Here is a 72,089-nt window from a genome sequence, read left to right as displayed (position 1 = left end):
CAAACTTCATTCAAGTAGCTAATGTTCTGTATAGAAAAATAAAAACAAAACAAGAAGAATTTCATTCACAAATGCGGTAGCAACTTTTCGCCTTCCCCATTCCTCTAGTTCTTCTTTTTACGTTTTCATGCCCAAATATACGCAGTAAATTTTAATGAGCTCTACGAGAAAAATTACAATTTATATATCTATTCATAATTTAAAGAAGCTGTGCCTATTTTCCGTCTTTTAAAGGAACAAATTATAATTAAGTCAAAATCAAGTCACGAGAAAATAATATTTACAAGAAATAATTATAACCTAATCTTATTATCGATGTCCAATACGTACAAAAAAAAGTTTTACAGGAAATTGAAAGAAATTATTAAGCCATAAATAAGCAGTATTGATTTTTTCATCTAAGAAAGTTATTTTATCCCCTATATTAATGCATATTAATCGATGCTTGAAAAATTATAAGAATGAGTGACTTTAGGGGAATTGGCGGAATTACAATTGGAGCAAAAACGAAAATTGTCTCGTTAAGTAAGGAAGAAGAAATCATTTTGGCATCAACTTTTTTTTAGCTCAATCAAATACGATTTTTGTTCATTTTTAGATGCTCCCTCATGCGAGAAACTGCTCCATTTGGAAGTTATACTGAATTTAGAATTAACAGCTATTCCACATGGATTTCAAGACTGCCTCTTTGCATACTTTGTGTTGCTGGATTCTGGATATTATTCATTCTTGATTGATGGATAATTGCTTGTCATCTGGAAAGCTGTTGATTCTCTAGATAATTATTGACGGGATGGTAAGGTTGTCGATTATTTATGGATTTGTTATATTTTAAGGATTATTGGCATTTAATTTATGTCCGGCTAATTATAGAATCTTTAAATATTCTTGTAGGTCATTGAAGTATCACTTTAAGCTTTTAAGGTCGAAGGTTGGCATTTAAGATAAACTCAAGCCTGTGACTTTTGTGCTATTTGCGTCGGTCATCACGGACCGTGTTTCGAATAATCTTAAGCTATTGTTTCTTTCACCTATTGATGTAACGTTCTGACTCATTCCTGCTTCCACCGTTGCCTAGAGCTCTAATTTGATCTTGATCTCGTACATTAAGCAGTTGAAGTTTTTAAACTTCTGAAAACTACATTAAGAACTGGTGCCTTGATAGCTCACTTAGCAAGGTGCAGGTCACGAAAGTTGGTGTGGAATTTGAACTCCAGGGTTCGAATCTCACTATCAGCCTAGTGATTTTTCGGAAGTTTAGATACTTCGGCTTCTTAGGTGTAGCAGTTTAATGATGAAAACCAAGAATTAGGCAATGTGAGATGTAAGAACGGGTCATAAATGATGTAGTTAGACATAGGAAGATACGAGAGCTGTAAAATTCACCGCTGAGGGTTTTTACTGGAACGGACCTGAATATATTGTAACCTACTGATTAACTGGAACGAGAGCTTGCATTAATACTGAACCTGAGACCCAAAGTTTGCAATTGGCTGCTGCACATCAATTACAGAAAACAGATTATGAGGTGTATACTTGAGCTTATATATGCATAATGTAGATTTAAGATTTATTGTTAAGGATAAAATCGTAGTGCTTTAACGTTCTTTAAAGAACATTGTAACTCGATTTAAGAGAGGAAAGATGAATAAAAATAAAAAAATAAGATTCCGGGTCACCCACCCGACACAATTCCGCCCAATTATGTGTGTCACATTCGCCCAATTGGGCCCACTTGGGTGCAACATACCCAATTTTGCCCAATTAGACTAAATTTCACCCAATTTCACCCAATTTCACCCAATTTCACCCAATTTCACCCAATTTTGCCCAATTGGACTAAATTTCATCCAATTTCGCGCAATTGTGCAATTAAAAATATTGGTAATTAGTGTGCAACACAAATGGGCCCGATTTTATCCAGTTTCACCCAATTTTGCCCAATTGGGTGAAATTTCTACCAATTATGCCCAATTTTATCAAATTTCAACTAATTTCATCCAATTGAATCAAATTGATAAAATTCAAGATCTAAGATGATATATCTATAAAGATATATGATGTATAATAATTAAAAGAAAAAGGTTTGCACTGTCTGTGCTTCACTCTAAAGTTTAAGGAATCAATGTAGTAGTTGCCTAATACTGAAATATGGATGTTGAAATAAAATAAGGTGTTGTAGTTTTGAGTAAAAGTTAGAAGTAAGCTTGTGGAAAAAGTCTTAACATGATGCCAATTTAGCTAAATCGGGGATATTATTGACAGTTCTGAGGATTTTGCTATGAAACAGTTAAACGAATTAGAACTGTTTTAACTTTTACTTGAGTAATCTGATTAAATGAAGATTTTTTTTATAACAACAGGAATATAGAATTAATAACTATTGATTAAACTTAGATGATGATGATAGAACTAACTTTTTTGATAGTTAACGATACTTAAAGGTGTTTTATGACATTTCAATTTTTTTTTAATTTTTATATTCACACCGTTTTCACGTGTGAATGTAATGAATTTGTTCAGATTGAAAAATCAGTTTTTTGGATTTTTCAGCAAAACTAAGCACAATTGCAAGTTTTGTTATATCGCAAAAAGTTTGTGCCTGGAATTCCTCACCATAATCAAAAAACAGATTTGAAATTGGTTGAGGCATTGCTGAGAAAATCGAAAAATTCGCTTTCTGTAAGCAAGCAAGCAAGCAAGTTAATGTACACGATAACTCAAAAACGAGACATCGTAGAGACTTCTAATTTTTTGCAATCGATCGATGCCATTCCAAGGAAGAACTGATTAGATTTTGGGCATGGCAGGAACAGCCGTTTCTTCTAAAAAAGCAAAAAACTTTCGGTTTCATACAAAATTTCAAAATCAATGTTTATTACGATTTTTTGAAACATTTAACATTGTATGAAAATCATCAATCTTGGCCACTCAAACATTCGCCAAGCGAAGCTTGGCCTACCCGCTGGAGCCTGATTCCTCAAACATTCGCCAAGCGAAGCTTGGCCTACCCGCTGGAGCCTGATTCCTCAAACATTAGCCAAGCGAAGCTTGGCCTACTCGCTGGAGCCTGATCCCTCAAACATTTGCCAAGCGAAGCTTGGCCTACCCGCGAGACTTTTTATGGACGGTGTGAATATATCCGCATTGGGTTTCTACCCGATACACTAGTTAAGTCATAAAGCTACTAAAAAAGTTGCTTTGTTGTGTTTTATTAATATGTAATTGAATATTTTTATGATTTTGAACCTTTTTAATAAATTTATGATGCTTAATAATATTTTACACAATTGCGAGAAATTGGGTGAAATTTAGTGAGCTTAGTCGTTCGAAAAATCAGTATCAGAAATGTGATGTAATTGGTTATTTTCTCTTTTCCTGGATATTTAGGGTAATATTTAAATATACTTTCTTGTAAAGTTCTAAAAAACGGACATTTTGATGTTTAATATAGTAAATAAAACACTATAATTAAGCCGAAATTTGAAAAACAAACTTGATTTCTGACACTGAAAATTTGTTATTTGTTAAAGTGAGTTACCAACCGATTAGCAATTTTTTTATTTCCCAAATATTTCCATGAAGAACCATCAAATCTATCAAGTGTTATACATTTTTGAATAGGTAATTTAGTTTCCTATACTTTGTCAGGAAATTTTTTGGAAAATTTTCAAGTAAAATAGTCATTTTGGGTATAAAACGCATTTGATTTATGTGAAGTTTCAATATTTTTGTGATTTCTCAACAATGGAATTATGAGAAGCCTTCTAACTTTGCAAATATATTGTTTATACAAATGTCAATAATCTGTAAAACTTTCAGAATTTTCCAATGAGCTTTTCACGACTTTTCCTAACCTGAAATTTTCACTATATAAGTTCAATTATTTTGATAATCAGGAATTATAAATTATAACTGTTTGTGCAGTTTGATTTCATTTTTAATAAGCTTTCCATTGATATATAACAATCAAGGATAAAGCATAGGAATAAAGAGAAATCAATGAAAAGGTTCAAAAATCTATGAAATTTTTGCAACTTTTTCGCCATCTTGAAATTTTTAATGCCTTTTCTGGTTAAACTAATTAACTTTTTTGTAATATTCATACGTTTTTAGAATTGTATTTATTAGTACTATAAACTACTGGAAACCGCATGGTCCTGAAATGAGCACAACTAAAACTAGAAGAGCTTAAAGTTGAGGTCAAATGAAATTTTCATATGGAAAAAACTAAAAGTTAGATTTTTGGAGTTTTAATGAAGAATATTATGTGTTTTTGATTGAAATTGTAATAATATTGCATAATTCATCATTTCATTACATTAAAACATAAATAGAAGTCGAATTAAGAGTTTTTGAAAAATTTGATTTAGAAAATTTGGAATATTTCATATGACTACAACTTTGAGCATTTGTAGTTTTAGTTGTGCTCATTTCAGGACCATGCGGTTTCCAGTAGTTTATAGTACTAATAAATACAATTCTAAAAACGTATGAATATTACAAAAAAGTTAATTAGTTTAACCAGAAAAGGCATTAAAAATTTCAAGATGGCGAAAAAGTTGCAAAAATTTCATAGATTTTTGAACCTTTTCATTGATTTCTCTTTATTCCTATGCTTTATCCTTGATTGTTATATATCAATGGAAAGCTTATTAAAAATGAAATCAAACTGCACAAACAGTTATAATTTATAATTCCTGATTATCAAAATAATTGAACTTATATAGTGAAAATTTCAGGTTAGGAAAAGTCGTGAAAAGCTCATTGGAAAATTCTGAAAGTTTTACAGATTATTGACATTTGTATAAACAATATATTTGCAAAGTTAGAAGGCTTCTCATAATTCCATTGTTGAGAAATCACAAAAATATTGAAACTTCACATAAATCAAATGCGTTTTATACCCAAAATGACTATTTTACTTGAAAATTTTCCAAAAATTTCTGACAAAGTATAGGAAACTAAATTACCTATTCAAAAATGTATAACACTTGATAGATTTGATGGTTCTTCATGGAAATATTTTGGAAATAAAAAAATTGCTAATCGGTTGGTAACTCACTTTACTTAATCTGAATTTTTCGACAAAAATGCTTGTAATTTTATGAATAATGATTTCTAAGGTACAAAAATTAGTCGTACTGGTTCATTTTTCAATGCTCTACGTTGTGAAGTATCAAAAGTTAGCCTAAAACCTGTTTAAAGTAGTTAAATTAATGATTTTTTGTAAAAACGTTAAGAAATATTCGAATTTTCCATACAAATTTTTCTGCGTTTACAACAACAAAAATAATCACAAAAATTCGAAAAAAATTAAAATTAATAGCTTAATTTGTTAATTAATGAACTGGAATAGAACTATTTATGTTGTCTTTTTGTGTTTTGGTACTCAGATTATTCAAAAGAAGTGGTTTTTTAAAGTTTTGAGTGATTTTAGTAAATGGAACTTTTTTTTCGTCTAATCACTAGTGCAATTGGGCAAAATTGAGAGAAATCACACAATTGGGAGAAATTACATAATTGGGTGAAATTTAGTGCAATTGGGCAAAATTGGGAGAAATCCCACAATTGGGAGAAATTGGGTGAAATTTAGTGCAATTTTGCAAAATTGGGAGAAATTACACAATTGGGAGAAATTACACAATTGGGTGAAATTTAGTGCAATTGGGCAAAATTGGGAGAAATTACACAAATGGGAGAAATTGGGTGAAATTTAGTACAATTGGGCAAAATTGGGAGAAATTACACAAATGGGAGAAATCTCACAATTGGGCAAAATTGGGTGAAATTTAGTGCAATTGGGCAAAATTGGGAGAAATCCCACAATTGGGAGAACTTGGGTGAAATTTAGTGCAATTTTGCAAAATTGGGAGAAATTACACAATTGGGAGAAATTACACAATTGGGTGAAATTTAGTGCAATTGGGCAAAATTGGGAGAAATTACACAAATGGAAGAAATCTCACAATTGGGCAAAATTGGGTGAAATTAAGTGCAATTGGGAAAAATTGGGATAAATCCCACAATTGGGAGAAATTGGGTGAAATTTAGTGCAATTGGGCAAAATTGGGAGAAATCTCACAATTGGGAGAAATTATACAATTGGGCAAAATTGGGTGAAATTAAGTGCAATTGGGAAAAATTGGGATAAATCTCACAATTGGGTGAAATTTAGTGCAATTGGGCAAAATTGGGAGAAATCTCACAATTGGGAGAAATTGGGTGAAATTAAGTGCAATTGGGCAAAATTGGGAGAAATCTCACAATTGGGAGAAATTACACAATTGGGTGAAATTTAGTGCAATTGGGCAAAATTGGGAGAAATCCCACAATTAGGAGAAATTGGGTGAAATTTAGTGCAATTGGGCAAAATTAGAAGAAATCCCACAATTGGGAGAAATTACACAATTGGGTGAAATTACACATTTTTTTAATGCATTTATATGCAATGAATGGTATGCACTTAACGACTTTTGCCAAAGTGCAGTAGTTGGTTACTATGTGACTTGCTAAAATGTTTTAAGGGCAGTTACGAATAAATATGCTTGTTCCAAAATAAATAAATTAACAAATGTCTTCACACCCACTCATAAAATTATTAAGCAAGTTTTGATTTTTTCATGTACGTTAAATGGTTATGGTTAACTAGACATTAACTAGGCATAAGTACTGTACACATGTCTAGTCAAATGGAACGTTCCAAAAATGTCATTGGTCTAAGATACGGATAGTTACATAGGCTAGTTTATTGGAAAGTAACTAGCCATTGATGGGCAAGTAAATGGCAAGTCTTTAACTAGATGTATGTCCACTCAAGCATTAATATTAATGCTAATCATATCAAGACATTACAAAATTTTATACATTAAAATAAGTAAATCTCCAGAGTTATTTGAATTAAAGCCGTGAACAGGCTGGTGTCAAAATAATATTTATTGAATTGTAAAACAAACTACTTTTGACTTAGAATATGGGTATTAGATAGGGGAAGGTCCTGCTTAAGTTTCAGATCGATCGGTTACTTCCTGTACTGGAACTGACCAAATAACTAACTTCTTGAGTGCAACTTTTTGCAGGAAGATACACGTAAAGTACGAAATATTCCTCTCAAGGTGAGAGTTCAAATCCTTCCAATGACAACTTAATATTAAACTATTTGAACTGAGTTTAATATACTCAATTGACCAAGTTTGAACTAGTTTATATATATACGAGTGGACACGTAACTAGTTAAATACTTGACATTTACTAGCCTTTGAATTACCAGTTACTTACCAATGAACTAGCCTTTGGAACTTGACATAGGGATGACTAATGACATATTTGAAACGTTCCATTTAACTAGACATATGTACAGTACTTATGTCTAGTTAATGTCTAGTCAACCATAACCGTTTAACGTACACGGAATTTGACAAAAAAATTTTATGTGTGGATATGAATTTATTTTGTTAATTTAATTATTTTGGAAAAAGCAGAATTACACGTTGGTAGCTGTCATAAAAACATTTTAGCAAGTCACATAGTAACTAACTAATGCACTTTGGCAAAAGTCGTTAAATGCACACCATTCATTGCATATAAATATATTAAAAAAATGTACACAAAAAAAATTGCACTTATAAAAGTGATTTCTGATTGCACTTGTGAAGTATATGGCTTCATACAAATTTCTTTCTGTGATTTCTGCTTGCACTTGTGAAGTATACGGTTTCATAAAAATTTCTTTACAAATCAACTTTCCATAACTAGACTAGTCTAGTTAATGTCTTGTTACATTGTCAAGACATTTTTGGCAAGATAAATGGCAAGTCGAATCATGTCTAATACTAGATATTGACTAGCTGTGTCCACTCGGGATATATCTTTATAGATATATCATCTTAGATCTTGAATTTTTTCAATTTGATTCAATTGGATGAAATTAGTTGAAATTTGATAAAATTGGGCATAATTGGTAGAAATTTCACCCAATATTGCAAAATTGGGTGAAACTGGATAAAATCGGGCCCATTTGTGTTGCACACTAATTACCAATATTTTTAATTGCACAATTGCGCGAAATTGGATGAAATTTAGTCCAATTGGGCAAAATTGGGTGAAATTGGGTGAAATTTAGTCCAATTGGGCAAAATTGGGTGAATTTTAATCCAATTGGGCAAAATTAGGTGAAATTTAGTCCAATTGGGCACAATTGGGTATGTTGCACCCAAGTGGGCCAAATTGGGCGAATGTGACACACATAATCGGGCCCACTTGGGCGGAATTGTGTCGGGTGGGTGACCCGCACCCGAGCTAAACGTCTTCCCGTTCCAGGGGAGCACTTTACTGCCATGGTACACTATTTTGCTGTGTATGCTTCAAATAAGATATGTTGTATTTTGTTTTAGTTTCCATGTCTTGATTCATATGAAGTAACTTTTGAAAATAATAAACGGAGCACCCCGGAAATTACATAAGATCCAAAATGATCAGATCTATAAATATTTATCTAACAATACAAAGGATTTTTATATCCATGAACAAATTTTACAAGATATATAAGGTCAAGTTTCAGTCTCAAAATGTTTTCACATTCTTCTTATTCTTCACGTCATTCATGACTATTTGGGGAGCTATTTAGAAAAATGCGTCCAATACACCCTTATCATATCAAATGCCTTCATAATGCCTATCATACTTATGCTCAGGAACCATCAAAAAATATTAAAAATAAAAATATATAAAACGGAAATCAGCACAAAGAAGTCACTGAAAATGACCTGGGTAACATTTGTCATAAATTGAAGTCACGTCTGATACAACTGTCATCCTCTATGTATCTTGTATCTTCGAAGAATTGTCCTTAAATACCCACTCAATTGGAACGAAATTGATAAGATTATTAAATTTATTGAGGACAATATTTAAGGAAATACCTAATCGATATAGATTTAAATGGAATTTGAGATATTCATAACAGTTCTTCAAGCTATAAAAATCTTCAAATAAATTGTTATAAATTTCCATAAAGACATAACAAAGAGAAAAGTGGGTCTCAGCCTTAAGGATTTCTGGTTCCTCGTGACAACAACAAACGTTTAAGTACGAGGACAAAACATCATAGAAAACTGAAAGGACATTGATTGACATTGGATATTTTGGATGTTCTGAATTTAAGGATGATCCTTAACATTTCTTTTGTTGTTTCTTTTAATGGTGTTTATTGTCTGTCGGGTTGACATTGCGTGGCATAATTTCGACAATATTTTGTTATTAAAAGAAATGTGTACAGATTCATCCGAAAATTTATGAATGACTGCCTTAGATGTTTTAATGAATGTGTAATGAGGCTTTTGTTTTCATTGCTTTTGCGTTGCTTAGTTGTGATCAGAGATGGAAGTCGACTTGATTTTAAAATGGAATCGAGTCGACTTTTGCCATCATTTTCATGCAAAATTTGAGTTCCCGAGCGTTACGAATGAAGAAGGCTTTGCCACCAAACTTCTAAGATTCCGTCAAACCTCTTTTATTAACACCAAATGGATGCCATTGCTCTTGGATGACCAAAGAACGGAAGGAAGCCGACGATAGAGATATTGCGTTTTGTGTTGGATATTGGCAAGATCCAGCGATAAAATTAGCTTCAGGCGGCTCCTGTGGGAGGTCATGAATCACAATTGATCTGTCCGATCAGCGAAATAACTAAGTAAGTAAATGGAAGTCGGTAACACGTGGATGACAGGCAGCGCCACATCTTTATGACATCCAAATGCATGATCCTGATCCTGTAATATGGGATCAACGTGGAGATTTCCATTTGGTGTTAGTGAATGGAGCCTTATAAGCTCAGCGATGAAGCCTTCTTCTTTTATATCGCTTGCGGTTGATTTCGATCGAGATTGCATTGCCTTCCGACTTATGAATGTATGTAAACACCTCAAAAAGCCTGTTACCTTATCACATCATTATTATTATTACTCTTCTTGCACTTTCTATTTTCTCAGAAAAGCTTTTGGGACTTTAAGTCTCAATTCACATTAAATTAGAACTTTTATTAAATAAACATCCTAATTGAATAAAATACAGACCTAAAGAAAACAAGTAATGAATAATTTCCTCATATGTGGGACAAAAAGTTCAAAAGTTTTGTTCATCCTAAAACGATTAAGATCTATGTAGGTAGCTGGTCTAAACACAAAAAACAAATCTCGACAATGAATGAAGCAGAAGAAAATATCATTTTACTTAAACGCCTACAAGACATAACCCATAAACATCGTATTGTCGATATTTCGTCTCAAATCTTACTTCATTAAAATAACATCAAACTCATCCTAATCAAGATTCATGAAAAAAGAAGCAAAATAATTTGATAAAAGTCTCTCTTCCGTACATGAAAATTTTTAAGTCTATATTATTGTGAATGAAGTAGAACGCCTTCATAAATTAAGTGGATAACTTTATGATTCGATTTGTATAATTCCGTTAGAAGCTGGGTTCAGCTTCTCGTCTTTGTCAAAAGTCTTCTTTTATGTCTCAAAGATAAAAGTTCTTTTACGTTTGTAAGAAATAAGCTTTTTGGATATTAGCTTTGTTCATTGAAAAATAAAAGTTAGTAAAAATCTTCTTGATTATTTCTTCATTGTTGTCTGAACTTTTTTGTGCAACGGCTTACTTTGATGGTGATTCTAGACCGAAATTGCATACGACATATGGTTCATAGTTGTTTCGAAAAAATTTCGATACTAATGTGCTGCGGCTTACAGTTTGGGCAACACTGGAATATGGGATCAATCGTAAATGACGTTCCTTATACAGTTTAGTGATTAAAAATATTTAAGCTTCCACTTTAAATCTTCAGTATCAACTAATTACTTTCGCCTGAAAAGGCTCTATCGCTGGCTTCCAATTGTCAATATCCAATACCAAGCGCAACACCATCTCTTTCAATTAATCGTTCGTAAATGATATTCAATTCGCTAAGGATGTCTGGAGTTACGTGAAACAGCATAATGTAAATCATTCCAATTTAATTTTAAAACTGAAGTGTCATTTGTGTTGACAAAGAAGTCGTCGACTTACTATCCGAGCTTGAAGTTGACTCCAATTAGGTTTAAAAAAGTCCACTCGATTCTATGTAAAATTTTAATCGACATCGAGCTATGCTTATTATGTAACGTGAAAATTGATTCAAATTGATTTTTGAAACACTTCCTCTCTTGAGAGTGTTACTTAATAGGTGAAAGACCCAAAAGGAAATTTCATTGATTCAAAATAGATTTGTGTATAAAGCCGCATGAAGTAACGAAAATAATTTTTGAGAATTTCGACAAATTCATTAGAGCATCATAACAAATGGGTGGAATGTTAAACAAGAGAATGTCTGACGAAAAATCATTAGATATCAATTAAGTATGAAAGTTTATTCCTGGAAATCCTTGACGAAAACAAACTTGAAATAAAATTTTGAGTAAATTTTTAGCATATTTTCTTAAAAGGAAACGACGCTTTTGATGCTTTGTCCAATTTGCTGCTCAATATGTGTACTTCAGCACTGATAGGCGACGGGTCATCATTCATTCTTCTTTAAACGTTTCTGTCAAAGGATGTTAAGGATTCTTTTTAAAAGACAGTTTTATAGCGACAAGGCAAATTCAAGGAACTACAATTTACTTTCCCATGACATTTATGAAAATATTCAGTATGCGGAAAATACGTCTTCGTTTGTTATGAGCGACTAAGTACATACAGTTTAGAAATGTAGCCAATTTTGTGGAATTTTTTGATTTATCCACTGAAGACCTTAGTAATTTGAATTTCTTCTTGCCAAAAAGCAGGTATAGTTTGACATCCCACTAGGAGATATATCCCTGAATACGCCACTGATACAGTCAAAGTTTTAATTTGATGTAAAATATGTTACATATTTATTTTATTTTCTTTGGAAACTATAAGTTCATAAATATCTTTTAAATGTTCAATAGACCTTGAAGAAGTAATTTTTGGAAAATTCTTTAGTTTAACTCATTCATCATAAATTGTGGGTTTGTGAAGCTTCTTTTTTTTTTGGTCAATTAAGTTTTGTCTTGAAATTTGTTTAATTTTAATATAATTTAATTAACTAGAATTCCAAATGTTCATAGACATTTCAAAATTCATTTTCTTTTTGGATATTTATAGCATTGGCTTTACACAATTTTACATATTTCTGCAGGTGATATAATAATAATTCTACAATCTTTAATGCATGAAATATCTTATATGTTCAATTGCAGATGAGGTTCAGACCAATTTAGATATTTAGGTAATTGAGGAGGTTGAAAATGTTCATTCAAGCATGAATATTGAGTGGGATTTATTCACTTGATCAAGTATCAACTAGTGAAAAATGTAAGAAAATTTGTGGTTTTGAGTGGAATAAAAAGAGATCCAGTAAGATCCAGGACACTTTCAGACCCACAAAACAAGTTCTTTTGAGATCCAGGTCACTTCCAGGCGTAAAAAACAAGATCCAGCAAGATCTAGATCACTTTTGGAATCAAATCTGGTTGAACAAAAAAACCGGTATTAATTCAACGAATCACATCGACCTGATTAGGCATTCTTTGCATTGTACATGACTTACCGATGCCCTAGCAAACACATTGTGCTGTTCGGGTTAATTTAAAGTTTTAAAGCATCTAATTTTTGTTACTGCCAGTATATTTTCAAAATAAAATTCTTTAGGGTATGTTAAAGATATAAAGTAAAAATTTCGTCCTTGATGAATAAAGGACTAATTACATTTCTTATGAATACTCTTTGATATAAAAGCAATGTATATAATTACTGCTAAGAAGACCTTTCGTGGTTAATTACCGAGATTCATCCTAAACTTTGAAGCAATTTATTTATCACATTTAATTACATCCTCATTAAAATCAATACAGTAAATACCCAGTACATTGACGTCATGCTTCTAGTAATAATTTCAAGATTCTATGCTGTTACTTTTGTTTATGAACTAGAAAAAAAATGATGTAAAGTACAAACAAGAAGTTATTGTAAAACTTTTAGATTTATTTTCTTAAAACTCACAAGAAAGTTGTTCCATATTCATTTGGTCTACGTGCTTCCATGAGATTCTTTTCTTTCTTCCACAAAAGTATATCATTTTTAATTTTAGAATCTAATTTTTTTACAGGTACCCAAACAGAAAAATAAAATATTTTTCTACAAAATTAATTTCTAATTTAAAAACTTCATGGCAGCAATGAATCATACACCAACGTTCTTATTTGTTTAATGAAGTTTTATATGTCTTTTATAAATATAAATTATATCTATTCATCTGTAAACATGTGTGATGTAAAAATAGCAACATGAAACCTTGGAAATCATTTTCAATTTTTTTCGATTTAAATAATAAAGGCATTTTTGGATCCAGAATTTTAGAGACCTTTAAAAGAATAACATATGTTTGTAACCAAGATCAAATTTGATTTGCTGGATTATAGTTTGAGTAGTTTATATTCCCGGAAAGCACATGATTTAAAAATTATTTAAATCCGGCCCAAGCCAACTTGACTATGGATCCAGACCAGCTGCTATGATAAGGAAAAAAAATTTGGATCCCAAAATTTTGGAACCGAAAAAATAAATTTGAATTCCAAAATTTTCGAGCTCAAAAAAAAATCCGGAACCAAAATTTGGAACTGGAAAAAAAATTGGATCCAAAAATTTTTAATCTCAAAAAAAATCTTGAACCAAAATTTGGAACAAAAAAAAATCTGGATCCAAAAATTTTCGAGCTCAAAAAACATCCGGAACCAAAATTTGGAACCAAAAAAAAAAAATTTGGATCCCAAAATTTTAGAACCGAAAAAATAAATTTGAATCCCAAAATTTTCGAGCTCAGAAAAAATCCGGAACCAAAATTTGGAACCGAAAAAAAATTTGAAAATTTTCGTGGGTGTTCTGGCCTGTGGGTGATTTAAAGTTTCATTTGCTCTGGTTCCAACGAGCTTTCTGTGCTACGACTCCTTATAAAATACAGATCGATTTTAAACACTGCATACAACTGACTACCTTTTCATCACTGGTCGTACATATCAATTGTGATTCAAGGCCTTCCTCAGATGGTGCCTAAAATTGGATCTATATTTGGCTTACGTCTGCCAATTTTCAATAATAAGTCCTTTACCACCTACAAAATCTTATTTAATGAAGCTTTTTCAGGTCTTCTAATAACGTGTACAGCCATTAAAGCCCGATTACTTTGAATCGTATTATGATATCAGCCTCTCTTTAAAGTTGACACATTATTGTTTTGTGCCTACACTTATATTGAACCTTTCTTCTCACTATTCTCAAAACATCAACGTCTTAACCGTTACATAAAATTTCATTGATATCCTCTTTCAAAACCAGACATCTAAACTTGAAAACATTCATGAATTAAAAATCATTCAGCACAAAAAGTACAACAAGAAGAATAATAAGCAGGTTTACGTATCATGTAAATGACAAGCATGAACGTGTCGCCATATAATAAGCGTGCTTGACTGTTACTCAATATTTCCTTCATGATGACATTACAAAAGGATCATTTTTCTTGCTGACTCCCTTGAACATCTATCTCATGACAAAAACATTAATGAAAAATAAATTATAATCGAGGAAGGAAAAACTTAATTTTAGTTTACATAAAAGCTTTGCTGTAAATTTACTGAGTTTAATTACTTATGCATCACAAGTCTCTATTGTAATCCAACTATCTACTTAATGTTGCACATTTTGCAATTAGAAGGATGATATAAAAGTCATATTTTATTATTATGTTTAGCTGTGCTTTGCTTATTTACAGTAAAATATGTTTATGCAACTTTGTGCTTTTTTAAAAGTTTATAATGTTTCTGTACATATTTAATGATTTTTTTCATCTGAAGTGAATGGCAATGGATGTGAGGAACAAATTTGAAAGTCAATTTCTTGTTTTATGTAATATTTAATGATATCGATCAATTACATTGGTTCCTAATGTAGGCATGAGGTAGGTAAAGGAAACCATCATGGAGGAGTTGGGGCTGACCGATCTATACTGTGACACTGTAATCAAACGACATGTTTAATAGATGACCATGTCATGCTTTGATGTGAATAGAATGTCATAAACAGAATAGTCAACCTACTTACTGAAATATTCCTGGAATTATAGAAAATAATCTATTGTAGAAGAATGTATAAAGAATGTTCGGAAATTACGTTGAGGGCCCTTAGAGGGCTCGCCACCGGTGTACTTAGTGGTAACAGAGAATACCACAAGAAGTGTACAAGTGTACATCGCCTTGGAATTTGGTCAGCTTCGGAGTTAGACATAGGACTCCCCAATTTCCCCGTGAGTTAAAAGTGATGGGCAACCTTTTATCTTCCGTAGCACAACTTGTTGGTAAGTCTCGATCGAAATCATACACATCATGCAGTTCATGGCATTTTCAAAAGTTTTTGGCGACACACAAGTTGTACATCATTGCTTTAAACCTACAATTTATAGTCGGATCCGAATCACTCTAGGGAAATGAAGAAATAGCTCCAAAAAAAAGATATGACCGGATATTCAACCCATGACCTTTGGGACATAAAAGCAACGCTCTATCATTCAGGCTACTGATGTCATTTCACCGCTCATAATGCTTTCTTACTATCATAAAAGTAAATACAAGCTTAAATGTGATTTAAAATTAAATTCTGTTGTCCTTTAAACTTATTTCGTACAACATACCGACTGCGACATTCCTTCTTTGTTTATTTAAAGTTTATTTGAAACAATTTTTTCAACATGGCACGAGATACTCTCTAAAGCACAAGAGAACTGAGATAGAAAGAAATACACAAGATTTAATGAAAATAAAGAAGAAAAAGTTCCACTTTGTTGTTCTTTTCTTTCAAGTTTCTATTAGAAATTCATTCGAGTATAGTATAATAGTGTCTTTATAAATTAAGATAGCAGTATCAAATAAATTGAACAACAACAAATTAAACCCCTCTCGAAACCATAACATAATCAACTTATTACTTATTATGATTAACCATTATAATTAAATGTAAAGTTCACAGCATTAAGTAAATTATGATAGAATTAAGATAATTTGTTATCTCAATATGTACTGTTGCAGAATGAGTTTCGTGCTGTACCTATTTGTTTGGTGGTTCATTAGTGCTTGATAAAAGCGATTCCAAATTATGAATAACCGCACGTTTTTGGTCACGATGGTAGACTTAGATTGCAATATTGTAAAATAAGCTTACCTATTCAAGATCATTGAGATATAGAGCTGAGATAGGGCGATTCGCGACTAATGATTGTTTATCGAGTGAGGGTGTACCAGATCTCTGCACTAAATAGATTTTAAGTTTACTGTGGCATTATATGCACTCGATTACTGACCTACCTGTCTATAGCTATGGTGGGCAACTTGTATGACGCCAAAACTATATACGCAAAGTGCGTTTTGGTCGAGGCTTACCACCAATGAGTGCCGCGTACAACAAAAGGTTGCCCACCACTGGCTTATATCCTACAAATTAAGACTTTAAATGGTGTTTTCTCTACATATGCTTCCAAAAAGAACCTATGATCGAAGGTTCGGTAAAGCTTGTTGGTATGTCCCGAAGCTAAATAATTCCAATGTCAAGTTAGCACCGAGCCATTCCACTCACTACAATTCTCTATAAGAGGTTAAATAAACTTCAAAGAAATATTTCTTGTGCATGACAAAAGCATACAAATTAAGTGCTAAACTGTATTTTCATTCAACTTCTCAACTTACTTTTAAAACACGTTTTTTTCACCTTATTAACTTTACCGTCCTAGGAAAATTGAAATCCATTTTTACTCGAGTTACAAGCAATTTTCTTCCTGCAAGTCATCTTAATTAAACTAAAGATTTTTTTTCTTTGGCATGCACGTGTTCACTTACTTTTATTCATTTTCAATTTTCTGGAACTATCAAGGAATTATGCAGAACACAGAAGTGTATGAACAAACTTTTGGATATGTACAATCAAAATTAAAACGGAATTGGCTAGTTCCTCGGTTAGTTCATAAATATTTATAAGTTGGTTTGTAAAAATACAAGAAAATTGCCGGAGTAAGTATGAATAATGGATTAGCTTATTATGGGGAGATTACAAATTTGGTCACTGTGTCGTGAAAATTCATTTATCTGGTTTATGTATATTAATGTTGCAAGTCTAATACATGAATTAACTTAAATTAGATTTTTGGCTGTGAAATTTGAAAGTTATTTGGATGTTTAGGAACTTTCGGGCATTACGTAATGCTTAATATGGTGTTTTAGACCCCCACCGTAACGCTTTGTAACATACTCCATAATTAAATTGTCGAAACGGCACAACGTGGTAATTCGGCTACTTCGTATTGCCCTTGCGAACATGTTATGTTGTCCGGGTTGTAAATTCCCAAGCATATGAGGAAGGCTCTACGGAGCTTTTAAGGCTTCGAGATCTAGCCGCTTATTTTTGTCAGCCATATGATATTGATATAAGAGTTCAAACTGAAATTTAAAAACTCCGTATCGGAACTTTCTTCATTTGTGTAGCTCAAGTCGTTTTAAACTTGAACTGTTTGCCTTCACCTTATTATGCCTTTATTCTCATAATCTCAACAAGCAAAGGATTTGACGTACAATTTCCAACTTCAAAGAAAATTCTTTACAACTTTCAAAAGTTTTGCAGGCAAATGCCAACTTTTTTGTAAGCAGAATTCAACAGTTTGAAATAACATTGTTTTACAAAATTAAAAGTTAAAGCCTTGACCGTGAAAAAATCTTAAAAATGCTCATTTAATAACAATTGTTTCTGTAGAATTTAATTTATTAAATAACAACTGAAATTTTCATTAGCTCGATGAGTTCTCTGAAAATTAAATCAGACAGAATTACCATAAAGTAAATTTACTCAGGAATATTAGAGATGAGAAGCTAATGAACCGCAAAATAATAGGAAGCAATTTCTCTGGAAATTAATGAATTATGATGAAAATTTTAAGTGTAATTAGCTTTAATGCTGCTTTAAAATGTACATTAGTAATCTTCATACTCAGAAGTTTAGATTAGCTTCGAGGAAATACAGAAGTCTTAGTACTTTTGAACACGCAATTTAATTGATTGCCTTAGTGATTCTCAATCTTCTCAGAACCTCCAATTTCACGGATCCAATACAAAATTTGTAAATTTTTTGTTAGCAATTCCGATGCGATTTTCTTTCTTTTTGGTCTGATTGAAAAGATGGCAATCGATTTGACATCGGTAATAGGCTAGCGGTTGCCAGAGATAGATGCAAACTAAGGTAGGTCTTGGATCAAAATTGATCTATACAGCTAGCAAAGTAAGTAAGTAAGTCAGTACTTCGAGCTCGAAGACGACCCAGTTTTTGAATGGAAAATTTGACTCAAGTCGATATAAAATTTAGAATCGACTTCTTGTTCTGCTTTGAGATTATTAAGGTTTAAAAGCCAACTCGAACAGTTAAAGAGCAAGTTCTTGACAGCTTGTTCACCTGAAAAATGCTAGATGAACGTACTCGTGAGCTATGTTCTAGGCTTACTCTGCCCTTGAGATCACGCTTTTTGCCTGCTAAGGTAGACCATATAAGATGCTCAAAACTGCAAACTTCACTCTCAGCCACCATTTGTACATCACTGATTTACCTCCAAAATTCTAGATTGATGATAATGTTTTGAATTTCTCAATAATTTCAATAATTAATTAACAAAATTTCCATCATACAGGATTAATTTGTTCTAAAACTTTTTATTTAAAAACAACATTGAAAGCAGCTCGTGTAGATGAAATCCAATTAGTAACACATCATTGCAATATTTTGAGAATTGCTTCCGTTAGTTTGATTTTATAATCCTTTAGCTAAAACTTTTCAAAAACTTGCAGAAGATGTCTTGTTATCGAGACAGCCTGTTGCTCTATATAATCTGCCTACTATCTAAAATAAGTTGTTTACCTATATCAACTAAGGAGCACTGAAAAATTTATCCTTGTCAAAACAAAGAAGAAGAACTTTTCTTATATTTTCTGTCAATCTGAGTTCATACAGCAATAACAAAACATTAAGCGACATATATATATAATGACTGAAGGGCCCAGCCTTATGAGCTGGAGGCACTGCGATTTTAAATCTGTTGTACCACACCCTTTAGACCTACAGTTTATAGTGGGATCCGAACCACTTGCAAGCTCTGCACATTGCAAAGACACGAGTACGTCATAAGACCTGATGTACCCTGCAATGTACCTAGTTACAATTCGTGTGCGCAAGATTTCGTAATGAAAGTCATCCAAATACTAGTATATCCTTGTATACCTAGCAGTGGAGACACTTTGTGTGCCAAAGACCTCCCCCCAAATGAGATAAAGCAATATGAACTGATTTTCTCGGAATTTTTTCCTGCGTACTCACATGATTTGACGTAGAAATGCCAAAAATTTAATTCTGGAATGAGATTACAAGGGTTTAATGGGAAAATACGTAAAACTGAATATGAGCATTATATCCAAGGATCAGACACTCTTTGAACAGTCGCACAGCTTCACAGAAATTCACATTTATTTTCTGACAAGTGTTTAAGTCACACCAGGTGTGGCACACCTTCACCCTTTACCTTAATAAAATTTGAATCTTAAACATATTCAACCTCACTTGTCTCCCCTCACAGCATGACGAAACAGCCAAACAAATCCACATGTTCTATATGCGATGTTCGATAAAACGCTGATTGAATTCACTCATTCGTAAGATTTATAAAAAAAAAAAATCGATTCCGTTTCTTCCTTAAAGACATTTTCACAGACATTTTCTTCTAGAATTTAAAGCGAACTGTTGCTGAGCTATGTGATGTGAACGTATATGAGGAATTCGCTCATTTAAATGATAATTGAATTCAAATTATTCTAACGTTGAGCAATCTGAAGTAATGGGGCAAGTTGCCAAAGATGATGTGATAAGACTTTTGAGCGCGATGTGATTTATTTTCTCATTATCACATAAATATGCTCTGTTGTTGTGCTTTTGACATCTTGATTTAAAAAGTTTTGTATTTTTAGAAATAAGGTTTCCGTAATTTTGTGAAATATAGCTTTAGATAAGAGAAGCTAATTACGAGTATAGCATGAAACCCTGTGAAATAATTGGTATATTTGGTACCAGGAATGAGGAGGAAATTTTCAAGAATTTTCTTTTACGAATTCTCTAGAATCTGAATTTGGCTGAATGTCGTTGACTACAACAGCATCTGATATGAAGTCTTTAATTGATTGAAGCATTTAATTGGCAAAAATTAAATTATTCAGAATTAACGTACATTTTTAATTTGAATTCGCCCTCAAATCAATTACTTTAATTCGCTAGGCTTACAAAAAAGATGAATTTTGAGACGTCGGTGAAGAAAGACCTGGAACAAATTTATATTTCCTTATTTCGTTGTATAAATCAATTGTGATTCATAACCTCTTATAAATGACACAAATTCGCTTCTGATTTATTTCCAAATTGTTCCTCACCTGATGTAAGCATTTTTATGTTAACTGCTAACAATTATCGGCAACCAAACATTCACTGAAGTCTGCAAGAATGTTTTTTTTTTAGATTTTCAAGTCTTACCTTGTAGTCACGTTTCTGCAAGAAAAAATAGCCAACAAACCGCGAACAACGGACAAAAATTGAGATTGTATGACTTAAATGTTGCCATGTAGATTTTGTTGCATAATGAGTAAACGACCCTTAAGCCAAAATCCTACGTCAGAATGTCTGAAAAGTCATCTGGCATGAAATGAAAAAAAATTCCTGACGAGATCAAATTGTTCGTTCCAATAATCATTAAAATAGCTTTATTATTCACATTACTCTCATTTCGCTACATTAATAATGATAGAAAAATTTTTTTGTGCTTAATAAACTTGATGAATAAGTGACAAGCTCATTCATTCTCTTTATTTTATAAATCTTATTCATATTTAATGTACCTAAATTAAAAATTAACAATTTGATGAGAACTCTTATGGTGTTAAATGTTAAACAATTGTCTTGTTTAGTACAATTGTATCCAAGAATGTTCGTATAGTCTCATACCCGAAAAGCACATTTTGTAGACAGGATCGAAAATCTGGACCCAGGTCGACTTGACTTTAGCCTCAATTCGGATTTCATCGATTCAAGCATGAGGATAGAATCAAGCTGATCTATGGCTGTATTTTTGCCGTATACGCCATGTGCCTTCCCGGATAGCATGAATGCTGCATATGTCTTTAATTAGAAACAAAGTCTCGAAAATAAATTGATTTTGAATTTCATTAAATCCTTGATAATCAGAATAATACGCAGCAAGACCTTCATGTATTACACGCTCGAGACTATGCAAATTTCCTGGATACATGTACTAAATAAAATCAATATTCTGTGCAGATTACATGATAAATAATCTTTAATTACTTGATCATCAATTACAATTTATTATATCTCTACTTTAATCTGTCTAAATGAATACTAATTTTTATTTTTAATTCCCTTACGTGATCTATTAATAAAAATGAAAGAATTTCTAATTAAAAAGTGTTCTACTGATTCATGAAATTAATTATTAATCTACAAGTATATGAATCTTCGATCTACATTATTAGAGAAAGCTTCATGACATTTTATGTTTGTTTTCTTATTAATATCTTGTTGGATCTTGTTAAATAAGAATTGAGATTTCTTTAATTTATGACGCTTTTTTTCCTCATGGGTATAATACTGAATGCTGCTTGATTTACCTAATTTAAGTTGATTTTTGAGATTTGCTTTAAAAAAGTAGTGGAGGTTTAGCTCTAGTGGCATTCTTAGTATTTAAAGCTTGGATTAATCAAAAATTTGGTCACCTCTAGCCCAACCGGAACATATTGATGTTTGATTTGAGCTTTGGTCCTGTAGTGTAATGAGCAAAGGATAAAGAAATAAAGTTTAGTTGTGGTTTGTGCCACATTCAATTACAATCCCCGATTGCTCCCCGACCACTAGGTGATAAGGTCATGTGACCGGGAATTATAGGATTTGGGTTCGAGTCCTTCTTTTAGGCTATGTTGTGGGAAAGTGTACTTTTCTCTAGAACCTTAGAAATAGCAAGATTCCGAACAATTGAAATATTGACATCTGGCTGTGGTATACTTGGAACCAAGTAGAAGCCACTTGGCAAAAACATCGGTTTTTGGTATACTTAAAACAAGATTTTAAACCTAATACAAGATTTTGAATCGATCAATCGACTTGTGCTATTCACGGATCGGAATCCTATAAATACCTAACTTATAAGAAATTCTACAGGTAGCATCAATAAAAATTTAAATTTCAATATTCAACGTAATTTACCGATGAGAAAAAAAAAGCAACGATAAAATTTCTCTGTATTTACAGAGATTATTTCCACGAAGGACTGAGAGAATTAAAAATTAATTAATGCTAAATGGAATTTTTTAGCTTCATTTTCTCTTAATAAAAAAAATTTCCTTTAATATCAAAGCATTTAAGCTATCTTTATTAGAATGGAATTTGTCATTTTCATCATATAATTTTCTCAAAATAAATTAAATTATGCATACGCTTTTTAAACTTAATTAATGGGCACCTAAGGTTATTCTCTCTGTTTGTGTATGCTTTGCTTTAACAAGGTAAAATGTGATGTGTAAGTTACATAACAATTAAGAATAGAATGTTAAGACCGATTGTTGATTGCCACGCACGAATAAAAATGGTGGTAGATCCTTACTGAGCGCCTCAAGCCAAGCCATATAATGTGCAGCTTTTATAATATTCTTCCTTGGCATTGGTAGGGTCATCACGACCTACAAAATTAAATTAATGATCAAAATAAAAATTAATGACTATCGATTACCCAAAAATAGAACTGCAATGCAAATTTTGATCTTACCAAATCTGATTTTACTGAATGCTCGAGAAGATATTCGCGCAGCCTCAAGTGTCGATTAGTTTTATCTTGTACGGCAATCAATTCTGACTCTGTTATCATGTCTGAAACGATATTAATAAACGATTAAGGAAAATACTTAAAAAGAAGGGATGTATAAGAAGATTTGAGTTATTTTATGTTCGCAGCCGTTCGCAATTTAAGTTTCTGCACTGATTTGGAGTCAAGTTTGGGTTTTGGGTAATTTTTATGAAGGATGGTATCATATTCATCCGCTTTCGTCTGGCACATACAAATAAGATGAAATCATCGGTATGAAACATAAGTCAACGTTTTGGTTGACTGAATCATGCTAGATCAGGAGCCGATTTCTCCGGTGGAACGGTGCAATGATACTGCATTGATGTACCACTAGAATTGCATAATCGTACACCTTGTATGGCAAAGTGATATATTTGTGTTACTATACCTGGTGTACCAGAATGCAATATCGGTGGTGCACCAATACCGTATCGAATCTTACCATATCACCATCGAAGAAATCAGCTCAAGCATCATCACCGTCTTGCATAAAACAAGTAATTAAATAAGCACGATTTCTTAGAAATAATGGAAAATACTCAATTGTATCCTTAGATAAAGATTCCAATTAAGTTCCAAATTATACACCTAAATATACGTATATAGTATCAGACACCAAGCCATACCATCAATTATCAAGTTCTTTGACACAAAAACTGTGCACAAAACAGACATTATTATATTGTCAATTGAGAAAGTTGAGAGGAAATTAAGTTTGAGATGGATGAAGGAAAGGAAAAGGAGAAAAAGATCAAGGCTATATAAGGAATGAGGAAACGATACTTACAATCATCGCTAATGTCGTTTGATGAAACAAAGTTTTTAATTAAATCGTCGAAAAATGCCACAGTTGATTCCTCAGGCTTCTTGATAATATCAGGCAATAAAATAAGATCTGAATAATCGATACGGAATTTCGATAGTAAACTAGCCATTGACCTTTGCTCGAACTCAAGTTCAGAGTTTCTGTTTGCCAATGCAAACACACGTAGGCGGCATGTGTTCCAATTTCGTCTTGTGCTGATTATGTATGGAAGAAGTAATGTTAAACCACCATCATCATAAAGCCACCAGACATCTATAACAGCATCCTTTCGTTGCTTCTTTGTAAATCTTGTTAGCTCGTCTATGATTTCCTTGGGTAATTCTGTACCACCTGGTCCACGGTACAATAATGATGGATCATTATCAATTTTCTTCGTTGTAGATTTGCTTGGTGTTGACTAATTTTTCATACAATGAAAGACACAAAACACAACAAATTGATGTAATTAGTTTTGAGGAGAGGAAGCTTCTTATTCATCTTATTCTTACGTAAGGAAATACGAAGAAGGTAATTGAATTTATATAAAGAGAAAATATGACTTACATTTAAGAGTTTTCGTTTAATATCGACCGGATCTGGGGCATCAGAAACGTTATTATGAGTGAGATCACTGGTGCTGCTTGCTACCATAAAAAATATTATGAAACTTCAATTAGATATGATATCGTTACACGCTATTTTTGGATGTTACAATATATAATATTGTAGCAATTCTATTCTTTTTTAGTGCTTCTTACTTTTTAATATATATATATATATATATATATATATATATATATTTTGCTTTTTTAATTTTTAACAAGCATACTCAACATGCTATGTGCTCTCATTTTTTTTACGGTATATATTGCAAATGTTATTATATGCTTTGAAGATGAATACGGCTCAAGAAGAATATTAATGATATAATTTACTTCTTTTTCGTTCTATCACTCTATTCATTTTCAGCTCATATACATTTGGGTGCAGGGGAGTTATCTAAATAATAAATAACAGGAGGTTTTGCAGGAGGAACCGAATATTGCTTCTTTATGAATAATTTGGATTTGGTTGAATCTACTCTAATCTTTAAATTTTGATTGCTGAATTTGATATGACTTGAATAAGTAAAGTCAATGACGTAGCTTTTCCGCTCTTAGATTCAATTCTTTATTTTGATAGTGCTTTTATAGATGAATCCAACACAAGAGATTTGAAGGTACCGCTAATTCTCTTTAATTAATACTAAATGGAAGCAACCACCGTTTAGTGTCTATATGGTTGCCATTTGGTGTAAATGAATTAGGTTTAGTATTAGGTCCGTGACAAAGCCTTCTTCATCTGTGTTGCAAAATATCTCTAAAACCCAAAATTATGAGTTTTCCTTCAAATGTCTACACCTCTCAAAAAATTCTGGCTATGGCTTTGAGGAGATTACATGGATTTTTGAATCCTATCCTACAGTAAGGGCTTATTCAGGGAATGGAAGGGATGGTTGGGAGCAATCCCCCTTTTTTGGACAAATCTCCTTCAATATTCTAGGGTTTACAAGGAAAAATCTAAAACCTCAAAATTTTTGGGTTTCATACCCACATGCCTTACCCTCCTCTAAAAATATTTTGCCTACAATCCTGTTTTACACTTCTTAAGACTATTTTAAGTAGTACATAGTCATAAGAATTTGAAAATTCTTTTAAAATTCAAACAAATTCAATGGACAAGTGTCGTTGACCACCGTTACATCTACACAATTATCTAGTACAAAGTTCAAGCATCATGCATGTTCTGACAAAAGACATGTTGGAAGCAATATACTTTAAACATACAACAATTCATGAAAGTCATGTAACAAAGAGCAATAATAACATTTGTGTCTATTAAGAAATCAGAACCTTAAACAAAGACTCTTCATACACATAATTTTATTAACTTTAGCAGCAACTCTGCATCTCAAAAGTTATGTATATGAGAATAGAAAAAAAGGAGACACAATAAAACGTGTGAAATGATAGAGAAAATAAAGTGAGTTATTGTACTTACCCTTGCATTTCATTTCAGGCTTCTTATGTACATTATTCTTCTCATCTGAATATGCAAATTGACATTACATTGTGTGTGTGCAAATACATATAAAAAGGATATAAATTGTGAAATAAAGTAACTTTCATAGATTTAAATTCATTCCTGTTATGTGCGAAGGAGAAGATTAAGGAAAATTGAAACACAGCCAAAACCAGAGCTCGAAGTCGATATGGTTGAAGTCGACTTGAGTCGACTCGACTCGACTCAAAAACACTAAACTTCAAGTCGACTCAAGTCGAGTTAATTTTTTTTAATCGACTTCGAGTCGACTCGAGTCGAATTTTTTTTCAAGTCGACTCGAAGTCGACTCCGAGTCGACTTCAAGTCTCCAAGAAAAATAATTTTTCTTAACGAAACTCATTTCTTTTTGCGCTTGTGAAGTATATATTTACATGCAAAAAAATTACCAAATCAAATTTTTCTGAGTTCATTTATTCTTTTTTGATTTTTTTCATGCAAAAAACTTTCAAAAAATAAATAACTAATAGTCATTAATTGATTATCTTGTTTAACTTTAAAACATTATAATAAAAATAACAAATAAAAAATAAATTAAGAGATTTATAAACTTTTTCTAAATTTCTTTCTGTAAAAAGCTGGAGAAATTCTTATTTCATTAATTGTTTGAAAGTATCTTGCATAAAGAATCAGAAAAGAATTAAAAATTTGAAAAAAAGTAGATTTTGCAATCTTTTTATATGTAAATATATACTTCACAAGCGCAAACAGAAATGAGTTTGATTAAGAAAAAATTATTTTTCTTTGAGAATTGAAGTCGACTCGGAGTCGACTTCGAGTCGACTTGAAAAAAAAAACACTCGACTCGAGTCGACTCGAAGTCGTCTAAAAAAAATGAACTCGACTTGAGTCGACTCGAAGTCGAGTTCGTTTTTTCTTGTCGACTCGAGTCGACTCGACTCGACTTCGAGCTCTGGCCCAAAACAAACTGTTGACTTTTGAGCATTTCATTCAAGCAAGTTTATCCTAACTGTTGATATATGTAGCTTAAATGTAAATTGAGAATTTAAGTTATGTGCCTTTAATTCTTTAAAGATTTGATTCCTTTAATTTACACATTTATTACAAAAGAATTCATGAACAAAGCAAGCAGAAAGGAAACATGAAAAAGGCACAAAAATTGTTTTCTTTCTTTCTTTATGCCTTTTATTCTTTCTCAACTTTTAGGTATACATATTATTAATGTAAACCGATTAAACCTTAAGTCAGGTTAAAGAGCTTTTTATGATACGATATTAAAGGATATGGAAGTATGTTGAAATTTGATTGATATTAATTATGTAACAGTTATGCTTTTGGGTGATTTTTAAAGTATTCTTAAATTTTCACCGCTTTTCAATTGGCACTTCCGGTTCAAGTATGCTTTTACTCTTTTTGATTGGGTTGTTCATATTTGATGTATATCTAGCATATGGAGTTTAACCAGGATGATAAAGATTTCTATTCAATTTTCAAAGAATTGTAGCTTAACCGAGGGTCATTTAAAAATTATGCCTATAGACTGAGCTATACCCCGAGTGACACAAATGGCATCAAGTGCAAGCCATGTTACATGGTAATATTTGGCAACATAAGATTAGCGGAGCTTTCAAAGCTCTGTGACTGAGCTGTTAAATAACTGTGACCGAGCTGTTAAAAATCTGTGGTTGAATCATATAAAACTCAAGAGAACGTTATAACTAATTACAGTCTAGTTAATGCCCAGTTAATGACAAGTTCTGACATAATTTTGACCATTCAAGAAAGGTTTGGAATTGTTTAAAATAGTCGAAAATAATCAAAATTGTTGAAAATGTGATTGAACAGTTCCGCACCCTTCTTTACTACACACTTAACATAACACATGAACGACCCCCAAGCATACTTTTAATTACTTTTCAATTTCAAAAAATTTCTATCTCCATCTAAAACTAAATCAAACTAATAAATATCAACATGATTAAATCGATAAAGCACAGCTTGAAACCCATAAAGTTAATAATTTTTTACACAATCTATAATATCAAAATCCCATAGTCCACGTGCGATATCCAATCTATCCTTTTGACTCTTATCAGATTAAACTTTAATACAGAATAGTAAGAGAGAATTCAATTATTAAATTTATGAAACTCGCACGTGCCACCGCAACGGAAAATGGAAATTTTCAAGTGTTCGTGAATCGGAAGCTTATGGTAGACACTTTGAAATAATTAGTTAGCGCTGTAGGAAGTTCATAATGACAAAAAAACAAATGGGATGAAAAGCTTTTTTGTAGGATATTATTACATCATTGCTATTGTTTATGGCCTGCATGTATCCACCCACATCTGATTAAAAATATTCAGCATTATTTACATTATGTCTATTACTTCTATAAATGTGGCATAAAAGTTCTTGTTATTAAAAGGAGAAAAAGAACAAAGGCTAACAATAGACTGGCGCAGAGGACATAGTTCAGGGTTGAGGAATTGGAGGATAATGCTCTGTTGATGCTGAACAGTTCCAGATTTAGGAACTAATCAGATTTACTGACAAATGATTCCGATTCCATCAATTTAGTCAATTTTTTGTACATCTTCATGATCTGTACATGAATTTTCATTCTTAACATCTGTTCTGTCTGAACTTTTATTGTTCAATCCCGACAGCTGTTCAGGAAGTCAGAACCAAAATAAATCTCATAAACATATCACTTCAAACGTTCCCCAAACTCGCGTAAGCTCCAAAAACAAGCTTCATTGACAATCCCTGAGGAGATGTAAGTAAAAAAGTCAAAACGTGTAGGACGAACTTGCTCGTAAATGTCTTTTACAGTTTGTGTATGTGAAATGAATTTAATATATATTTCAGCATAACGTACATCATTCTTCATCATTCATTTATGCAGCAGTTATTTCTTGTTTTCATTTCATTTCTTATTATTTGTGCTTCTTTAGCTTATCGTGGATGTAGGAAAGAATTTAAAGGAAATTATTTTCATCATGCTTAACATTCTCAACATCCATTTTTAGTGTAGAAAAGCGTATCTTACCTTGTGATATGTTTCGACTCAACGAATCGCAACTGCCGTGGATTGAATTATTTTTCTCTCGTACTGCGGTGGTAAGGTCAGCGGAGCTATCATTTGATATTAATGTTTTCGGCGCTTCCATAATATGACGGGGTGCTTCATCGCCAAGAATATTTGAGACATCAAGTCCATTGGGAACTCTCAAAATTGCTACAGCTAGATACATATCAAATGCCTTATGTACAACATTAAAATAACGTTCCAATTCGGCACTGTCACATGTCTGCCAATCATGCTTATATCCCATAAGTAGAATATTTGGCTTAAGCTTTCCAATGCCTGATGCTTGCATTAATGCACGACTGCCCATTTCAAAATCATTATCATCGACGATGGAATAGAAACCTTTCACTTTATGACGCTTGAAGAAATCATTGGATTTTTTCAGTAAATAGTTTCGATACTTTTGTGAGATTTGCGTTTTCATGATATGTCCAAGTACGAGAAGTGACAACTTTTTCGTAAGCAAATATCCGAATGTGACAAGTTGTGGACGGGTATTGGGTGCACCTGACAGTACTAATATTTGAGGACGATAATTTTTGACATGCTCCTCAACATAATTCAATTGTTGTACACTCATCAGAGCATTCTTGTATGTTTGTGCTTGTGTTGAACTTCCCCAATTTACATCTGGTTTACGATATGCGACAATGAGATAAAGTGTCAGAACCACAGCAAACGTAAGAAGAGCTGTTATCCATGAAATTAAAAACATTACAGCAACGCATAGTATGGCACCGACAAGACTCAACCACATATTGTAATATTTGAATTTAGGTCTCCATCCTATTGGCTTTGCTCTAAAGTAAACATGAGGGAAAATAATATATGGCATTAGATTATTGTTCTTATTTGTACTGTATATAAAGTTTGTTGAACTTTTTTTTATTGTTTGTACGATTAAAAGCTCTTATGTCATGACTTCTTTAGATTTAAAGTCAAAAGGGGGCGTTTGTAAATGACGTCTTAAATTTGAAAGAACAAGTGGGATTAAGATGGATTAAGCTGAATTTGAGAGGAACCTTCAAGTCAAATGTTTTAGGATCATCATTTATGAACGCTCCTACTCTCATTTACATCAGTAAGGGACCGTTCACTCACTACGTAACTCAGAAATTGACTCCTAACCTTAATCTCCTTCTTAGCCAAGTCTCCAAGGAGCCCACAGTCCCTAAAAGGACCATTACGTAACAAGTGAACGTCCCCTAACCAAAACCAATGAATATTAGCTAGAAGCTATCGCTAGCTATCAGCAAGTAAATACAAAGTCGCGGTTGATGACTAAATTTAAGAATTATTTTGTCAATACTCTGCCAAATCAAAAAGCTTCACAAAAAGCTTCAAACGATAAATTCTATGTAATTAAATAAAAATGAAAAATTGTAACTTAATATAACTCACAAGCTAGCATGAAATGTGCTGAAGTTAATGAGCGTGTATGCTGCGAGGAAGAAATTTGAGATTAATGGCGCAATTGCGTTCAATTCACCGACTAAAATGAATCTGTAAAGGAATGGAAAAATTAAAAGTTTAAATATTCTAATCTTTACAATAAATACATGATGTATGCATTACCCGATTGCAATAATGAATGTTAAGACATAACCGCGTACTGGCTCATTATTTTTTCCAAATCCTTTTGCAAACCATTTAATTTTAGGGTAAAGTTCATCCTTGCAAAGCGCTTGAAAGACTTTTGGTGCAGAAACAAGAGATGCAAGTGCAGAACTTAATGTAGCCGCAAAACATCCAGCATATATCAATGGTCCAAACAAAGACACAAGTTCAATGACTTGGAATGAATTTTGTAAACCGTATTCACATTTACGGTCGGTACAATCGAGGAATGTTCCTTGAATGTAATCTGTGAGGTTTCCCGTTGCATCACGTACAACGCAGCTTCCAGCCATGACTGCCATTCCAAGGTATGAGAGTGTTGTGAGGAAAATGGCAAGCAATGTACCTTTTGGTATAGCCTTGAAGGGAAGAAAGCAATATGAGCAGAAAATTAGATTTAATATTTTTAAGAAGTAAAAATCTCATTACTTTTTGTGGATCTCTCAAATCACCACTGATGTTTGCGCCAGCTAATATTCCAGTTGCTGCAGGAAAGAAGATTGAAAATACTGAAAAGAAGTCGTGCGTTTTATCCGTTGACTTGTCGTGTCGATAATCCGGAAGGAAGTTTGTTTGGAGAATTGTCACTGAAAATGGATTTTTATTTCATATATATTTCGAGTATTGAGATGGAAAATTGGCATTGAAACTCACTGTTGTAGCCCAAAAATCCCTTCGCTCTATCTTCATCACTTTTTGGACCATAAAGAGAGCCAAAGATGAAATCGCAAATAGCAGCCAATAGAATGAAAAGTAATACAATTTGTGCCTATTCAAAATTCGGCAAAAAGAAAGGAAGTAAGTATTAAATTCAATGATTAATGGTTTTCGGATGAAGAAGCATTTTTGATGATTTTGGCAACCCTAACCTTAAAATTATGAATTTTTAATTTTAAAATATGAGTTTGTGATCGAAAATTGAAAGCTTAACCTCAAAAATTAAAGGTTAACATCATTTTTCGGGAATTTAGCCTCAAAGTTGAAAGTCTAACCTTAAAATTCAAGCTTAGTTTTCATTATGGGGAATTTAACCACAAAATTGAAAAATAAACCTCAAAATTGAAAAATACAACAAAATTTAAGGTTCAACTTATATTTTTGGAAATTTTACCTCAAAGTTTAAAATTTAACCTCGAAAATATGGTTTAACGTTAATTTTTGGAAATCTAACCTCAAAATTTACTTAACCTCAATACTAGTGAACTAATGATTATTGATAGAATGCAGACAAACTGCCATAACATCAGACTCATTTCTTATTCAAAAATTCATTCATCATCCTTGAAATTGATCTCCTTTCATGTTAAGAAATAAAAAAAGATATTTTTCAAACCTTTGCCTCCCATTCCATTCCGATGACTACAATAATCAATAACAGCAATACTGTAAGACTTCCAATGATTCTGGTATCTTGCACAGCTCCATCAATAATTGTAATTCCAAATGAATTCCATAATAATGAAAGCAATGATTCGCAAAATCCCACAATATACATGGCAACAGCAACTGCATTTGCGAGAGAGAAAATTAAACCAATTGAACCACCAAATTCTGGTCCTAGAGAGCGACTTATCATGAAGTAAGTTCCACCGCCTTTGATAATACCATTTGTGCTAATAGCACTCATAGATAATGCAGTAATTGTTGTAACACATGTTGTAATTAGAATTAATAATAAGCCTTGGTAAATGCCTGTGAAATGGGATACAAACAAAATTTATGGAAATGTTGTTATTACATGCATGAATTCTTCTTCAATTAAAAATTTCCATAGCTACCAGCTTGTCCAACAACCCAACTCAGACGCAAAAACAGCATAACACCCCAAATGTTTAGTAAACATCTCATCAGAACTCCTTTGATCCATCCAAACTTTACAAGGCCTTCCGTCAACCCTTCAGGGTCCATATTTGAAGGCATTGTCTGTGCCTGAAAACAAAAATATATTTTTTTAAGGTTAGATTTAATTTTTATATTGATAAATAAATGCAAAGTTTAATAAGATTAAAGGCAAAAAAATTCACACAGCAAGCGAACATTCATAAAAGCGAAACGACGAAAGGAATTGGGGATAATTGAAAGAGTAAAAGAGCGTAGAAAAATTTTTGGTCATGATTTTCCTTCCATCAAAGCTTAAAGCATTTTTTAGCGCATTTTTGAGAGAAATTAAGCTTTTAACTTTACATTGGGTTGGTTTGGTGGCTTGCTACCAATTCAGTTACTGGTTAATTGCTTAGACTGGGAGCTTGAAACAACCTTAAAAGCTTTAATTTCTGATTTTTAAATTTTCCATACAAAAAACACGTGTTTTTATCCACTTAAAAATTTAAACTTTTTTTAACCGTTAATTTTTAAAATAAAATTGACCGTTATTTTTAATACAATTTTTAACGCATTTCCAAACGCTTGTCCTTTTTGCTAGTCAAATAATGATCGCTAGACAAGAATGCGTTTTAGTCTCTAGATCAACAACACAAGGACTCATAGCATTTTTGTCCTCCCCATCGTTAATGCTTTTCTTTATACTTCATTAATTTTTTTTTTCAGCACATTCAATAATTCGCAAATGAAAAGGATGACGAATGAAAATTTTTTCATACTTTTTTTATTAACGCGCTCATGCATAATTGATGAATTACTTAACAATAAGAATCATTTAGGCTTTCCACAGATGCTTGAGTAGGTTGCTTAATATTGAATTAAATGACACGGTTTAATTAAAATAATCCATTTGATCTTTACAATTAATTAAAGAAATTTTTTTAAATACTCTAATAAAATTACGGCATGTCAAAAGGTTCAATTGTATTTTTGTCGCGCTTTGAAGTTCTTCTTTTGGTGACTCATCGTTCACGAATATGTTCTATGCAGTTCAAGGTTTTTGGTTTTGTTTTCATCAAGATATTATCACAAACGGAATGCTTTTCTGAGAAACCTAAAGCATTAAGTGCTCAAAAAACGATTTAGATCAGGAAAACTGGGGAAGGGGAGATTAGAACTCTGAATTAACTTTTTGATCGTCACAATAAAAACAACAAAGTCACAAAGAAATGGATGTTTTGAAAACAGGAACTTAAAAAAGCTTTAGGATTTTCTCAGAATTCAATTTAGGGATTTTAGGTTCACTTATGACGTGACGAGGAAAAATCGGCAGATTTTTGACCTCACACTCCCGAACAGCATCACGTAATTAAGGAACGACTCCATAGGTACATTTAGAAATTAGATGGGTGGAGGAGGTGATGTGTCTCAAAAGTTTATTTTTAGCGTCACGTAATTTCCGAATGCTCCTTATTCGGATAAAATACACTAATTCCTTCATATTCAGCATTTTTAGCTGATCCATCAAACAGTTTTTAAGCTATCCTGAGTGGATCAAGCTGTAATGAGTCGACTGTTGCCTGGTTATAAGCTTGACATTTCCCTTAACATACAATGAGCATATTCACAGACAATAAGCATTCTCATGAGCATAAACAATCAATATAAGCGAGGATGGTGAATTTTGTGAATCAGATCATTCTTATGAGCATGCTCCTTGCATGTTCGAGTTCATAACAAATACCACAAATGTTAAGTTCAAAGCAGTTTATTGCTAGACACACAGTCGACTAATTGCAGTCAGTTCCACTCGAGTAACACTGCATCAACAAAAAAAGCTTTTCATGATAACAAGAGATGTAACTCATAAGTACACCCTTCAATATATTTTAGATTATTGATTTTCATGCATGTCTATTTCACACAACCTCTTATTTCAGGTTCACCAGAAGAAAATACATTAGAAGAAATAAATGCTGAATCTCAAATTTGTAAGATAAAAATAATAAGAGTGTGCCTTAATATTTTTTTTATGACAGCTTGTCTAAATGCCACACGTCAAGGCTTTATCTACTTTTCAAGACATAAATACATTTTGTTGTACAAAATTATAGAAACAAACAAAATGTTACATATGTGCATTTGAGGAGATTCTTGTTAACAAGTATCTTCTGTTGATATCACTAGCAACTTGAGTCGATTGAATGTGATTCAAAATCATATAATGATAACAATTAAAGTCAGCATACAATACTATACTCCTGCACAATATTTCTCCTATAATGATTGAATGGATTCAATTTTCTTAGAAGTTAATTAATTTTAAAGTGTGATGATGCAGACAATAGAATTTATAAGGAATGATATTTATAGTGTTATTAGTGTGTAGGAGCTAAATATAGAATTTCAGAGGTTGTGTCTAAAATGACGTCTTTTATGACGACATATATTAAAGTAGTACTGTTCAGAGTGGACCAAAAGATTTTCAACTGACATTCAAAAAGGAATAGATTAGGATTATAATATTCAATGACCAATTCAGTGCAAATAATGAGAATGTCACGAGGATGGCTAACGAATTCTTGTAAGGAAGCTATTGATGAAGCTATAAAGAGTCAGTATTGCATTTGGTATTGAAAATTCACGTGTGGTGCTTAGCAATAGGGCCAGTTTCAGGCGACATCTGAGAGAAGTCATGAATGACCTAAATGTTGTTCATTGGATTGTGCCGCTCGAGTAAGTAATTTCCCAAATTTCAACAAATTCCGAATATTTCCAAACATTTTGAATTATTTATTTATTATTTAGGAATCAAATATGTTTACCATAGAAATGTAGGTATTGTCTGCTAACAATTTGTATGGTACACAAAACCAATTTCTAGTACACATTTGTCAAAAATGTTGTAATATATAGTGTATGAAAATCTAAGGAATGCTGTCATATCCAAAGCTTTTTTATGTAAACGAACAATTTGTGGTAAAAAAATATGTGAATAAGGTACGTGAATTTTCAGTAACGTGTATAAAGTTCAAATATTTAGATCAATTTTTCATTTTTGAACTGTCATAAAGACAGCAATACAATGATGTATGAATTAAGTCTGTACATGGTGACATGTTGACTATAAATATCATGAAGAGATGAAAAGAAGATTAAACTCCATTTATGTGGAAAATCTATTGGTCATGCTGCATTTTTTATTTTGTTAATCTTGACATTGAACGTTTCTTTTGTTATTTATGATACACAAGATTATTCTTGAAGTATATGTACAGATATAAATATCTTTAACTAAGTAGGTTTATTGCTCTTGATATTGTTTCTGTTGTGTCTAAGATGTGCCAAAGGATTTAAAATTTGTTACATTTAATCTGACTTTATAAATGGCTAAAGAACATGAGGACGGCAAAGAACTGATGGAAGGAAGCTGTTGATAGAGACTGTATTACATTTGTTATTGGAAATTGGCAAGTTGTACCGTAAACAACGGTACAGCTAGTTTCAGATGCCATCTAAAGGAAGTCATTGATGACATTTCTGAATGACGATCTGTATGGCCTGTGAAGTAAATAAGAGACGGCCTGTTTCACTAAAGTGGATTATCCTCGATTTCGGATTATCCACTTCAGTTTTTTGAAAATATCTCAAACATTTTGAGAGTTTTTGAAGATATATTTTGTAATTTTTGTAGAGCATACTTTAACTAATGTTTTCATATATTTGGAATTTTGGGATCTCAATTATTGACAAATTTATATCAATGACATTTGCTGTAAATCTAGTAGATTTGACTGAGAAATTGAATAATTAATACATCTTAAGGACCAACCAAAATCAAGATATATAGAATTATCAAGGCCGGGTCACATTATTATAAACTGAAATCAAAACTAATTCAACTCTTAAAATGTTGAAGATATTTCCAAAAAACTGAAGTGGATAATCCGAAATCGAGGATAATCCACTTTCGTGAAACAGGCCGAGAATGTTTGGCACCTACGTAACGATTATAGGAGGGGAGATGGATCTACAATTTTGTTCCTAAGTACAAATTTGGTTCATGATTTTGTTACCAAGCTTTAAGTGCGAATGAAGTTACGAATGAAGTTCCGAATGACGAATGGTCCATAAATAACCATTAAGGAACTTGATTTAATAGTGTATATTATGTTACACCTGAGTGACGGAGTCAACATTGATACTTGAATAATCTGAGTGATAAGGAGAAACTGAAGTTTGACATATGTACATAATAGTCAGTTGGCGCACCATATCGCTATCTAAAAAATTCATATCTTTCGTGAGAAAATAATTTATCAACTTGACATTTGACTGAACTTCTCATGTCGACAAAAAAAATGTTTGAGTTGTTAGTGCGCAATAAATAATACTTTTCGGATGTAAGTGGATTCTTGATATAACAGGAACCTAGACCAAAATTGTTTTATGTTACATCATTATTTTTGTTTCTTTTTAATCCTGAAAATCAATAAGGAGTTTGAGATAAAATTCATTTCTTGTAATCTAGTGCTGATGCTGCAAAAAGCGAGCCATTAAATACAGGCACCTGAACGACATATGCTGTAAAAAGCCGAAAAACACGTATCAGGCCGGTGTGAGCCTTTCACCTGGATTTCACCGAATCTGACCTTTAACCGGAGTCATGTGCTTCCCAGGCACGGATGCACCTGAAATTCATGAATCAAATTGGCCATTTATTGTACATTTTGAAATAGACAAGATTTAATGCTAGCAATTTCCAGCATTACATAACATCAAAATGACCCGATTCAGTAAAATTGTAGACTGAATATCAATCAGATAACAACACTGACAGAAATGATTAATTTTATCGTACAATATGAGTAAATAAACTCTGCATCAACATTGTTGTCTATGCAAATTTATTTCCATTCAAAAACTTTTTTTTTTCATTGTTCAATTGTTGACACTGACCATAGACATTTTATGGTGATAATAAAAATGAATTCAATCCGAATAAATATATATTTTTTGTAATTCAGCATGTAAAACATTAATACGTTCTATGAATATAATTCAGCTAATAGCGTAATAATGGCAATAATGTTGAAATGAATGGTTATTGAAAACTGAGTCTCCGGAGATAATGGAAACTGTTTTGTTGATAGTATTTATGTTCGTAATTTACTATCTAGTTATAGTGATGGATTTATGTATATTTGGTGAATTTTGATCACATTCTTGTGTAAATACCTCACTGTCTAGGTCTGTGTTGTCAAAATTTCATATGCCACGCACATTTAGGCGGTAAGCTATGATCAAAACCGCACACGGCATAGCCAAAATATGTTCATAGCACACTTGTGGGACCATAGTTTAGAAAGCACTGTCCCATAGTGTAAATACCTAATTTGGTAGACCATGTCTAAGCCCAGGCATTGTCGTGAACTATTTTACTTGAACAATATCTTTGCTTGGAAATGTGCCTTCACCTAGGCATGTCTATGTAAAGTCAAAATTTGGTGCATTTGCTAGCAAGTTATTTAGTGGCAACCCTGTTGTAAACTACTTCAATAATCATTTTTAAATAACTAGTTCATCATTAAATGAGCCGAATATCCAATTTTATGGCCATCATTCTCATATGACCCTCAAAAACATAATAACAGTCTAACATACAGAACAGCATAAGCTTAAACAACAATTTGTGTACAACATTTTATGGATTTCCTCAACATCTTCTCTACATACATTGAATATTCGCATATATCTGAATGGTAATGACATTCAATATTCATGATTCGAATATATTCGATTGAATAGAAATACAAATAATTTAATTATATTCGCAAAAAAAAAACTAAATAATAATAAAATTTATTTCTATTGGACACATAATAAGGTAATAAAATGAAAATCTGCTGCTGTTATCTGATTTTGTAAATAAATATTGCAACCTAGACCTAATTTTATTTTATTACACACAAAATATCTAATATATGCATGTGTTTTGACTCCACATGAAGATTGTAATTGCAATAAAAGAAGTAAACTCAATATGAAATGATAAAAAGTCACTTAGTGGTAATTAATTAGATACTTTATGGGAAATATATACATTTTCGTGCCATCTCATATATTCACATTGTGAGAATTCGTAAATTAAGCAAAAATTTCTTAATTAAGGCAGAAAAAATAGTGACTGTGAAGAAGTGCTATGTTCAATTAACCTTTTGGGGCATAAAGATCCATGACCTACGATACTAACTTTGCTAATTCGTCACTCAATTAAATACTTGACTCATTCGTTGATAAATATACACATCATTCGCCGTTGCCATATGGTTAACGGGTGAGACAACAAAATTAAATTAATATCTATTGTGCATTGAAGCTTCGCATTTTCGAATGAGTCAACGAATCTATTGTACACATTTTTGTCGTAATTAACAATTTGGTGTTAAGTGGAACATTATTTATTTGAAATTGTGGTGAAAATTTTTGATATTAATGAAATGCGAGTTTTATGATCGCTAAAGCGGCGGATATATCAAGTTCATCCGGTGGAAGCCACTAGCGGATGGCATCAGTTGCATAGCAAAAAATACTATCTTGCATTAATTAAGGTGAAATCTGATTCAAATATGTACAAAATCTCATCTGGTAAAGCACATAATTTCATATAAAGCATGATAATATTTGACAATATTTTATTTGATTCCAATTCCATTAAAATTATCAAAAATATTATCAAAGTGGATAAAGATACATTGTAACTAGTTGATGTCTAGGTAATGAGTAGTTCTAATGGATTTTGGCCCACTTGAGTTAGACACCTGAATAGCACAATTCGGTTAATAAATCCGAAATCCGACACCAGACCGACGTGACTCTGGCATGGCGTCAGATTTAAACAGAATCCGAGACCAAGTTAGAGTATGCTTGGATCTGCAGCTTGGATCTGTATTACAAATGATCAATTAACCAATCTGTGCTATTCGGGATATATGTCCTTACCATTTACTCACTACTGAATTAGACCTAAGGTTGGTCAATGACAAATTTTACAGAACGTTCCGGAGAAAATGTCATTATTCGACCGTAGATCAAGTCAATTACCAAAGATTATGTCAAGCTATCCACTCGGTTTTCTAATTACATGCCAACTCTTGAATAATAATTAATTTAAAGTTCTTCCATGCCGCTTACAAAAGAGGTCAACGTTTAAAGCCCCACAAGAAACAGCCGAAATATTAATGTCATGAAAATTCATTTATGGCAATATGATGCGTATTCATTGAGTCGTTAATTGTCTACATGGAAATATTCATACATTTATTAACATTTCGTGAATTTATGATTCATATCACTCTCATTTCAATTCCAATATTACGTTCAGTTCTATAAACATTTTATCATCGATGATGAAAATTCATAAAATATAGATATTCCTAAATACATAAAAAAAGCTATTTGCAAAATTAAATAGATACGGTGGAAGCTTTATTGATAAATTCTATCAAGTATTATGCAATTGAACATTTGTTGCATTCTTTGGAAGTTTATGAATGAGATGAAATTGCAAATCAAATTTTTAAAAGATTCTCGACTAGTGCAGATTTGAGGAACTATTTTTTGAACATAGCATTGTATGATTAAGTCGTGTTAAGCTATTGTACGTCAAATATTTTATCAATTATCTTTTGATAATAAAATTTCATGTGCATTGATCAATTTAGTAGAAAATATATTCAAATTATTCAATAGCAAATAAATTGATTTGATCAGCAAAATTGCATCATAGAGCTCTGAGTAGAACTTGTTGCTACAAATGGATATCCATTCTCAATTAAGACATTATAGATAGAGCATCCTTTTTAGAACAAATACTTCTATAAATTTTGAAAGTATTTATCAAGAATTTAAGTACCAGCAATTAGAAGCAATTGCTGATATTTTTACAAGAAGAGGCATTCCAATTATTTAGGGGCTTTTGTTATTTTTCTCATAAAACCTTAACAAATTGAAGCTTTTTGTTTTTTCTAAGAAGAGTTTTGAGCAGAAACAATTCTGTCTGGCATCAATTCCCGAGAGGCACAAGAATGCTTTTTCCTTACGGATAATATGAATACCCTCCTAAATAAGTATACCCTCCTAAATGAGCATACCTAATGAATAATTTAGTATCTCTAACTTCTCTGTGAGTTCGAACAGCCTTCCGTGTTCGCTAAGAAATCGCTACCTTGTCGTATGAAAGGTAAGGCGCGAGGATTGCCCTGACTGAACTCGAAGACTAATTTCAATCAGTTTTTGTTGCAGAAAATGCGGTTCGTCGCATTGTGTTTCTAGGGAAGCATGGTATTTGTCTGTTTGAGTTTGTAATCTCGTCTGGCATCCACATGGCTCCCAAATTCAAGCGACTTCTATTTGGTGTTTATGAAACAGCTTTAGATGCACCTTTGCACCTTAAAAACTCCATGGCTGAGTTTTCCTCATTTGTGTAGCTCGGGAAAATAGCTTTATAGCAAAAAAGAGACGCATTCATTTGAAAATTTTAATATTTCACTAAGAAAACAAACTTATAGCATACAACCGAATGAAAGCATCATCAAAATATCTCAAAACGGGAAGAAAGTTTTTCAATTCTTGCTTTATGACTTTTTCAAGTTTAAGAAGTGTACCGAGCGAAAAGTGCAGTTGAAAAATTGGAACGAAACTCTTTCGTATTGTTGAAAAATTTCATAGATAAAGTTCTGTATAATTTCTAAGGTGATGAATCTGATATCTATCTTTGGATATACGCTAAAAGGATATTTCAATATATACCATAAATAAATCGCATAAAAGTCACGATTCCAACATTTTATAAAGAAAGTAAATTCATTGCATTATTCAAGCATGTAAATATTTACTATTTATTCTGTAAAACATCTAGTTCCTCACTATGTTTACAAATTGCTTTTCGTGATAATTCTATTGAAAGGAAATTCAATTTATTTTTCATTAATTTTCTTTTCTCTTTCAGGTTTCCCGTTGCATAACAATGCATTGTTTTAGTTCTGTTGCTTTTTCAAAAGAGTTCAAAAAATTCCAATTTGTAATCTTAAAGAGGAAAATTGGTCAAAGGAAAGGTAATTTCTGGAGTTACTCAAAAAGTTTTGAGCTTAATATTGACAGTACATCGTGCAATAGTTAGGGAATTGTTGACTCTTGTCTTTAGATCGCATCAATATCCAAACAGACAATGAGCATCCTCGCTTAAATGAGCTTGTATATGAGCACACATGAGCATGATCCATGTCTGTCCGATATATCTTCCGATTCAACTATAGTGGATTATCCTCGATTTTGGAATATGCACTTCAAAGTGCTGTCAACTATATAGTATTAAGCGCATGATGCTATAAAATATTGCATTAATAAATTTCACAAACAATCATATCAAGTCGCAATTTAAGCATCCTTTAATATCTTACTACAAGATAAAAATAGTAGACGTGTATTAAAATCTCCCACTTACTTTCATGGAAGCAATAAGGATTGAAATGAGTGAAAAAAGAGGAACAAAAACAAACAGAAAATTGCAATTGATCTTCACAACGTGCATACCGATATGAATCAGTCTATGTACAGATATTTGATACTTAAAACTATTTTTATGCTTACTTTATTTGTTATAGATGCATTATGGAGCTCCTCTAACGTTGGTCGAGTTCCAGCTTGTATAGACATTATATTACGGTAATTGTCTAAACGTGGGAGCGCTTCTCTGGTGAAATGTCTGTGGATGAACGGAGAGATTATAAATAATTTTTTTAAAATATTTTACATGATGTAGTGGGAAGCGTTTTGACTGAGATTGGAATGGTTTTGAGTTCTATTGATTGGTTATTATCGTGAAAATGTTAATTAGGTATAACATCTGGTTTTTAGGGTTCACTTTGATGTCTGGAAATCAAAACAAGATTGTTTTTAACCAAATTACCCCTAGGAAGTATATCATGATAATGACAATATAAATGCGTTGATCGTGGTGACTAGTCAACGTCAAAAATGGCCAATATGTAATCAAGATGCCATGATCAATACATTTGCAACGTCACTCGAAACTCTCTCAAGATCTGAGGACTATTTCAAGACTTGAGAACTCGTTCAAGTTCCGATAATTCACTCAAGACCCAAGGACTTGCTTAAAATCCGAGGACTCACTCAAGAACCAAGAACTAGCTCAAAATCTGAGAACTCGCTCAAGACCCGAGCGACAAGAATGAAAAATGAAATGGAAGCCGCTAAAATGTGTAATCCATAAAGCTGTCAAATCAAGAGCCTAAATTTAGAAGCTACATACTAAAGGCGGCTTCTATTTGATGTAATATCAGAGGTTTACCGTATCCTTTAAAGCTCGGGTTAGCCTAGCAGGTAATTCAGAAAAAAATGTAATCAAAAGCGAACGCTTTAAACCCAAGCAGCAATTCCCAACTCGTTTTCATTCAGAAAACATTCAGTAATCCTCTTCATTCATGTAATTACAGAAAGGAAATTCGTTGAATTCACTTGAATATAAAAAGCTCCCTCCCAAATAAATAATAAAATAAGTATAATACATACCTGAAACTCCTACCATATTTTGTATCATATTCATTTCCATCGAGTAAATTTTCATCTTCACCCGAGTCGGAATTTTCATCGCTGACCTTGAATCGTGTTACACTTTCCTTGCGCTTTTTCTCGACATTCTTTTTATCGGAATCACGAAAACTGCTTCTAATCGCTTGAATTCGTGATGTTCTACGCTGTTTAACTATTTCTGTATCTTCATTAAATTGATCATCATCATCCTCTGTGTGTGCATCGACACCATTTGATTCCTTATTTACTAAATTTACTTGAAAGCGATTGGCAGAAGCGGAACGTGGTATTGGACTGAGTTCCAACGTATTAGAACTTTCAGTCGCCATTATCCTAGCTATTTATTATTATTGTTATTGTCAAAATATTAAATCAGTCAGCAGATCCTGAAATATAGCAGTCATTGAACAAGAAGAAACATAAGAATAAAGTTTTTTGTACATCCGAAGAATATTATTCTGAATCTCATTACAATGTCTTATTAATATTTTCTTCTTCCATATTTTCCATCTCACATTTTACATTCTTGAATGGAAATGAGAAATGTCGATCGTTAGAGGCACATTTTGAGCATGGTAGCACGTTACAATGGAATTAAATTTTTTTTTCTTGCTTCCTTTCTCACTTCATGACAGTAGAATTTTTCATTCCATATTCTCACTTCATAGTTTAGTCTCAGGGCTTAATGGCTAATTTATGAGTTTTATAAACAATTTATTTTGGAGATTTTGTATGTCAGATGAACTTTTTTGGACATTGAACTACGGGATTTGCTTCAAAGCAATTCTCAAAATGAGGACAAAATTTACGAGTTTTTAAATCTATAATACCAAAATTACCAAAACAGTTTAAATTTACGCTACTAAGCAATTTGAACACTTTACTTATCAAAACTAATCAAGTACACTTTTTTATGATTTTAGTTCCAATTTCTTGACTATCCAAGTCTTTTCAGATTTGAGACTAAGAAATAAAATTCAACCGAAATCCCTGAATTGTAGAATTATTTTCTCCTATTTTTTCGTTTGTAGCTTATCAATTCCCATGAATAAGCATTTAATTCTTGATAGGATGCATTTATTGATATTCTAACTGGATGTCTGATATTTTTTGAATTAATTTAGCGCTCTGTTCAAAATAATTTCTTTTTCGATTGCATGCTTCTTTTTTGTTTTTGTTGCAGTTTTTACATTAACGATAATGAAGTTACGTAGCGACACCCTAGTGGTAAGCCGACATTTCGTACGATTCATGACATTCCCAAAAAAAATTGAGAGCACACTAGTGTGTCGTGACACATAGGTTGCCCACCACTACCTAATGACTACATCGTGATGCACGAGGAAACTTTTGAATATAGTCGGAATTAAGTAAGTAGTTTTGAGTTTTTGTTGGGTTTCCACTTCAAATCGCGGTAATGAGCATGAAGATTTCGTTAAACCTTAAGGCAGTAGTGGACAACCTTTTATTTTTTTCGCTATACTATTTGGTGGTTAGCCTTGAATGAAACCGCATTCGGCATACAATTCATGATACTGCTAATATCACACAGGATGCCCATCGCTACATTATGCACCGGCATAGGTCTTTTTGTATCAAAATTGAAGAATTAATCCAAACATGTGGGGAGGTGAATCACCTTCCTCTGTCTATACTTCCGACCGATATTACGTTTATTACTTTGTAAATACCCATAAATTTTGCACGCAATTCAACAATGTTTATGTGTATAAATATTTTACAAAAAGTTTAAGTCACGCGACACTACAAAGTGCGCTCAAAACACATCATAGATGCCATCACTTTATGCATCATTATTATTTTTTTCTTATTTTCACTCAATCTCACGACATTGAAGCTACTCGCATAATTTTTAAATTGAACTTGACAATAAATCTAGACAGATATTAGGTCATTAGTGTCTAGTTTCACAATTCTATATTTATCACTATCATACCACATTCCCTTCTTATTATTACATCGTTCTCTTATCACATAGTTTGTCACTTAGATTAAATGATGAGTTTGTAGAGTAGCAAATGATTTTGCATAACACATTAAGATTACGGATGAGAAATAAAAAGAGAATCTTTTATTTATTTTAATTTTAAATGAACCGGAAGGAATTGAGAATAAATTCAGATTTCATTTTAATGACATATGTACGTGAATCAAAGCGTACTCACATCTCTTCTACTTTTATAAGTTATTGAGATTTGCCATTGTGTGACCATTTTCAATGTTGTTAGCATTAAGATTTATGTGAGTTTTATAAGACTTCAAGATGTGTTCTTAACCGTAAAATGAGTGAGCTTTTTTATCTCATTTTGCATAAAATTGGTAAATATGTTCGAGATTATAGCTGAATGAGAGTCTTGTCTTATTATCTCAGCAAATACACTTATGTTTGCAAAGTAAAAGTATGACAAGTAAAGTTCATATGATGCGTACTTTAAGTTTTATTTGTTTAATCTACAATAGCAACTCTTATAGTTCTAATGTTGAGTCATGTTTGATTAAAAACATTAAGTTGTTTAATGTTGTGTAATTTGTGTTTTTGTAAATGAGATAATTCTCTTATAGTAATTTGAACTTGTTTTCATCTATGTTTATAGTAAAGAGCACGTAAATAGTTGATATATACTGTTGATGCTTGAAATAATTGAAATTGGTATTCATACAATTTTTAGATTTGCGTACTTATTAAAGTTAGTAAATAATGTCCCGAACGACATATATTTAAACGTTGTTCACATGGCAGCCAATGACTGTTGTTTGGAAGCTACTGCCAAGTGGATGCTGGTTAGTTTTAATCATACTGTCTGCTTGGCTGTCATGTAGAGAACATTCCCAATACACGCAAATGAAGGAGGTCTCATCACAAAGCTTATCGAGCTGTGCCAAAGCTCTTTTATTAACTTCAAATAGAAGACAGCTACATATGGCATCCACATGGCTTCCAAACCCGACTGGACTAAAATACGATATGACTAGCTAATTGCAAGTTATTGTCCAGTGGATGTCTAGTTTCAAGATTTTATCCACCTATAAAATCTGTGTCTCTCGGAATTCAAGTCTGTGTGATTGCTATTATGGATTATTGATACAAATCTTCTTTACAACCTTAAAGTAAATGAATTTTTTACTTCCTACATACAATTCCGGTTTCATTACTCTAAAAAAAAACCCAAAGGATCAAGCTATTTAATCCAAAAATTGGATAAAAACTAATCTATTTCCAATCCTACACTAACACCCAAAATAAATTCATTAACTTCCTTGTTACATCCCCAAAAAGTTTATTTAAGATTTTTTCCAATGTCAAAGCATTCAATATTAAAGAATGTACATACAACGAAAAAAATTGATAACGGTAAAGGACATATCAATAACTGTCCGACCAAAAATTTCAGAATTGCCATAACACAACCTTTTTTCTCTTCTTGCAACATTTCCACATGAAATCCTTTCTTACCGTTATCACATCATTCCAATGAAGAGAGACCAAATCTAAAATAAATCTCTGAATAAATTTCAAATCAGCATAATTCGGTGCTATTACGGATAAATGATATATATTTATGCAATAAATTATTGAGTGCCCAATGTTATTGCTTTAAAGCACAACATTCATTGCCCTCAACGATGTAAAGCATGTTAAATCATATTTCTCACTCTGAAGAGCTTTTCCTTGCCTTACTTACACTTACTGTAACTAAGTAAATCAATGTAATCTCACAATACGAGTAATCTTATGAAAAACTTTTTTTTTTGCATATATAATTTTATATTCATGTCATATGAGAAGCACATACAAAAAAAAAATATATATAAAAAATCATAAACATTTCTCGAAGTCTGTTACAAGAATATAATAATGGAAGTAATGGATTAGAAACTAAAAAGAGCATACAATATTTCCTTCATAATAAACTTTATTATGCTTCTTTCACTTTCATCCTTCTTCATGTATTATGAATGGCAGCCGAGTAAGGCAGGCATTTGAAATTGATTTTAGGTTTGTGGACATTTTTATGGCATCAATGAAATCGTTCAAAACAGTCATTGTTGTAAAAAGTCGAGTATCCCAAATTGATCCTGACCCCAAATATGGATATCTACATTACATTGGCTTTGCCTATACACTGTCTATCTTAGGCAATACCTTTGTATAGGCACATCTGATAAAGGATCTTATCTAGACAAAGGTGATGTTAAATAAAGGTAAAATCTATCATTTTACAGCTAGGAACCATTCTACATGTGCGAATTTGACAATTCTGATTTTCAGGCAACATCACTCCGAACACTAGAGTGAGTGAGACCGATGCGGTGCTGGTATATCTCAAATTCGGCAGAAAATCGACTTGAAGCCAGCACCATGTAGTCTCATATTAGATAATTTTCCTCTTCTTGGTAATATCCCTAACTGTAGTGTCATGAACATTGTGCGAATCCTTGTCACATCTTGACAACTTTGTTACATAACAATTAAGAGATCAGTTCTTGAAAGGAATCGAACCCACAAAAGAGTGATAAAGGTATCCCGATCTGTTACCTAACCACTCGACCACAGACACCTTATTCTCACACTGGAAAATTTGCCTATTTTTGGATTACTAACCCAAATTCCATCACAAGGTCATACATAAAGACAAACTGACATCCAATATTAACACAAAATTCCATAAAATTCATACATGAAAATGAAAAAAAATTTTTGTGTGAAAATTGCTGAGCTTGTCATGTATGGTTCTTAGATGATTTCACATAAATTTAGTTCTGCTTTCAAGATTTCTCGACAATGTGTCATGCACAAAAACATACTGGCGTTCATTCTCTTTTTTTCTCAATATTGAAACGGATGTAAGGACCTGAAGTTGAAAATCACTATGCAAAGTGCTACCTCACAAGAATACTAAATAAATTATGACAAGCTATTACGATCAATAATGAGGAACAATCAATAGCAATAACAACAAAATTTACTTTGGGGAATTTGTTGTGGCAAATTTATAGCTTTCATAGATTTATTTGTGTGTTTGTGCATATAAAGCCAAAATATTGCAAAAATTAGTTCTGGGTGTGCCAAATGAATATTTGTTGTCAAAATTCTATGACTTTTACGGGACATACACATGGACATTAAGTTACCTTAAATTTCCACAAATAAATTTTCATTAAATTTGAACAATACCCAAAAAAAATTCTATGTCTATACGTTAAAGGATGATCTATTGGCACTATTTGGGTTGTAACAACGCCATTCTTTACATAAATTTATTGCTGCACTCTAAACGGTTCTTTTCTCTGGTTCCAACAAGATCGTTAAATTTTTCCTCTCTTTAATACGCAATATCCATATCTTTAATGGCATTTATATACTTTAATCTCTTTAATGTGAGGCTAGTTCGAGATACATATATCCATTGCAAAAATAATTTGTAGACTTTGCTGTAGACGAGTGGAATTGTAAATGACTAAAAAAAGTTTTTATTACTGCTACATAAAACAGATAAATATTTTGTAAAAACTTTTCCAATTCAAACTTTATGCTGTAAAAATAAGGTGTGTAAATTAATTTGTTGGAAATGACATGCATATTAAATTAATGTTTGATCATCTTCCTTGAATCGACATTTGTTCTTTATATTGCTGAGATTGAAATTGCTGAGATGAAACTTTTTGGGAGACTCAGTTGGAATTTCACTTAAAGCTGGATATTAAGATATCTCGAGAAACAATAATGAAGAAGACGCCATCACGGAGCTTTTAAAGCTCTCCTAATGGTCTTTATTAAAGTCAAATTGAAGCTTCTCTATTTATGCAGTTATATCAATGTGAGTAAAAGTGGCTCGGTGGGGGGAATAGCCAAGTACTTCGAAACCTAATTATTACAATAAAGACTTTGCGACCATGGGTTCGAAACTCGACAGGAAAAATTCTTCACATTTCCTTAATCGAATCTTATGTAGTGCGAACGCACAGCTTCCCGTTGTAAACTACATACACAGTAAAGGCATCAAAGAACTGGTTTGTAATTTCACTATAAACTGTATGTCTACTGAGTACAGAGATCTACTGCACTCTCACTCGTTAAATAATTATTAACCGTGAATCGTTTTATCGCAGTTCTGGATCTCAATGATCTGAATAGCTAAAAGTTTTATTATGGATGCTACTGCTCTATATCACAGCTATCTTCATTTGTTTCGTTTCAATAGAGCTTTATCTGATATTGTTTTATTACTTCTCAAAGTAATCTTACAGTTGCTATGTCAAACTTTTTGAATTATGGAGTTTGGAGCAACGTGACATTCTTAAATCTTATTTCCAATTTACGTCATTTATAAATGATTTCAAAGTAAACCTTTGAAATATTTAAAAGTTAAATACAGACGAAATGGCAAATTTTAGATCCTTAACTTTTCAACAATCCTTCAAAAATGACAAATGGCTTATTTTTGCTTCTTCTATGGATTCTATGTAAGCAATATATCATAAGGACATTATTTTAAGGTCAATACTTCAGCTCAAAAAGAGTATTAATTTTATTGAATCGTTCACCCTCTGAAGATTCAATATTTTCTTAATAAAATTATGTAGACTTCTGCTGAAAATAACAGAAAAATGCTCAAATAGATTGATGAAGAAAAAAGGTTAAAAAATCAATAAAAAATCGGTGTGGGAAGGAATTTTTTAAACTTTATTTAACAAAAAGGTTATCCGCCTTCAAAATTAATTGGTATAATTCCAATTCTAAATTAATTTCATCAAAAATAATTTGAAATTGATCTTGCTTTCATTCCACTCATTATTTATTGAGAGTAAATTGAAAAATTACTGTTAAATCTGTGCGAAAAGGTTTTGAGTGAATGTACATTAATGAGGGATATTCAGAAAAACCATCACTTTAATGAGAGAGGGAGGGAGGAAAGGGGTCATGTGCTTATTATGTAACGTAAAATTTTGAATCCTATTTCCTTAATGAAATTTCTTTAGAAAATCAAAAATTATCAAAGATTGTAACTAATATTAGACCCACAATTCCCGCCCAAGTAAAGAAGAAAAGGTTTCTGAGCAGTTCATGAGCATATCTTGAACCCAAGGCCCTCAAACAGGAGCATACCCCGAAATTAATTTTGAGAGATCTCTTCTTTGAATACGCCCAAATTCTTAAGTATCATTTGTGCACCATGGCAATAATGTTGCTTTCTTTGAACAAGTTGATTTCGGAAATAGTCGAATGGGAACCTCACCATCCCCAGTCTGATTGCGGGGCTTCCACTCCACCCTACAGACAAGGTGGTTTGAATAGTATTTTAACCTATAGGTCGAAGTCGGATGATAGTTAGTCGACTTAAGCCGATTAAAGAATTTCAGAATTTTCCTTACACAAAGCTTGGACGCCAGCAATTTATGGCGAGGGGATACGACATGACATTTGAGTCAGACTTCGACTTTCCCAATCCCTAAGCTCCACATAGAAACATAATAGTTATAGTAATCAACTAAGTCATAGTAAGTAATACTAAATAAGTAAGTATCTTATCAAAGATAAGTTAAGAATGGAGCAAGCCTAAACAAATAAACTCAAAATTCAATTAACTAATCATCATTTATAAACAATCCCCAAGTGTAAATAATTAAAATTACAAAAGAGAAGCACTTGCTTCTTGAAATAAGTTTGAAATTGATTAGGGAGCGAATAGGGATTCGGAATGACAAATTATACGTAAGAATTTTACAATTTTGTGAGAATTGAAAGCAATAAACAATCCAATTGACATTCCATCGCATTTGGGAATTGACTATCTACGCTTCTTATCGATTTTTTTTTTTAAGGGAACGAAAAAAAATCCTGAACTTTTTCTCAATGAAAACTCAGCATGATATCCCGACATTCCTTAATAAAAAGCATAAAAAGAAATCTCAAAATAGTTCCATGAGAAGCTCAAAGTTTCCATTTCAAAAATCTTCATTCCCTTCAAGACATTGCAGATGTCGGTGTCCTGTTGCTTCTTTATAAATATCAATATATCCTTAATCTGACAAGGGAATTATTTGTCAGATAAGAGGAATTACTTGTGCTACGATGAAATATTGTAAATGACGGTATACCGTTACATCATTTAATAGTGCTCTAGTTAAAGTTACTGGATGTAAAGCATTGAAGAATAAATGTTATTGATAAAAAGACTTTAAAGGGATTTTCTGTCTTTGAATAGTAACTAGCTAGCTTTCTCAGTCAGTATCAATGTGATTGATAAATCATGATATTGAATGGAACTGATTCAGACAGAATTTCCATCATTTAAGTTTGTGCTTTAATTTTTTCTTTAAGTTAGGGATGTTCAATTGAGTTTTAAAAACAGTACCTTTATCTTCCCGCAATAATGCCTGTTATAAAACTTTTGAGTTTCCTTTTTTGAGACAAATGATCTAAAGTTTTAATGATCAACCTTTATACAATACTAGAACTAGAAGATTATTGTTCATCTCGTAATTAAAATCATCGAACGTGCTTGGTTAACAACATGTTGATAGATTGTTGCTTTCTCTCTTATTTCTATTTATCAATTGATTTCTGAATGCAACTGCTAGATAAACAACTTTGAAAAGAGCTCAGTTGTTCCAATATGCAATTTTATTCATTCACAAGAGCTACAAACTTATCACATTTTCAAAGATTAATGGAAAATTTACCTCTTTTTGCACGTTTCTACTAAATAAATATGCTTTTTGTTCTATTTGCTTTGACCACATTCCGATTGTGTCTTTGGGACATATCAAGTTCATTATACCGCAAAAGATTTTTGGTATTAAGGTAGGAGGGTATTGTGATAAGAAGTATGAATAAATGATCTCACGTACATCATGTGGAAAATTGAATGTTTCTGATATATTACTGGGTTTTTTGTGTGATGGAAAGGCTTTAAAGATATGTTAAAGTTTAGTAGATTTGAGATTTTGCAGCTATGAATTCGAGAATCAGATTGACTTGGCTTAGGTCAAGGTACACAATATAAGATTCATGACATTTATAAAAAACCAGCACCCTCTGTTACGAGGCATACAATTTGGACAGCACTGGCTTAGGTCTTTATAATTGCTATAAATTTTATGTGAACGATGTCTTAATTTAGAATAAATGTGTCAGTCGAAGTGGATCGATGGCTTATTGGTTTCATATTTGGGGACTTAATCATTTTACACTGACCTGGGGATCATGGGTTGGAGACTCGGCATGGGAAATTTTCCTTATGTTCTTTATAAAATGGGTATCGCGGCTCACAGCCTACCTTTGTATGTTAAAGCCAGAGTAATGTCATCAAAGGAATGGTTCGAATCCCCCACTATAAAATGTAAGTCTAGATTTGAGTGCGGTGGTCAGGCAAAACCCGTACTCGTTAAGCTGTCATTAACTACTGAGACTCGTATGACACAAAGCTCTGGATCTTAATGAACAGAACATTCCCTAACAATTCGCAATGTGCAGAAAACCAAAGAAATTCTTGGCATTGAATTAAATATAAAAATGTGTATTTAAATTCCCAAGTGTAGAATATAAAGTAACGAAATTGCTCATGCATGTTAGATTCCTTTTCTTTACACGTGTTGAAATAAAAGCTTGTTTTTTTATCACCAGATGCACTTATTTGCTCTTTAAATGACAGAAGCAATGAAAATATGAAGATTGTAATTCTCATCTCATTTTGCTGGCTGTGACTTGCTTGTGACCAAGAATAAATCCAGTTTTATGTAGAATTACGTCTACGATGTAATTTTCATGCTCGTTAAGGCAATTAAAAGTTTCTCATTCAATAGCTGTTAAGTATTCACGTGTACAGAGATTAAATCAGAGTTCATTTAACCTGTTGGATGTTACATTACATTTCTTTTGTCGTACTCGTGATTCTCGTTTGAGAGGAGAACAAATATATTCTTGGTAAAGGATGGCATGAAAGAATCATAAATAACGAAGATGAAAAATTATCTTTGAGAACGAAAGAGACGCAAAGGCATAAAATATAAAGACAAAAAATGCTTTATGAAGACGAAGAAAAGGGAACGGCTGACAACGAAGTAGATAAAAACATGCTTAATAATTATGAGAAGGTTGTTTGTTACACAATTAAAATGTTGCATTACGAGGAGCGTGAAAAGGGTATTCTATAAGCTTTCCTGCCAAAAAGTTATCAGCATGAAATCCAGCTATATTAATTTCATTTTTGTGATGAGAAATTGTGCATTTTTTTAGAAAAATTTAATATTTTTTTAGCATCCCGAGAAGTAGTGATAGATCTTCTGAGAATTGTGGAAACTTATCAAGGATTCTGACAGTCAATGATGGTCTACAAAGCGCTATACAGAGCTATCTTCTAGATTTGAACAGCTTCAAAAGACTGAGAATATACTAGACACTTCATCCTCCATTTCAAGTTCAACCATATAGGGAAATTTATGAAGGTGTAATTTTCATGAGCATCCTTATCATATCGACAACACAACTTTACATACATTAATTCAGAGATCGACTTCTGATGAGAATTAAGCCAACGCATTTACAAAAGGAGTGATACAGATATATGGTCTGTTGCCTAATCACTTGACAGCAGACGCCAAACTCTCTCATTGTAAGAATTACCTTCTTATTCTTTGATGCATTTACGTATCCAAAAGGATGGTTTTTCAGGTCAACGATTCTCATTTTGGACAAAATACTACAATTTGCTGTGATTCTTCAAGAATTGAGAATGCCAAAAAATGTCCAAAAAAATTGAAAATGCGATGGACTGTATCCCATGTGTTGTTTCGGTCGAGGCTTACCAACAAGGTGTGCCACGAAATATAATAGATAGCCCACCACTGACATACATGTAAGTGCATCTAACTTGAGCGAATCTTAACATATCACTATAGAAACCACAGAATAATATTAATAAAAATTAATGACTACATGCTTCATAAAACCACATATTTAGATCGGGCGCCAAAAAGGAAGCTCAGCATCATCAGCAAAAAACTCGTACTATTGTATATATCAAATGCATTTACGAAGCAGTAAGGTGAAATATTTGCGAGAAGAGTAAATTATAAAAGTATTATGTTTTGTTTCAACTGCATTCAGAAAAATAATGAAATTAAACTTCCAAGGTTGAAGTAGATGAAAAACTTTTTTTTTTTTTTTTCTAAAAAAATAGAAGTAGCAAGTTCATTCAATGACTTTATACAAAAAAGCAATGCTTTGAACTTTTACTCGCTAATAGCATTTTGCATGCAGTAATGATTATTAGCTTTACGATGAGTAAGGCGCTTTAAATTGACAGTTTTAATTATACATTTACAGTAACAACAGTTGTGCATCGTTGATTGAATATTCATTGATTTTTCATGTCCTTATCGCAGTCCGCATAACGAGTCGCTTCATTTTTATGTCATTTGTGTATATGATATGGATGGAAATGAACATTTATCGTATTTTATGAAAAAAGTAGTCATTTCCACCGGCATGTTGTCATAAATTTAAAATAATATCATGAATTCATATTGAAATAATTAACGGAATAGCAATGCTGGATGTAATGTGAAGTTATTCTTTTGAGGGAATGTTTATGAATTCTAGGAAGCGGTAATGAGGTTCTAGGGCATTATGGCTATTTATGAGGTTTCATACTCTAGTTGGAGTGTCTTCTATGTAAACATTCCATCTGCAGCCATATCTTCACACATTTTAAATGTCATTTACTGTTTACTATCCTGAAACCATCACAAACTTGTTACAGTTGACATTATCACTGTCACTATTTTTTCCCATGCTTGTTGTCACTTTAATTTACACCAGAAGCCATACACTGCGACAAAAAGATAAAAATTAAAGTTTTATGTGCTCACACGAGTGCTAACTTGCGCATTATTATTTGTACACGACACGAGGGATCTTTTAAATTGATGACATAATAAAGACAATTTATTCAGTAGAGCTTTAATTAGCAATGTTATCATTACACGTTGATATTATCTTCTCTTTTGTAATCGTATTCTGAGTGGTACGAGATAATCAGATGTTGTCAGTTAAATTAAAGTATGAAGCAGTTTAGACTTGATTTATATTTACTAAAAGCTGCAATGCTGAAAGAATCATTAAGTTCTGTTAAAGAGCTTAAGCATTTTTGAACTTAAATCCTCAATAATAATTTAGAAAATGTCAACGGTCGTTTAATATTCAAATTGTATTTTGAACTAGAGTTGATTTTCCCCTTCTGTAGTTGCAAGCCCCTTCATTTATGTAAATATTTAGTCTGATTTCAATCTTGAAAGGATAAATATCTTGTTTATTTATATTTCCGTTCAGGTAAAGACTTATAAGTTCCTTCATTTACAAGTTATTCTAGGTAGAGTTAATGTTGAAATTTACCCAAAGTTCTAACTTTTTAAATTCATTCCAAGTATTCAATGAAAGAATTATTGTTCCGTAAGAACCCAAAATTGTCACCGCGACTTTAATCCATCTTAACATTTAAATTACTTTGATAATTACAAACTTTTGAACTTCTTTTTACATCCCTTCTAATTTATTGTATAATAGCTTGAAAATTAATTAAGCATGATAGACCATTCTTTAATATCATAATAGACCTGACAGATTGCTCACTATGACAATTTTAATGATTCTGTTTATCATATCCTTTAATTTTGACTTGAATCACATCTGGCGGCAATGTGGCGAGGTGATAAATATTAAAATAATGTGCATCATAAATTAATGTTTTTATTTTGCATTATGCGGTGGCAACAGATGAGAATTAACTAAGCACTCAATGTCTTCAGTGCGTTTATATTGATTTATAATTTCCAATGTCAACACACAAATGTGATAATCATAAAAATTGTGCACAGCATAATAAAAACGTGTTTAATATTAATTGGATAAATGTTGAAAGTTAATGACATGATAATTGGACGAGATGTCGTTTTTTCGTTTCTTTGGAATTGGATATGAATTGAGAATGATTAGTTTTATTTATGTAACCTTAAATCAGTGACTCATTCGAATGATAGTTTTGTTTACATCCCCAGATATACTTATTAGTGGATTTCTTATAAGTTGCTAAGGTGATCGCATGGAAATGAAAATTCTTACGGATGTATTGCAGGTACAAATGTCAAACGAAATACGTCATAGAAATCATTATGCGAATTTATACTTGAAGATTCTTTAATTAAAATTAACCGAGATCCTTCCTTATAATTTTGATTCTATCAAAGCTATGCATCACTCGGGATCATATTTCTTATGCTTGTTTTAATTAACGTGAATGAAAAAGTTGCTCCTTTGTAAAAAGATGAAACAATTTATTTTCCTTCTCTTTTTATAGAAAAGGAATCGAAATTCCTAAACCTTTTTAAACCTTTTTCTATACTTTTTTTCGCCCTCTTGCCTTACAAAAGGAAACTTTCTTTAACACATTCACGCGCATGAAAACAAATTTTGATGAAAAATTAAATAAATTCACAAAATATTTATCTTTAATTATGCTAAAAAGATAAAAAGACAGTCCTGTCTTCTTTGATGATTCGTTCAATGCCGTTAAAAAAATTGACAAATGTCTTTCGTTTCACGAGATATTTGAGACTTATAAAGTCTTATGGTATTTATAAAGTCAATTGTTTTGGAAATAAATTAACTTTATTGCTCCTGCTTATGGCATGTCTGAATTATGCTTATAGAAATAAATTTTCGGAACGAGTAAGAATTGATGCTTTGAAACAAGCAGAATAATCCTTTGGAGATGACATATGTAATCAAAATGGACAGAAATAAAATTGACCTTTTGTCGTAATAACATAGACAAAATTGCATTGTTAGGAATCGGCAATCAATCACAATTTAAAGTGAGCAGGGCCGTTCTCAAGGGAGGAGATGGCTTGAGTTCAAAACCACCTATTAAGACAAAACTCTTCAATTTCCTAGGAGTTGTCAAGAACAATCTGAAAGATAGTTATCAAGACCAGAGTTGACAGGATTCCAATGTGGAGTGCGGACTCTAATGGAGGCACCTTTTTGGTCTTTTGACAACTCTGGTTCCGTACATGAAGTTGAGCAATGCAAAATGTATACAACCAACTTAATTACCGAATGGAACATACAGTCATCAACTTAAGATTTCATAGCAAGTTCCACTAATGTCAAGTTTACTACTAGCTATAAGATAGACTAATCGGATCATGATCCACTCGGAGCTAGAAAATATATTAAATATATAAAAACATCATTACTATGTTGCCATGGTTCACAGTTGTACATAGTAAACGTTTCTAATTTTAAAGTAATTAACCGCGATTAGCTCAAAAATGTCCTCTTGATTATCAATTTCCTAAAATATTCATAACAGGAAGGATTTTAGCAATGTGACTAAGTTACGACATTTTTATTTCAAGCATAGCAAAAGGAAAATCGTCATGGTACTGTTGGATTATCATTTATGTAAACATGCTGGTAGAAAATAAATAATAGAACTAGAAAATGCGTGCCTTTAAAAATTCATTAATTCGCACATAATTTTCTAAAATATAATCGACAGCAATTATCAAACTAATTAAGCTATTCATTAATTTTCTATTATGTATTCATTAGTGTCATTAGATATACCAATAAGTATTAAGAATATATATTCTCGCAATTTTAATATCAATTTCCAACTAGTTGCTTGTATTATTACATGTGTACTGCTGGCGTATAATTGGAACATGAATATATTAATGCCGTCACGTGGATCAATTTTCATGGTTTAAATTTGTTTTTATATCTTTCGAATACAACATTGCAATTCTACGATTTTTTGCAATAAAATCTGTCATTTATTCTGGTTTATTTTAAGCCTTTTCATGAATAATCGAACGTGATTGATTATAATCATCAATTTAAAATAAATAATACAACTCTTATTTTTTCCCATAAATTTTTCACGCACACTTAAGTAACGACTGTCGGAAAAATTAGTACAAAAGTAAAGGGTGTACATATGTTAGTCTGGCTTTGAATACGAATAATCTATAATTTATTGATTTGTCGATCATAATTTCCTGCGGTAATTTATAGCTTATAGTTTGTTTGTTTTTCTAGAATTAACGAGTATTCACGTGAGTCTAGAAATGTGAGCTATTATAAGAACACAACCGAGAGGAACATTACTGTTGAAAAAAGCATTAAATTCGTAGTTTATAATGACGTATATCTGATGCAGTTGATGGGAATAATAGGGAGTGATTAGCTTTATTTATATTTAAGATAGTCTCATATGACAGCAGAGGCTGTTCTGTACGAAGCTAGTTGATATCAACTAACTAATTCAGATTTATACTCAAATCTATGATAAGGGCTATCAATATTCGATAATTGGATCAATACTCTAAATAGGGGTTTAAATTCCGTTATTGAATTGTATGTTATTCCTGGATCATTCCCTGGATTCAGTTTATTTTAATTCCGGAATTGAAAAATCTAGCCCACAAAAATGTTTCTTAAATTCTCTGACTGTAGACCAGGGCGAAGAAGGAGGCGAGTATGACTCTTGAATGGTAAGCTACAATCTAGGGAGTTTTGGGATTTTCGTCTCGATAGATTCTACATATCAAGTTTAAGATTATTGTCCAAATAATCATGTTGTTGGAAGGAGGATACAACCCTTCAATGCACATACTATCATATTTGGAACTACATGGAATCATTTAATTATAAATTAAAGCCATCTCAATTTTCAATGACTATAGATATGTGCATCTCGGGTTTCCAGATCTCAAAATAGCTCCTGACTTATGAATCAATTTATAACATTTCATAAACTGACGTACATTCACATGTATACATTAACCCATTAATTACGGAGTTTTTTTAGGACTTGAGACTGCATTTAATTGATGAATTACAGTCTAAAAATAAGGTTTATGAAGAGATTTGAGCGATTAAGTGCACTGATTTAGTATAATTAACAAAAATTAGGTGTAACATATATGTTACGCTAGTATTTTACCGACAATTTTTTTTTCTGTTTACAAAAATTTTATTTATTAATTTCGTCGATTACTTAGATTTTAATGTATAAAATACAGCATCATTGTTATATTTATGACATTTTAAGCCATGTTAGTTAAACATTATTGTTGTAATCAGCATAAAAATATCAAAATTCTGAAAAAAATTCACTGTCACATTGGTCGTCATATTTCATGAACTATACATTGACGAGCTTTCAAACCATAGATAACATGTTTATTTTCCATTATTAAGCCGCATGAAACATTATGAGAAGTCAATAATTCTTTTAAATTGACTTAAATCCACTTTAAAAATGACTCCTCAAATTTTTATACCAAAAAATTTCTTGCACTAAAAACTTCACGAAAATTGGCTAAATAATTTTGATTATATTTTATATATTTCTGCTTCATTATTGAATACCTATCCACAAAAAACTACAGCTCAAATCACAGCTGAAACACTTTAAATTATTAATTAAATATTTTTTGACTAAATCACTAAAAGGTTTACAAAATACTAGCGTAACATATATGTTACACTGAAAATGTTGTCAAAATCCTAGCGTAACATATATGTTACATTTTTTATCAGCGAATGGTTAATGTATTTAATTAAGCTTTTTGTGTGTTATTAAGTTAAATTTGATTACATTTGGAGATAAACTTTTAATATCTTTCGATTTTCAGTTGAAAATGTGGCCTAAAATAGGAAAAAATTGAGTTTAAAAATCAGAAAATTTTCGACTCAAAAGTTGAACTTAATTAACTTCACTAATTTACATAACTAAAAGATGTACGTTAGAAAATTTACCAGTTTAGACATTGACAAATGTTAATTATTAACCAGATATTCACTTAAGTCAATGTATAAAGAGAATTTAAAGAAAATAATTGCGTTACATATAAGTTACGCTAGTAAAGAACGGGTTAATTAACTTCACTAATTTACATAACTAAAAGATGTACGTTAGAAAATTTACCAGTTTAGACATTGACAAATGTTAATTATTAACCAGATATTCACTTAAGTCAATGTATAAAGAGAATTTAAAGAAAATAATTGCGTTACATATAAGTTACGCTAGTAAAGAACGGGTTAAAAGCCATCATTTCAATAAAATTCACATTACAGTTCCAAGATACAACTCAGTCTCTACACTTGAGTCATTTTAATTGACAATTCAACAGGTTTTATTTTTTTTTATTGTCAGGCCAAAAATAAAATGTGGGAAGGAAAACTTTAGAGCACAATATGCAATACTTTCACTTTCATTTGCTGTCATATGAACTCAAAATATATAATGTCGATTCCATTGAATTTTTATTCAACATTTATCATTGACAGTTTTGTGCTTCTTCATTCCTCCCCTTTTTCCTTGTCACAATGTATCGTACGTTGACTTCCCAAATCGGCAACAAAATATCTGCAGTGCTTTCAAAAATTTTTTTGCTCCTTCTGTTTTGTATAACAATTTTTAGCGCATTTTTGAAATTTTTTTCAAAAAGGTAGCTTAATAAGACACTATGTATGTCTGTTCGGCTGACGTTAAAAACTTTTTATCTAGACATCGTAGAGAGCTCGGAATGGTTTTAAAAGATCAGTTCTAAAAAGTTATTGCGGCCACGGGCATTTAAAAGTTTCAAATCTACGCATAAATGCTATAATTAACAAATTTTCATTTTCATACACAACAACAACAAAAACATCAACACGTTTTTTCATTGTTTTACAGTGTTCTTCAATGTTTTTTGATGTTTTTACAGTGTTTACTGAACAAAGTTTGAATTTTTTTGTCCGTTATGTGATTTGAATAATGAAAATCCGTTAAATCATGAACTTCTTAAATTTCTAGTATGGTGACTTAGAATTTACTGGATCTTGCTTTGTGGGTCTGGAAGTGATCTGGATCTTACTGGATCTGTTTTTTTGGTAGGAAAACTAATATCTATTACTATATCTCTTAATCAATTACTGATCGCTGGGACAAAAATGCGCTTAAGTCCCTCGATCAATAACACGAGGACTTTTGTAATTTTTTTTTTATGAACTTCAATGTATACAGCGCGAAATATTTCAAGTGGCATCACATTGAGATTACATTTTTTGTTCCTCCTCAAATAAATATAAATGCGGGTGGAGGAAAGAAGCGAAAAACATATAGCGAACATCAGTAGCTGCAAAGAAAGCAACAAATCATAAAATTTAGATGAAAAAGCAAGTCGCACTTATGTCTTACTTTTTTTGCAACATAAATCTTGTTGATTTTATGAATATTTCTTGTCACCCATGTCGTGTGTGGGACGTACAAAAATACAAAGCTTTGAAATTGATAGAAAAATGTTTGAGCTTTTATAGAATAAATTGTTTTTGAGTTATTTCCAGGGTTATTGCTTTTTTCAATGGAATTTATGGATACATTACATCCCGATAGGCACAAGATGTAAAAAAAGTCGGGAAAATAGTGTTACTGAGATTTAAATGATTTTAAACAAAGCCTAACCCAGCATCACTTGGAGGCGCTCTAAACTAACCCGATCGACACAAATGAAGAAGCTCTTTTATTGCACGATCAATAACGCCAAATTGGAGTCACCTCAATTAATGCCGTTTAGTCAAGTTACAAGTGCATGGTTCTGTCATCTTCATTACAAAAATTCTTTAGGCTATAGCTCTAAGCTTCAAATCAGTTTCAAACAAAACTTTAAATTTATGTGCCTGTCAACTGCTTAACAATTATGATGATAAGGTTAATTAATAAAAGTTATTACTTTATTTTTATCAAACATAACTTCCACTTATAAATGCACTTCTTATTTCATGACAGCTATTCAAACATTAAATACTATCAGCGGCAAATAAGCACTTGAAATACGGAAATACGGAACAAACAAATATTGGGTTTTAAAACATATTATTGAAATTCGAAACATTGACCTTGACCTGAAATATTTTATACTTGAATGATATAAGGTTGTGTAAATTGCTGGAAGTTCTTCAAAATTTTAGAATAAGGTTCACTTAATTCAGTGGTGGGCAACTTGTGTGCTGCGATACACTAGTGTGCCGCTAAAATTTTTTTAAAAATCGCATGAACCCTATGCAATGTCCTGTTTCGGTCGAGGCTTGCAACTAAATTGTATCACCGCGGACTTAACGTAACGCTCTTATTAGGGAGTAAAGAGAGGGGAGGAGGAACAAAATGTCGTTTTATCGCGGTATCAAATAAGCAAACCGTCCCTAAATCAGTAAATAATTTTAGAATATCTAATCAAAAAAGTTCCCAAGTCCAATTAATAAAACATTGATTCCTTCATAAAATTTATATTTTAATCCACTCGATGGATGTTCAGAAAAAAGCTATTAAAATCTTATCTTTACAATTCTCACAAGACTCGTAAAAAGATTGATTCAGTCGTAAAACAAAAAATCTTTACGTGCTACCTCAAATCCAATTTAATTTCAAGTTAATGGATGAGATTCATAAAAATTATTAGAAACAAAAAAAAAAGCAGCAATTTCTAAAACAATAAAATTGTTTCATTTATGCTTAACTCTTCCAGCATTGCTGAAAGTCAGATAAGTGAAAATATCTTTGTACATCTCAGTGAGCAACTGTTGCGATAAATAGATGAAAAGAAGTTTGTTTATTGTTATCAGATCTTATTCTCTTTCCTTGTCGCTCTCAACTTACTCACTTGTGTAATTCATACAGCATTTGACTAAAAATAAACATTTTCATGGAATATGATGATGAAAATATAGACCTGAGCGTTTATTCTTCCATGTTTCACCCAATTCTCATTCATGATTCTATCCACATATAGAAAATAATGTGAATGATGTCAAACATTTTTCCTCAAGGAAAACACGAAAGGTTAAAGACATCCAAAGAAAATTGAGAGGAAATTATTAAATCAGAGCACAAAAAAAATCGATTAAATGTCTGTGAATGGCAAAAGGGTACTAAAGAATATTGAAAAGTTCTCTTGAACTCAAGAAATTGATCTCCTTATTTATAAATAAAAACAAAAAAAATTGAGGTTCATGTCTTCTTATTGTGTTCATCATGGAAAATAATTTCATCTTCCCACTCTCTCTTACTTGCAGCACCCAACGAATGCCATATGCTTAAGCATTAATCGAAGAGAAGACATTCTGTGTTTTCTCTAAATTATTTTCAATATATAATAGACATTGTGTAGAGAATATAAAAGAAATGTCAATATTTGAGACAGTTTGTACAGGTGGGTGTAGCTAAGGGTTCTCGAGACCTACTTATTAATCGGACAAATCGGATCTCGACAAATATTGAGATCGTGACTTCGAAGAATTCTCTTGAAATCTCTGTTTGGTATACGTCTCTGTCTCAATCTACGTCTCAGTCCCAATTTACGTCTCAGTCTCGATATACGCCTTAGTCCCGAACTACGCCTCAGTTTCGAATTACGTCTCAGTCCCGATCTACGTCTTAGTGCCGATATATATCTTAGTTCAGATATACGCCTCAGTCCAGATCTACGTCTTGGTTTTAATCTTAATCTCGGTTCCGATCTACTTTTCGATTCAAATCCCGGTATATGACTCGATTTCGAATATTCATCTAAACCGAGACTTCAGGGTACTCACATATATATTTCGTAAGATCACATTGTATAAAGATAGTGTCCAGCATTAAATATTTGCTATGTGTCTGCTAAATATTTAATATACCCAAAATATTAAGAAGTAAAATTTACATCAAAATTGCATTCAATTTAAAATCTTATGCTAAAAATCTGATGACGTCTGACAACAAAGTCCTTCAATTTTACAATCAGAAAAGTATATTTTCATAGCAACTTTAATCTGCGTTTTAATATCAATTCTAACATAATCCCCATTCTCGTTTTCATTTCATTATAATCTTATAAACATAATAAAGATGATCAAAAAATGTTTACACGTAAAGTGTATGCAGACAATGCAACAGAGCAGAAGTGAACAAAGGTAAATTAGATGGAATTTTTTTCTTCTCTCTCGTCTGGATAAAGAAAAAATGCTGAAATATCAAATTTAGAGTCAGTCGGAAGGGAACAAGAAGAAACGAGTATATCTCTTTTTGAATCGAGTCAAGCTATTTGTAAATTAGGTAGAGAAAATTTTTTTGTCTGTATGCTGAACTGATAAAGTTATTTTAGATAGGGATTAAGCACGAACTATTTTTCAGTGATCTAATAATGTCTAGGAATCTTTTTATGAAGCAATTGACCCGAACAGCTTTATACTTGCATATTTCATTTATTTTCTTCAAGATTGGTCAAAAACAATCTTCATGTTGCCAACATTGCAACTTCAAATCTTGTCTTGAACTCGATAATATAGTGGTGCATTATTGACTAGGCTGTGCTACTCGGGAGTGATTTGAGTTCACAGAGAAAAGGAATCTTTGTACCTTGATGAATTTTGTACCAATAGTCGACTACCAGTTTGTCTCTTGTGCAGATAAATGGAGATTTGGAATCGGCACTATGAAAGTCAACCTGAACATCACAACGTGTTCGCTTGGGTACCGGTGCATCACCGTATTAACGGCAAGATTCAAAGTTGTATTGCACCTTGATGGCAAATTATGACGCATCTTAGGGCAAAAAATGAGAATCGTCGCATCGTACCGATCGGGTACATGGTAACCATATAACTGTTATGGTCGATAGAATCGTATGCATGGGTACAGCAGTGGCTTTTACAGCAGGAAGAAATGTTTGACCCTAATTCCCCTTTTTTGAACAAAATTCTTCAATTTGGTTAGAATCTAAACTCCTGTTCTTTGAACAGTTTGAGTAGTAATGATCTAACTAGTTGATGACAAGTTAATTCTAGTTGATTTCTAGTACATATTAATGTCTCCTCGGACGTACTTACGGCTAATTTTTGTTCATTTATACGGTGAAAAATGAAATTTGCCACATTGTGTAGCTCGGGCTGCAAACACCAGTTCAATTCAATTAGCAATAATTGATCAAAAATTTCAAAACTTTTTGTTCAAGCTTAATTTAAACAATCCCAAAAAACCCTGAACTGTAGACATAAATGCAAATATATTCATCTTTTAGATTATCTATGATAAGAAGTATATTTCAATCAGGTTTTTTTTTTCAAGTGACAAATAGTTGTAGTAGTAGATATAATGGAGAAAGAAGCATGTAGAAATTTATGCAAATCAAAATTCATCTATTTATTTAAACCAGACATTTATTTGCAATACTTGTGCATTCACAACATGATTCTTCTTATTATTGTTGATATTATTACTTTTATAGAGGAAATGAGAGAAGGAATAAAGTATAAAAAATAGCAGATTGTGAATTTTATGTTTATGGCTAACAGAAAACGAGTTGCTTCTTTTGACTATAAATATATGCTATACATATTGTATGAATGTATATGAGAAGAAAGCACAAATTCATAACTGTTCTTCATTTCTTAATATATTTCATACTGAATGTAACATTCTCCTTCTTGATTCTCACTCTGCTTACTAATGCACAACATCCTTTCAGGCCTTGAATACACTTACAAATATCATAAAGCATCATCAGCAACAGTATAAGAAGACTTGCTCTGCTTGTTCTCTTCTTCATTTAAATCAACTATTTTTAGGGTAAAGAAATGCTGAAGGTTTTCTTCCATTCTACTTCTTATTCTTTATCAATTACCTTCTGCTCGTCTTTTTATTTCACTTTTTTTCGCGTGTGTTTTTTGCTCTGCTTCTTAATTCTCTTGAAAATTATACATTTTTTTTTTGTGGTCAGTTATTTAATGATTCTGAGATTTTTAGCAATTTTTGAGAATGGAAGTTGAGTCAATTCTCTCATTTTGCGTTTTGTGTTTAACCTTTATACGTTTGGAATGATTTTGTACAGGTGGTCAATGCGCAATTTATGTAACTTAAGCTACATCTGGCTTGGCTATATCACGCATCAACTCTACCGTCTATTTGTCAATACAACAAGTTGGACTAAGTGAGACGAGGCTCTGGCTATCACAGAGTGCGTTGATCTAGTAAGCCGATATTCTTAATTATAAGCTAAGGAACAAAGGTAGATCATGGATCACAATTGATGTACGGTCATCAAAGTAAGTAAGTCTAAAATACTCTTACGCCTTATTGAACGCTGCATGACCCAGGGTATATCAATATATCGTGCCTAGCCGTAATTTGTGTGTCGAGAATCACACAAACCGAGTTGGTGGAACTAGAACAGCGAAAAAGCATCTGAATTCAATAAGACTTTCCCTGGGATCGAACCCGAAACCTTTGTGTCGATTGCTCGATTCCTAACCAACTTGACCATCGCCGCTTTTTCGTTGCTCTAAAATGCGCTTACTCTAATATCCACATGAGTCAACCTTTGTACTATTAATAATCAAATTGATTCATCAGTAATATGTATGAATTTTTTTTGTTCATTCAATTCCACGGATTTGAATATTCATTAACTATCTCTAAACATACTAATAGTTTTTTGAACTCATACTAATGGAATATTTTTGGTGATTTGCTTCATTGATTTCGTGAGAACTTCAGATACACTCATTATAATATTTTCACTGAAGATGTCTTTTGAAAATTTTCCGTAGCTGCACAATCTATGTGTCTTAAAATTTAAATTTATGTACGGTCAAACTAACATGTGGCCATGGTAAAAGGTCTAAGTGGCATCTGAATCGCATAGTTTCCAAGTATTGGCATTATAATGCCGTGACAACATTTTACTCGGAATTAAACTACTTCTAAGTTGTAAGAGTGCCCTTCCGCATAACATATCTCAAGTGGGATTCAAACTCACTCCCTTTCGATTGAATGTAAATGTTCTTTTCTTGTCAAACCTCGTTCTCTATCCAGTGCTCATTTAACAACTCTAATCGTTTAATTTCACCATATAGATATACATTTTATGTAGAATAAATTAGCTTTTTTTAGCGAGAGTACTACAAATTCCATTGGGCTTCCATAATGAGCCATGTGTTGCCCGAAATTCACCATCACATTCAAATTAATCAACTCTATCTACTTAAGTCAATGCTCTATCACGTGAATATCTTGCTGTATAAAAAAATATGCAAATTAATTTTTTAAGTATGTCATAAAAAATCGATTGATTTGTTGAAAAGGAAATACTTGCGAACATGAGGAATTCTGATCATGATTCAGAGTAGATCTTATTTTGGACTTGTCCAATTATTGCGTATTTCTAAGAATTGACTATGTACCCGAGTGATATTTTGCTGTCACATGTCCACGGTATCTATTTGATGTTACTTATAAAAGAGCTTTTGTAGTGCCTGCTTCATGTTAGTCACTCGGGATAAGAATCTGACTTATTCTTGTCAATTTTCTTTTGAATCAATATAAATAGTTAATGATGCTGTGTCTGACCCTTAATTATTAATTTTAAAATTCTCAGACAAGAATCACACAATTTGAAAACTGGAAATGAAGCACTTTATTCAGGTTGAACAAGCAAGTGACAATTGAGAAATTGAGTGACAATCACATTATCACTGACATTTAATTTTTCTGCGTCCCTCAAGTAGCAAATCATTGTGTATTATTATATTCGAACTCGAAGTTGCTGATGTACCAGATAATTGGAGAAAATAAATATATAGCTATATGACTTTTAAGTATAAGTTATTGCTGACCCGAGCAGCAGGCAATATTGAACTTTTGAATGTTTTATGTCGCGATGGAATTTGAGGATCGTTTGATTATTCACGATTATGGAAATACTTAAGCAATTTAGCAATTCTCAAAAAGATAATCTTTTGGAATAGAAAGCATCCTACCTGGAGTAGGAGCAAAAAATAAAAAGCTTTGATTTTTTGGGTTACGAAATATGTGCCGTATGATATTGTATCCACGACATTTAATCATTTCTTATATACGAGATATAAAAAGATACTAAAATATTTTGCATCGCAGTCGAATAGGCGATTAAGCTTGCATTGCCAATATAATCCTACTACATATTTATAAGGAGTCATTCAACAGTGATGTCTTTAAAAAGTTGAATTTTTAGAATTTTTATGCTAGTCACTTTAATTTATTACACAGTGTTGGACACAACTTAGCTTCTGGACACTGCTATGTCACCGCAATGACGGCTAGACATAAAGGTATCCTGATAGCTACCTAACGAGGTAAGAGTGCTCAGACGTCCACATGACGTAAATGTTTCTTGATGACCACATGACGGCTGTTGCCGGCACATTTTTATGACCACATCATGCTGTTTGTGGAATTTGATTCAAACCCCTTTTCCCTTATCTCCTAAGTATCGGTCACCATAGGTCAATGACACCAAATAATAATTCAAAAATGAGCCCTTGAACTTGAAGATTAACATTCATTTACTCGATGTATTATATTTGAAATGATCATTATGACACTATATCAATCAAGTAATCTTGAAGCTTCAACAATTCTCAAGAACCTTACAAAAGCCTTCATAAATAAGTCAAAATGAAAGGGAGTAGTTTGTGCAATTCTTGACATTATATTGTATTAAGAGAAGTTATTTCCATTTTATTATTTATCGTACTTCATCTCAATTCGATTAATTTCAATTCATTGAGACACGAGTTGAATATTGAGAGATAGACAAATTACGAAACTGTTCCTTTTAGAAAATGAAAATTATGCCTCGGATAATACTTTATTGCTTTCGCCTTGCAGTGCAATTTACATTTATCGTGTTTAATGTTTTTTTATGTTTTTTAAATTCCACAATCACAAATGTAATCAAGCATCTCGCTTTCTCGATTTACATAAATTTATATTTTCTTAATTAATTTCATTTCTTTTTTTTGATTTTTTTGATTTTTTTCTGAAAATCTCTCAATTTTTTACGAAAATGATCACGAGTTTTTAATTCCACTCAATTGGAATGGACTCTTTTTCTATCACAGTTACACAAGTAAGTATCAATTCTCTCTCAATTTTTGAATTTCACTGATTGATTTAAATGTTAGAGGAGATGACACATGCTTGTCAAAAATTGATTGTGAGTAGAAAGAAGAAGATACAAAATAGTCAATAGGTCGATATATTTACAATTTGTCAACAAAATTTAAAAAAGTTACGACTTGTTTACAGAGCTCAAAGTCGAGTTGCATTTTATGTCTAGTCGTGTCTACTTTTCCGTAAAATAACCCGAACAGACAAGGAGTATGCTTATGACTTTGCTCACAAAATTGAGGATGTTAATTCATAATTGATTGAGTAAGCTCATTAGCATGCTCATTTAGGTCAGTATGCTCATTGCATGTTTGAGTATCCGAATCGACTTCTAGCTCTGCAGTTATTTATTTACATTGATGCTAATCCCTATCATTCATAAGGCGTGTTCACTAGAGAGTATGCTCATATAGTATATTAAAGATGAGAAAACTTTCAAGAGCATGCTTTTCGCCTGTTAGGGAATGAGATAAATAAGGAATTAAACCATAGCTCTATTGGTCTAGTGAAAGGTCGACTGGGTCTGAACAGTCTCTAGAGATTGACATTTGAAAATATATGAAGAATAAAATACAAATCTTCTAATAAATATACCCGCTATGCCATTTCCAATACGTTACCCAACTAGCACAAGTATAATTGATCCAAAATCCAGCACTAGATTAGCGTGGCTCTGCCTACCACTTAGATCATGTCAGAGTCGAGTCGGTCTATTGCAGGAATTTAGATATTTTAAATCGACCAATCGACTTGTTTTATTCGAGTTAGCAAGAGGACTAAAGGTTAGGAGCTGAACCGAAACGGTAAATTCCTTCATAATCATGAACAAAAACTTCAATTTCTCAAGAAAAAATCAACCGTAATCGCACAATCCCATCAAAAAAACTAGTTAAGTGTCATCATCATTAATTTTGTAAATTTTTAAAGAATTACTCATGAATCCCACACGAATGTTTTAATTGGTAACTGCAATAAATTGCAAAAAGTATCAGATATGGACGAAAGATCAATATAAATGAACAAGTTCAATTAATTAAATTATAATTTTATGCCAGAGCATGATAATAGCTTAATTCCTACCTACTTAAAAAAGTTTAATAATTCTTAGTCTGTTTTATGTCTGCAAATTTTCCGTTCAATATCACATAAAAAAATACAAAATAAGAAGCATGCCTTTTTACACCACCTGAATACCACTCAAAAATTCTTCTTCATTGCCTCAATGTGTATACAAATATTGCCAAACAATTTCAAGACTCATTACTTTATAGCAAGAAATTTTATTTTTTTCTCATATTCAAATCACGAATTGGATCTGCATTTTTTCAGCCTCAATACAAAGTCATTGGTATAAATATTTTTGAGTATTAATCACTTATCGACATTTCTCATCCTTTCCATATAATTTAACTTGATCGGTGAGCTGGCAAATATGTTATTTATCAACAAAAATATCACAAAAATTTCATGTCAATAACAGCATGATGGAATTAATCACCTTTTATATACCTCACTTCACTTTAAATTAGTACAAAAAAACAAAAAAAAATATTTAATGTTAGTAATTTGCACCAAATATGGGAGTTTATAAATATAAGTTCCAGTTTTGATAATTTCACGCTCGAAGAGTCGGATCGCGACTAAACTCGCGAGCATTGAAACAATCGTCTTTATAGAATACAGAAGTAAAAAAAAATTCACTTTAAATGAGCAAATGATCGAGTAAAAATTAACTCACTTATATGTTGTGAGAAACGAACACACACTCTTGGAGAATAAAGTCAGTTTACTGCTGAGCGGGAAAAATGTAAATAAAAGAAGTCGCGAAAATAAGCATGTATATTCAACTAAGCGCCGCGCACTGTTGCTTGTATTGATGATGAACATGTGCTCTTTGCCGACTGCATATTCAGTCATTTATGAAAAGATTTCTTCTTCTAATCTCTTTATTCTCCGGGAATAAAATTTTCCTTCTTTTTATATTAGTTCTATACACATATAGAGGCAGAATGAGAGAGAGTCATTAAAAATATTATTGAGTATGTGTGCGGTCTTTTTTTTGCCGACTCTTTGTCTAAAGTATGGAATTTTGGCGTTAAATCTAGATATTAATGTAGCTTTACTTCTTTTTCAATGAGCTCAGTATTGATTCAGAAATTTTTTGGTTAAGTTTTTTTTACTGAATACACTTCTGAAGGAGACAATTTCGCTTTTTTTACTGAATTCACTTTTGAATCAAGTCTGTTTTGACTCTCTTTTTTACTTTTGTTTCCAAACTCCTTTTTACTGAATACACTTCCGAAGCAGAAATTTTTGCTTCTTTTTTTACGGAATTCACTTTTAAATCAGAACGGTTTTGACTTCCATTTTTTACTGAATACACTTTTTAAACAGAATTTCCGCTTTTTTACTTAACACACTTTTGATTCTGTATGAAGATCTCCTTATTAAGCAGAATTTTTTTTATTGAATACACTTTTGAAGCAGAACTGTTTTGACTCCCTTTTTTACTGAACTCACTTTTGAAGCAGAATCTTCGCTTCTTTTTTACTGAATTCACTTTTGAATCAGAATTGTTTTGACTCGCTTTTTTTACTGAACATACTTTTTGGCTTCCTTTTTTATTGAATTCACTTTTGAAGCAGAAATTTTGCTTCTTTTTTACTGAATTCGATTTTGAATCAAAACTGTTGTGACTCCTTTTTTTTACTGAATAAACTTTTGAAGCAGAATCTTCGATTCTTTTTTACTGAAAACACTATTGAAGCAGAAACTTTGCTTTTTTCACTAAATGCACTTTTGAAGCAGAATTCACTTTAGATTAAGAATGTATTTATTGATTGTTATTGAACACACATTGAGTCCTCCTTAAAACGGATTTTTTTGCACACTTATTATACTAAGAAAAAAAGGCAAACAAAGTTTTTAAAATTATTGCACAAGCACAGAACTTCTAGAAGTTTTTACCTTATTTGTAAGTACATATTGGAAACAAAA

At 32.0% G+C, this 72,089-nt stretch overlaps 1 protein-coding gene and 1 long non-coding RNA gene across 3 annotated transcripts; one reads left to right on the top strand and one right to left on the bottom strand.

The window, feature by feature from the left end:
• Positions 1-20,929: 20,929 nt before the first annotated feature.
• On the bottom strand, positions 20,930-70,747 carry Ncc69 (sodium chloride cotransporter 69). Of its 2 annotated transcripts, XM_070635908.1 has the most exons (15): positions 70,591-70,747; positions 43,030-43,436; positions 42,088-42,202; positions 32,394-32,544; positions 31,949-32,307; positions 31,270-31,384; positions 31,045-31,202; positions 30,574-30,974; positions 30,400-30,501; positions 28,957-29,798; positions 25,884-25,928; positions 24,408-24,487; positions 23,826-24,261; positions 22,961-23,061; positions 20,930-22,874 (listed from the first exon to the last, which is right to left on the bottom strand). In XM_070635908.1, the coding sequence occupies exons 2-15, from the start codon at positions 43,377-43,379 to the stop codon at positions 22,731-22,733; spliced, it is 3,399 nt and encodes a 1,132-aa protein (XP_070492009.1). In that variant the 5' UTR covers positions 43,380-43,436; positions 70,591-70,747; the 3' UTR covers positions 20,930-22,730. The 2 variants fall into 2 exon arrangements, with proteins under 2 accessions (XP_070492009.1, XP_070492010.1); XM_070635909.1 differs by lacking the exon at positions 25,884-25,928.
• Positions 52,568-54,172, top strand: LOC139087296 (uncharacterized). Its single transcript, XR_011544116.1, has 3 exons — positions 52,568-53,687; positions 53,747-53,930; positions 54,036-54,172. It is a non-coding gene; the product is annotated as an uncharacterized lncRNA (long non-coding RNA).
• Positions 70,748-72,089: the final 1,342 nt, after the last annotated feature.

The sequence above is a fragment of the Chironomus tepperi genome, unplaced genomic scaffold (genome assembly GCF_022539635.2).
Source record: "Chironomus tepperi strain 1889 unplaced genomic scaffold, CSIRO-AGI_Ctep_v1 contig_100, whole genome shotgun sequence".
NCBI classification, from domain to species: Eukaryota; Metazoa; Arthropoda; class Insecta; order Diptera; family Chironomidae; genus Chironomus; species Chironomus tepperi.
This window is presented reverse-complemented; position numbering and strand designations above follow the sequence as displayed.

Excerpts from the sequence above, each read along its gene's own strand:
- Ncc69 (XM_070635908.1), bottom strand. The coding sequence starts at position 43,379 with ATGGCGACTGAAAGTTCTAATACGTTGGAACTCAGTCCAATACCACGT. Across the intron at positions 31,203-31,269 it reads GGGATTTTTGGGCTACAACA|TGACAATTCTCCAAACAAAC; the intron begins GTGAGTTTCAAT and ends ATCCATTTTCAG. Across the intron at positions 24,262-24,407 it reads TTAAACGAAAACTCTTAAAT|TCAACACCAAGCAAATCTAC; the intron begins GTAAGTCATATT and ends ATGAAAAATTAG.